Here is a 72089-nt window from a genome sequence, read left to right on the forward strand (position 1 = left end):
TGGAGGAGAGAAAAAAAAAGACGAAAATTAAAAGAAAAAGATATGAAAAATGTGAGCACAGGTGAAATAATAGGTATTTTAGGACTTAAGTTATCAGGAGTTTTTTGTTTTTTGGTACACTGGTGGGCAGCTAAATTCTTTTTGTTCTCAAATAGAAATGTGAACAGAATCATGTTAAAGTATTCATAGCAATGTGCTTCAGATTGCTGTGTAAATGAATACTGAAGACTTCTGTGTTCCACCGTATGTTTTTGAGAATTTGTGTCCTTTATAAACTGGTTCGGTCTTGCTAGTTACAACAAAGGTGAGACCGAAATTGAATTTGGTTGCAGCATGTACAAAAAGATGCTTTGTCCTTTTCCCAGCAGCTCAGAGCAGTTAAACAGTCCATTTTATGAAGATTAATGAAGATCCTCCGCTCTAGTCGTTAAACCTTCCGTCATCTCTTATTAACATTGTGTCTGTGTTTAAATGGGACAGAGAGGTCATGCTTGTCCATACAAGGTTCAGCTGTTGGACGATCTGTCCTCCTGAGCTTTTTGTGGCCATTAGCAGACTTAGCACTGCCCCGTGTAACAAGACCTCCAGCTAACAGCCTAGCCAAGCCAAATGGTGTCACAGCGCTCTAAAATTATCCCTTCCTGCACCTCTCGGGATGTGCCTTGAATGAACAGCATGTGGGGTGGAATTTCTAGTGGGGCAACTGTCTTTCTGACTAGCGTCACTGTAGATGAGGGGTAAAAGCTGGTGTGTCACAAAGCCTTTTCTGGTAATTGAGGTCTGGGAGGGTTACCGTAGCTGAAGGATATACCCGTGCTCGTTTAAATGGACATAAAAGCATGTCAGTGTGGATTCCTTTCCAGTTTTGGATCGAATCGATGTTGCTGCTCTTGGTCTTTATTGGGCTTCGATGTCTCCTGTCTTGGTCCTTTGTCAGTGAATTTGATGTTATTGCTTCAAGGCACATTGCAATTGTCAGTTGCTTTTTGTACGTTAGACAGTATTAAATTGTAAATGTCTATTCTTGTCCCGTCTTCTCCTGACCCCCGTCATGCCCACGTGTAGTTCCTCTTTCGGCATTCGTCCATTCAGAGAAGGGTAGTACTCTGCTAGCTGCTCTTATGTAATGGCCGACAGCTGCCCCCTGCCCCTCAGGTTTCCTCTTGGCCTCGCTCACACGCTACAGCTCCTGCTGCTTCAGCTTGTACAAGCACATGCGCCAGATAACCATGAGAGCCACGTTCCTTCTCTTATCTGTGCTCACAGACTTCTAGGGTAAAGAGAGAAGGGTCACATGGCCTCCCATTCAGTGGGTTACACCCCAACGCGCATTGAGCTGGAATGGATTTTTACTCGTACATTTTTTGTATTTTGGCCCCACACTTTTTTTTTTTCAGTATTTTTGGGACATGCAGACTGTGGACCAGCAATGTTTGAACCAGCAACACAGCACACATGTGCCTTTTTTCGTGATGACCCATTTGGAATTTGAAGACCTTGTAGCTCATCCTCTCTGGTTTCAGAATAATTTGGTGCCGTTAAATTTGACATTTAAGTCTCATGTCACACCTTGCTTTTCTAATTGTAGTTGTCTAGTCATTCCAGTTGTTCTGAGTCATTGTCACGTCTTTTCAACATCACCCACCTAACCAAAGCAAGTACTGTGCACTACACCGCATTCTCAAAACCTGAAAAAGGCCAAATTGTTTAAGAACCCAAGTCAATGAATGCACTTTACAGGCCTTGTACTCCAAAGCTAGTCATCATCACAAGCTATAAGGTGCCCCCTTTTTTTTTATATGGGGGCATCTCAGGGACATGATAAAGGGCTACCGTGTGTCTTGAGGGTAAACTCTTGTTCAGCCAACTTCCCGAAAAGTGAAACTGTTTGAAAAGTATTGTATTACTAAGGAATTTAAAATATATAAAATGTTCACTCATCAGGAGCAAGTACTCTTGTTGCAGAACTGGTTTTCTTTTTCTTTTCTTTTTTGTGTGTAAAATTATAGTTTGTATGATCTGTAGTGGTTGGCCAACAGAATCTCATCTTAATCTGTCCCTTTTTTTTTTTGATTGTGTGTGTGTGAAAATGAAAAGAAACATGCTTTTTATCTTGTCCAGATGCGCTTCACATAGATGAGGCTTGGCTCGTTTTCTTTTTTTAGTCTGTGTAAAGTATGTTTCTTGAAAGGGGAGTGTTAAAATGGGAAAACATGCTTTTGTGTTTTTGAATTCATGTTCTGTCAGATGCGCTTCACATAGATGAGGCTTGGCTCGTTTCCTTTTTGAAGTCTGTGTAAAGTATGTTTCTTGAAAGGGGAGTGTTAAAATGGGAAAACATGCTTTTGTGTTTTTGAATTCATGTTCTGTTCTTTTTATTTTCTTTGTCCCCTCTGTCAGCTGTAATTCCATATTCCCCAGTGTTACCCTTTATTCAACAGACAAAGGTGTTGGAGCTTTTGTAACGCAGCTCTGAATGCATCTGTAACTGTGTGTGCAGGGGAGGTCCATTAGATTTGGACATGCTTGTCTAAAGCGCAAGTCTTAATGAAGATTGAGCCCTTTTGCAATGTTGCAAGAAGAGTTGTGGATTTCAGCAGATTTGGTTTGTTTTCTGTGATTATTTGTTTTGTTTGTCCGTGAGGATGCTAATGATTGTGAGTTTAAAAAAAAAAGTGAAAAATGGAAGTCGCACTTATTTTGAAATAGTTATGTCGACTCTCTGATGTCGGCGTGGTGATTTATGATGTAGATTCATTGTGCCGTTTTGTTTCTCAGCACTTTTACCTCACTATAGTTTTCCTTTGGATGAAATTGAGAACAAGGAAAATGTGTATCAAGGGGAAAAATAAAGTATTGAAAGCCCATTCTTTTTCCATGTTCTTTTCTTTGAAATTAAAAATCCAGTAGATATTTTCAATTGCTATTTGAGATGGAGGAACACTTTATTCCAGTGTTTCTCGTAATGGTGGAGACTGATAGTTTAAGTGTTTGAATGATCCGGGTTCACTGAGGTGTTTATTCCCAAGGGTTCTCTGGCCCCTGTGGTGTTCGTCTCTGCTGCATTGCTCCACTGCCCTTAAAAGCACAAGTATGAATCAGCAGTCTCTGCCGCAGGCTCGAGCTGCTCTCTGTGGCTGATATAGATAGTCCTGATCTATATCCATCACATGGGCTAAAAATTCAAATCTTTTAATTAGCCTTTACTTGTACGTGTATGTGATTTTTTTTTTTTTTGTATTATTATTTTTTTTATATGTATATGTATATATGTGTGTATATGTGCTAAATGACAATTAAAAATGTTAAAAGCCTCTTTATGTACCATTTATCCTGACATTGTATTACGGTTAACAAGAAGCTGGTCATATAATGTAGCACGAGATCTGAGCTTTAAAACCTCTATCTAGCTGTGAAGGGACATTCCCTGAATGGTTTCTGCTTACAGATGGTGTTAAGGATCAGCATACTATTAAATGCATCAAACTTCCTTGTTAGTGTTCATTATTATATTTAATTAGGACTTGACATTTAAATTAAAATGATCTATTTAATAAATGTGCCTTTTAATATGTATTCTTTAATTTTTATAAGGTGGTTAGTTTAAAAAGTCTGAAAATTAAAAATGTATGTGTATATACTTAGTATTTTTATTGTTGTTGTTATTATTAGTACTTGGGTTATTTATTTTAAGCTTGGTTGTGATGCCTGGTAGAAAAAAACTGGCAAGTGGAATTCGGTTCATTACATTTCCATGGTTGCACTTAATTGTGCGCATTAACAAAATGTTGTGGGAGGAATTGTTTTTAAAGTTCACTTGGTAACATCTGGAACTCTCCCATATTCCATGCACTCAAATGAAGGGTAAAGACATGCATGTGTGTGTGTGGCTGATAATCGAAGGCCCAGGACAGTTAGTAGTGTGTTCACTTCACACAAGTCCCGGTGCTCAGTCACTGGAGGCCACTGCGAGAACAATAATGAGTGAAAATGGCTGGCAAACAATTACTGATTTCTGGAACAGTGCTGATAGAAACATGTAGAGGGAAACAATGAAAGCACAGCACAGCACAATCTTTATCTAGAGAATCCCCTCTCTCCATTCTCTTCAGTACTATCATTTATAAGAAACATATGGCTGAGAGAAAGTTCCCTGTTTGAAATGAGGGCCATTTGACTGCGCAGAGAACAGCATTTTTGTTTTGTATAAAACATGCCAGGTTTCTGTGCACACAGAGGTTATGCTGAGGAGAGCATGTGTTTCTTCACAATATTTATGCCTCTTGTCAGATCAACTTTTAATTAGTCTTAAATTTTATTTCAGTGAACCCTTACAATACTATAACAAATGAACACCGAGACTTTATTCCCACAAAACTATCAATCAAGCTGCTGTGTTCGGAGTTGTTTTCATGTTTCTGTGATTTTGAGGCAAATAGGAGATAGCAATTCTGTAATTAGTATGTGGAACGAAGAAAATGTCAGTTTCCCAGGTTATAAGTCTTATGTAGTTAATATATAATGTATGTAATGGTCACCGCTACTGGATCAGGAGCAGTTAAAAGAAAAGATAAACACATTTGTTTGACGTCCTTTATGTGATGATATGTTGAGCAGTACACACAGAGAATATTCCCATGGCGTTCTTTGTAAAGCTGTAGAGGTTCCACGGGGGTTCAGCGTGATGCTCATGTTGTGCTACATAAGCAGAAGGTGCAAGTGGCAAACTTATCAGTCCTCTGAGAAATCAAGCAGCTTAAGCAAACTGTCTGTCCTGGCCAGGAAATGGGCAGGCTGCTCAAACACTAACAGCCTGCATCAACATCTTTCAAGAGGTGCCATTTATAGGAGCTCAAGGTCCTGAGAAACAGGTGAGAGATGAAGGAAAGGATGCCAGATGTTCTTGTGGCTGAAACAGAGAGAATGAGAGATGTAGGGTGGGGTAAGGGGGAGTAAACTCTACCGAAGCTGGGTATTTTTTGACCTAGTCTGTAGCATTTCTCAGAAACAATCTTATTACACCTCCCAAAGTTCCTTTGCACCTCCCCCTGGTTTGACGGTACTCAGAAACACGCTTTTATGCTGAGTCACAAACTCCATATGATTGTCTTCAGGAAGATGGTCTCTAAAATGTGAATGCACATGCTTAAGTAACTGACAGCAGTGTGGCATGATAGTAAAAATCTATAATAAAAAAATACTTAATTATATTGTTATTGTTGTATATTACAGGAGAGACCAGGGTCTTGTCACAAAGAGTAATTTTGTTAATTGTTTACTTTTGTTAATTGTCAATTTGTTTATTTGTTTAAAGCAATCCTTTTTGTTACATTTTGTTTTTGCTGCTTGATGATGCTTAATAATCATTAATGTTTTTGATTAATCTTTTTTCCCCCATTTTTTGTGTATATACAAACATACATACATATGCAAGGTAAATTGTCACAACAAACTAGACATTGAACAGCCATATTGTGTGTGTGTGTATATATATATATATATTGTGTATATAGCAAAAAAGCATTTCATTGGCTGTTCAAGGTCTAGTTCATTGTGACAACTTCCCTTGTTGCGTGGTCAGTATGCTTTATCTTTTTTCTTGGCAATAACAGTGGAAAATTTCAGTTTCTATCAAGACTTTAAGATATGCGTGTAAACTGATGTTCAAAAATAAACTTAAAAATAAATATTGTCTGGAGTAAAAGTGTGACAGCTAACCCTAGTGTCTCCTACATGCAGTGTTTATGCCATTTTATTACTTTGAATATTTGCAATATTAATAATTTTTGCAATAAAATTTTTTTTTTTCATGAAATTGACATAAAATAAATGAAAAGATAAAAATAGAAAACTGACACAAAGCTGAGTGGTTGCAAGCAGAAACTGGACTAATAAGATACTCAACAGATTTCTGCATGCAGCCACTTCCTGCATATCTCAGTCTTTTGAACCCCTGACAACATGCAATGAGATACGGTCCGGATCTAGTTTCTAAACTTAAAACCTAATTTAATTTTTCAAATTTGATTTATATCTATGAACTCGTCCCCGATTCTGCAGGCACGGAAAGAAAACTCAGCGGTTTGGAAATTAGTTTTTATTTCATTTGCCTCGCTTTTGTGGAGTTACAACGTTAGATTCCGTATAAATGTCAGTCAGTAAAAATGACTTACTGTTTGCTTATGTCATCCCTGAAGATTCCTCATCTTGCTCTCGCATTTCAAATAAACATCTTCGCGCCAAAACATTTCGTGCGTGAACGATATCGTTTCCCAGAAACATTTACAGTCAGAATTTTACAACAAATGGATCCGTGTAGATCAGGGGTGTCCAAACTTTTCCTAAAGAGGGCCGGATTCGACGATGTGGAAACACTGGGGGGCCGGATGCTTCTACCTATATAATAAACAATGTAATATTCTGTTATGAATCAACAACCCAGAAATGTAGTAAGTGTGTTGCTGCCCCCCACTGAGCAGTGATATTCACAGCACAGTGACCCGCTCCTGCCCTCCAACTTCGCCAGTAACAGACAAGAGCAGTACAATAAACAGATGGTTTGCGCTAATCAATGCCATATTTTCAGTTCCAGCGCTGATAAAAGAGAGCGAGCGTTTATATTCATTCACCCAATTAATCATCCTGCTGCCTATAGGGCCAATCAGTCTGTTTCATTTCATACTGCTTAAACCGGATCGCTTCAGTAGGCTATATTTCTCTCTGGATCACAATGCTTTAGTTAGTGCAAAAATAAAGTCATATGTCCGGTAACATTGTGATAAAGAACCATGATATGATAATTTACATTTAAAGGAATAGTTCACCTAAACGTGAAAATTCTTCTATTCTTCTAAATTCTAAGGCAAATGTGAAAATCTTCATACTCACTATTACTACAAGGTGAACTATTCCTTTAATATTTTGTGTGCATGACTCATGTCCAAACTAACTAAATGATTGGAAAACACTTGGAACCCAGAGTGAATGCAGTTAAATTGCATGACTATATGAATTTATAGGGTAATTCATGGATTTGATTAAATGGTGACTGATGTCAGGAAGGTTATTTAAGGACAGCTCACATAAGCCTACAGACCAGCCAGTGATGATTAGGCACATTGTCATGTCTCCATTTCCCAGATCCCCCTGCTGATTCCTGATGGTGTTGTCATACTCTCTCTGATTCACAGTGTAATGCCAAAGCAACCTTGTCCAGGGGCCTCATTTATAAAATACTGCGTAGAAAGAATCCTAAATTTGATTTTACGATAATTTCTCAAAGTGCGTACGTGTGATTCATAGAACGAACGTACGCACAGAAAACGCGCGCACGCCTCTCTTTTAGATGTGAAATCTATAAATTGCAATGATCTTGAAATTGTGCGCAGCTGAACAGTTTCAGATCTCCGCCCTGTAAACAATGTCTAATTAATGTCCTTGACTTATAAAAGAGCACCTGACAATGTCCAAATCTTTTACAAGCGGTAAGAATGGCTTATATTTCCAAAAACCTGCAGCACTCGGGCAAACAAAAGTGCGTACGTCTGCTCAAACCCTGACGTGGCGCTAAGCTCTTTTCCACGTCAAAGACCGTTTTTATAAATATGAACGTTGCCGTGGATTTTTGCGTACGCACACTCTATGATCAAATCTGTGCGTCCGCACGTTTTATAAATGAGGCCACAGGTGTTTCAGTTCAGTGCAGCTCTGCTGACCCCTCAGACATGGTGAGCTCTGCTGAAGACTTATTCATTTTCTTCACCACATGCGCCGCCTCAGAGACACTGGACTGACTGCTGCCTTACCAGCGCTGCTTAAAAGATTAAAAACAAACAGCATGACAGAAATATATCATGTGCTGTTGAACCAGTCCGACTGAGAATATATGGATGGACATGAAATAGGCTGTCCACTCAATTCAACAGAGTTTTAAGATTGAGAAAGGAATTGCTGCAGCTATATGGAAAGGTGTAAGAGATATTTTACACAGACTCGAGGCTGTAAGTGACTTAAAGTGTGAGAATACGTTTGGATTTAGAACCGATCATGTAGTGCAGTAAGACAAGTTTTTTTTTCTTCAAAACAAAAATATAATGAATATAGTGATGACGTCATTACGCCGGATCTGGGTCAGCGCCGCCACAAGCTTGCGGCATGATACTGTCGTGAACGAGCGTCCACAAGTGACACAGTAGAGACGAAAATGTGGAATAAAGTCATTATTTTTGTTTTCTTTGCGCAAAAAAGTATTCTCGTAGCTTCGTAACGTTACAATTGAACCACTGATGTCACATGGACTACTTTGTCGATCATCATGGTACTTTTCTGGACCTTGAACGTGGTAGTTACCTTGCTGCCTATGGGAGGGTCAGAGAGCCCTCAGATTTCATCAAAAATATCTTAAATTGTGTTCCGAAGATGAACGAAGGTCTTACGGGTTTCGAACAACAAGAGGGTGAGTAATTAATGGCAGAATTTTTTATTTTTGGGTGAACTAACCCTTTAAAGAAAAAACACTTGAGACATTAGAAAATAAAAGGCTGCTTTTATTCGAAACCCATTTCAAAAGGCTTTCAAACTGAAAACACACTCGATTATACGTAATTAAACAAAATCATTCAATAAAGACGCCCAAACAAAGATTAATGATAACATCAAATGTTCATATTCTGTTTATTCAAATATTCCTTTCATAATTCATACGTCATACTTCATTTAAAATGGTACGAAATTTAACACAAGAATCACTGCACAGCTACACTAAGGGCTGACAAAAAAACAAACAAAAGAAAACCCAGAATTAATAATACCAGACAGCATCTGCAGTAACTACAATTATCTATTTACAGTGCTTCACTCTGAGATCAGCTCTCTGTCTGTGACATTCCTTCGGCCATGCTTGTAAATCTGCTTCAAATGAAATACAATCTGGCGCACTGCAAGATTTTAGTGTACCTCAGGTGAAGCTTCCAGAACAGTGATGTACCATATTTAAAGGAACAGAAGAAAATACTATTATTAAAAGGCTAATAGAAATCTCAACAGGCCAACCTGATTTTAGAGCTGCACAAACCAATCTTTGTGAAAGCACATCCCTTCACACACGAGGAAAAGCTGCTTCCTGTCAAACCTCAAGAAACTGTAGTGATGGTTGTTTGACACCTCAGTTAAAGCTGTAAAAGTGCTTGTGGTGGAAAAAAAAGAGAATCAAGATAAAAGCAAAACGCTGCTCCTTTTAGTGACTTTGCAGACACAGAATGACATGAAACAACAAAACAGTTTAGGCAGGAAAATATGAGGCTTTCAGATGATTGGATGGCCAAGGACATAAGAAATTAAAACCCGAATGGTTTCGGCTATTTCCAGCCATTATTCACGCAGACACTGGTACATGTGTTTCACATTCAGTCTCTTCATCTACACCACACACGCATACCTTGTTCAAAAACAGCTTGGGTCAGGCAGGCGGTTCCTTCGGTGACATCTGGGTTTGGTACAGGTCTGTGGCACGTTCAGCAGGTTTCAGCAGGATGTGTTTATACAGCATTATTGATTGACAGTCTCTCACTGTCACGGCAAAGATGTACTTTTGACTGCGTTCATCTTGTTCACATCAGAGTCGGGGTCATCGGGTTGAGTATCGGCCCGGTGAAAAGAGGCAGGTCCTTTCCTCGGTTCTGGGTTTATCTAACACCATCACAGGCCTGAGGACTGAGCCGTGTAATAGGGGCTGTTAACCTGGAAGAGCAGAGATGATATTCATAAGTACAGTCGAATAAAGATAAACAGTAGTAAAGGTTACATTTGTTCACAGACTGGCTGAGAGGCACTAACTCGCTGTAAAACGCAGAAGGCAAATTGACAAGAGACCCCTGTCACCACAATATAAGCCCAAGACACACCTACATCCTAGAGAGCCTGTCGGCACAAATATAAAGATAGATTTAGATCTAGCTGCATTGTACATCAATCCAAGAGGTTGTATTTACCATAGAATACAAATATTCAGTAGGTAAATATTTATTCCAGTATTTAATAAAGGTTGTGGTTTCTAGGATATACCGCAGAAGTATGTGAGGATTCCAATAGCCACATGAGCACTTATGGAAATAGATTTGCTGGGAATTAATGAGTGTCTGCTCGGACGCTACTGTATGACTCCCAGCATGGCAGATGATTCACCTTCTGAAGCTGTGAGGTCAATCTAACAGAGGTGTTACAGGCCTTCGGGTCAAATGAATGCAAAAAGAGATTATGCTGTAAACTGTTTCAAAGAGCACAGGAAATTCATTAAAGTGCCCCTATTATGGGTTATGAAAGGTTCATATTTTGGTTTTGGGAGTCCCCAACAACAGGTTGACATGCATGCAATGTCAAAAAATGTCTTAAAATATGCATTTATTTTTACCTTACTTGCTCAACGACTCCCAAACTTCGTTTAACGATTCAGTTTTCCAAACCCCTCGTTTGCGTGACGCTATTCTGCTGTGATTGGTCTGATTGGTCTCATTTTCATTTCATCATGCCTACAAACAAAAGAAAAGTGCAAAGTAGAGTTGGTTTTAGCTGAGTGAAGAGAGGGTTGGGGCTTTGTGTTTCCTTTCGCAGCTTCACTCAGTGTAGGGTTTCTCAGTTTTGTACTTTTGTAATTGTGTCATTTTTCATATTATACTTTTGTATATATTTCTGTATTTATTTTGAGTCAAGAAAAATCTCAGCTCATTTTAATTTGACAGAAAAAAACATATTCTAAGACAAAAAGCCTTGCATGAAATGTCCTATTTTTTATTTTCATCATGCCGGAATTTATTATAAGTGTTTTAGATACTAATTGAAATCCTTTCATTAAACATTAGTAGTTGAAACAGGAGTCTTGTGGTGGATTTAAGACATATTTTGGAATGCAAGGACTGCATTGCACATTTTCAATACATCTCGTTGAAAGTTATTTCTGTATGTGGTCAAATGAGGAATGAGACAGCTCTATGTATGTAGCACTACAACAAAGTTGGCTGGGAACAAGTCTGTTTGTGTTCCCGCTCCTGCTTTCTTCAGAAATCATATGAAGGCCTACTGAACATATTTTAGCCTCTAAGCCTATCAACACACGAGGGACTATTTTATTGCTGTTGCCTAATTATAATCTATATGCAAACCTGATATCCATACAAAAATAACAGTAATACAGTTATTTACAATATTTTATAATGCAATTACAAGATCTTTGTATTTTGACTACATAATCCAAATTACATACTGTAGCCCATTACTACCCAACAACGCCTGTAGTATAAGAGGTGATAGTCCAAAATTAAAAAAAAAAAAAAAAAAACCTTTTAGGGGCCTTATAATGCTTTATGGAAAGTTGACTGGGTTATTTGAGGTGACTGCGGCTGGACTTTCCATGGCACTGCATCTGTTCATATGGGCAAAGAGAGAAAGCTGAGTGCAATTGGCATTAAAAGCTTACACATTCTGCCATTTCCCCTCCTGCCCGTTAACTTCCTGGGTAATAAAAGAATGACAGGAAATACTTAAGCAAGGGAGTCCAGGAGTGAATCCAAGGCTAAGGCAAGTAGACCAAAAACACACACTATTCTAGCAAAAAATAAGGTCCGACACGTTAAGAGAAAATGGGTTCATCCATTCAAGTGACAAACACATTCATTCATAAAAGGACTATGAATGTTCCCCAAAGACAAGAATCTCTACAAAGTCTCCAATGTCACAGTTTCCAGAACTAATAAAAATACAAGAGTCCAAATGAGTCGTTAAGTAAAACTTTAAAGCTTTTGGTTTCAACAGAAGCAACATGTGGAATATTCCCTGTTGGTGTACATATCTAAGGGATCCTGAGTTTGATTAACGATACAAATGTTTTTCTGTAAAAACCCACCCTGAAGACGACCATCTGATCTAAAGTTTGATTTTCGACATTTAAGGCTGGAATACACTACACTATTTTTGCCCACACTTTCTGCCGATTTACTGTGTGGAGAAGTTGACGCTAGTTGCTGAAAATCAGAGTCGGTCTGCAGATTTGAGTTGATAGATGTCATAGAACATCGTGTAGAGTATGATGGTCACAGACTCTGATTATTTTAGCTTCAGACTATGATCCTCCAGTCGGGGGCATAACAAATATGCTTGATATTTTGAGCCTATTTTATAACACAATGTTTGTCACACATATTCTAGCAACAATGCGCACATATCCGTGTGAGTTTGTTGTGATCGGAACAACTTTAAAGTCTGGTAGTGTATGATCCTCAGTCGTTTAGTGTATAATGGCTAGTTTTCCTCTGCGACTATTACAAATTCGGTGAGTATGATGCCAAGTGTTTTGAAATCTGTTCAAATTTTAAAAGTCATGTAGTGTATTCCAGCCTTTACTCACACAGGAAGAGCGCAGGGATATAAACAAAAATCAGACATACCTATTAAAGCTTGCTTTTTTGTTTGCGTTAACATACTAAAGTACAAGTACGAAATGTTTTTCATGCAAATGAAATAAACACACACAGCCTGCAGGAAAAAAAAAATGTTTCTAATTAAGTCTGTGTGCCTGCACTCTTGCTCAGTGAACACAAATACAGGGCGCCATGCACCTGGTGCGAGAAAGACCATCCATTTAACGCATCAGTGGCATGATCGATTCTTCATAGCTGCCTCACCTTTATGCCTTCCTTCCCACTTTCATTTACTTTAATCCAGTGCCCTTTAAACCCAGGAACAAAACAGAAGGACAAAAACAACATCTAAAAAATAGAAGGGAAAAAACATATGACCATACAGTGAGGAACATAATTTAGTTTTTTAGACGGCACCTCTACTCTTAGGGTCACATAGTTTAGTGTGTAATGATCTGTGTGCCGAATCTGAAATAAAATAAAATAATTAAAGGTGTGGAGTTGAAGATTACAGAAGTGAGTAGGCGGCTCTTTGCGGTCTTAAGAGGCATTAAAGGGGTCATGAACTGAGAAATCAAAATTCCCTTGTCAAAATTCCCGGTCATTTGTTCACTTAATTTTTACCACAGATTCTTTTACAAACAAAGCACAGTTCGAAGTGGGATTTTCAGAAAGAGTCAAACTAAAAGACTATACTGTGCCGACTATATTGGTTCCGACAGTAACGTCGCAACACACAAGTGTGAGTAACTGCTTTTATTACGTGTGCACTATTGATTTGTCTGTTATTACAGATCATTTGATATGTACTGAGTATTTATCACAGCAGCATCCATCTATGAGGAATGTATGCTGTCAAACATACACAAGTGTTAGCCAATCATAGCAGTGGGCGTTTACATTCGAGTCTACAATCTGCCACGCCTATTCAAACAGAGTGTTCTGATGGCGGGGGTTTAAAACAAGACAGAAAATAGCCTATCACTTCTAAAATATGTTTTTTGATGTAAAAATCTTGATAACATTATAATACAATCCTAATGCAGAATCCACCATTTTGTCCAACAAACAAATCAGACAGGAGAGTAGATGAACTTCGGTGGACTTAAACTTGAAAAATTGTGTGTATTGGTGTCTTTCTGCGGTTGAAATAAAATATGTTCTGATGTTCATTCATGTTCATTTCAAGTAAATATGAAAAGATGATCAGTTCACGTCTGCCGCTTGAACTGAGGCACTACAGTGATCTGTCATGACACAAAGAGCCACAAAATGGTATTTCTTTTTTGAATTTCTTAAAAAAAAAAAAAAATTCCAAATTTGAAAGTTGAGACTTTGTTTCATACCAGAAGTAACCTGCTCTGTCTCGTCTATCAGCGTGTTGTTAGTTTCTTCTTTCCCCGCGATGTATTTTTTACTGCGTGAAAACAATGTGTGCAGTGTGAGAGTGGCATAGCTTGTCAGACATAGCATCAGTAGCTAAGGAGGGTGGGTTTTTGCGAAGGGTCAATTAGTCACCCTCATGATGTCCTTACTACATTTGTGGGCCTTGAACTCCTTAGTTGCGATGCTGTGTATGCTTGGTCAGAAAGCTCATGGATTTCATCAAAAATATCTTAATTTGTGTTCCGAAGATGAATGATCTTATGGGTTTGGAACGAGAGTGGGTAATTAATAAGAGAATTTTCATTTTTAAGTGAACTATCGCTTTAAGATTAGCATTTACACTACATATGTGATGTGATCATGCACATTTCTGAATGTAGTTTGAGTAATCAGACCACAAAACATTTTAGACCCACTTGCAATCAGATCATCCAAGATCAATGTGGACACCAAATCACAACAAGAACAATGCCCACATGGTGGTAGCTCAATTCCATGCCTAGTAGGACTTGAACCTAACCTTATTGGTTACCAGCCTGTATCTTTAACCGAGGGGTAACACCAACCACCTAGAATGAAGCTGTAGATGAATGCCATGTGTATGTGCATGCTGTGAGAACAGTGCAAAACTAAGAGCTCAGGAATGACAGGATGAAAATAAACTAAATAATGAGTGCAGCCCAGATGGGTCCAATCAATGCATGGATATGGTCTGCTATTAGCTGTGACAAATCCATTTATTAGGATCTGAGCAGTTTGCTTGGATTCAACAGTGGTAACAAAGGTAACACATAATTTTAAATTGAAAACAATGTTCTCCACGTCGAAGGAAAAACATGTTAAATGACACGATTATAATAGTAATATGAGATTCTGCAATGCCAGACGACTACAACTATCATTTTCTCATTTTCTCTTCTCATATTTCAGAGCAACTCACTGTTTTTTGTTTTGTTTCTATGTTTCTTTAAATATATCACCCTATCCCACATAAGTAGCTGAAGAGTAATCTTAAAAAATAAAATGTGATGTGTTCCTTCGAGATGGAGCAAGCGGCAGCACAGCACGCAGACGGCTTAGTTTCTCACGGCTGAGGCCTCTTTCAGTCTGAAGGGAAAGACTTTCCTCCACCCATACTTTGGGTAAACAGTTAAAAATAAGTCTCTAAGAATCTCTTTTCCACAAGCCAAATGCAATCCATTTCAAAACAAAAAAGGACCTCATTAAGGCCTAAAAAAGTGAATATTTTTATATACCGGCTTCACCAAAAATAAATCTGTGCTAAAGGCTGCATTTAAAGAACAGGTCATACAGGGAAACTAGTTTAAAGAATTTGCATATAATTGCTTCTAAAATTGGTCACTAGCTGTACATTTCAATTACCTTAAGCACAGAGAAAATCTTTTGCATGTTTGATCTTAACTTTCCTAAACTAAACGTTAAGGTCATTACAGACAATGTCAGATTATTGTATTTGTATTATTATTTTTCCTATTTCTGATGTAGTAGTACTGTATACTAAAACTGTTTTGTCTATAATCTGCAAAGAAGCAATCAAGAATTTAACTGTAGTTGTAAATAATAATAATTAAAAGCCGACTTGGCTTGAAATGCAAAAGCAGACAGTACAAACAGAAATAAAGAAGGCTTCATGCGTTTTCTCAAACGGAAATGACAGTGACACTGTCTTTAGCCATCTGAAAACCAGAATATGCAACATGGTCCCTGGATGAGGTGCCACTGTTGACGCGCGATTGTGTTACAGAGGGGTATCTGGTTCTCTGTAAAAGTGTGTGTACACACACAGTGTAACATCCTTTATCCTCAGTGGACAATTGTATTGTGGTAAAGCACTGAATACTCACCCGTGTGTCATACTCCAGGACAAAAGGAGGGATGTCAATCTGCTCAGGTAGGATGCAGGTGAAGAGCTGCTGTAGGTTCTCTATGTGATGGACCTTCTCTTTAAGGCCTGATACACTGAACGTCGTGAAGAACCAAGTAGAGACCTGACAGGAATCACAAACAAAACCATTTGATTGACTGAGATGCTATTTTCCATGAAAAGGGTACAATAGTTGTTGAAACACAATATAATTATTATTATTTTTTAACAAATGGTAACAAATAAAAGCTGTGCTTAACCAGCAGAAAAGGTTAATTGTCAAACTTATATGAGCGGTATATACATGGGTTTGGGACACGTCTGAAAATGTTGGGAGAGAGCTTTATATAAAAAATATCATTAACAATTCTTTGATGAATTCTGTATTCATTGATTCGTTGAAGAATAGAAAGTTTAGAGAAGAAAAACAATTGTTCAAAATATAAATCTTTTGTGACATTATAAATATAATTTATAATCATTTGTTCACCTCACATTATAAATGAACTCAAATGTAACTCTATAGGAAAACAGCATAGACTTCTACACCATTTTAAGGTCAATTTAATAAATAACAGATAGCTACAAAATTGGTGAAGCTGTAACTGAATTAAATGTTTGGTTGCTAAAGGCAAACTCGTAGCTCCTAAAGCTGTTGCTGGAGTCATTTTCAGCATTTACTCCAATGACTCAGCCCTAATGCTTGAACACGTTTCACACCTGGGATTGTTACAATGCTCGAGCATTCTCTGGCTGAAAAGGACGCATTTTAAAACGAACAATTATCTGACACTTAATTGCCGGGGTTCCTCTACATTTGGAGTGCACAAAGCATAATTGTTGAATAATTTCGCAAATTAAAGCAAAGCCTGGCAGAGGCAACACACTCTCATAAGCACTTCAATTACCTGAATAGGTTCTGTGGAACAGTATGGAACACTTAGTGCAGACACATCATGAATCTCAATGCGGTCTCAGAGACGCTTTTCAACATATTCAGTTACACAGACTCACACACAGTCTTTTTTTAGTCAAAGTGGAACATGTGGAGCTGACCGCTGTGAATCAGACCATAGGCCCGTACAAACTCGGAAAGAAAAGCTCAAAACGAGATGAGCATCTAGTGTTGCCTTTAATGGACTTACATCTGAGTTGATGAACTGAGTACATTTACCTTGGAGCGGAACGTCGGGTGAACAAAGTAGATAGCCCTCAGGTTTTTCTTAAACCTGAAAACACAGAAGGAAAACCTTGCGAGAAATGGTTTTTGAAACATTATCAACACATCCAACCAATTACTTATTACACAAATAGTGAACTTGGCTTTGAAAGGATTATTGCCTTAACAAAAACAATAAACCCATTAGAAAAGGGAGCTAAAGCGCATTTTTTAAGAACGAGCAAAAGTCAGTGAATCGAGTCCAATGGGGCAGCCACGTCCAAGCCACACGCTGTTGTCCAAAACACACAGATGGATAGAGATCTGGACAGCCAGAAGTGGAGGGGTGTTCGAAAAGTGCAAGGGACGTGTATGTCAACCTTTCCCCTTTCCCACGATGGACTTGGACCGTCCTGTCCAAACCCATGAGCAGGGGTCATAGGGAGTGATAGCGTCACTGGCTAACTCTGCTATAAACATGGCTGTGATTGCTAACAGAACCTCATCACTCTCGCTGAGGATTATGTCTGTAAAACGCTTTCTTATAGACCTATGCCTTTTGAGAATAAATAATACAATGATGATATGCTGTGCTCTGCAGATACCTCATAATAAATGACACGAGTCTAACTGGCCTGGCTCTCAAAGTTATGAGTCATGCTGATCTCCACGATGTGCGGAAAGTGTGAGGGACTGGAGCTGGAGAGCATTTCTGCTTTTTATTTCAAGACTGTGGTTTCCTCTGCCTGCATGCTGAGAGTGTCCCCTGAATAAATGACAAATGCCTGACCTCACGATCACCTCCCCCGGTTTTGACTTTCGAACAAGGACTCAAACTCTTCTGCTAAGCCAGGAAAATAGCATTATGAGGACTGCTTGATTAAAAGAACAATATGTTTCTTAACACGCAATTACAATGCCATTACATGGAGCTATATCTATGCAAGCGTTTGTAAGCCTCTGGTGGTGATTGTTTGCTGTTTTTCTTAATTGGTTTGGTGAGAGGAGAACATCGAGACTTCAGATGTACAAGGTGTCAAAGCCACTGCAATCGCTCTCAATGTTCTAACCTTGATAACCCCCTTCAAAATTTCCCAAAGTGCTCTGAAAAAAGCAATATTATTTCACTTTCCTTAGAAGAATCAATCACCTCAGACACATTTGAGCACCAATTTAGAGTGATACTCTAGAGAAACACCAGGTAAAACAGGAAACATGACTCTTTGAACGGTGCTTTCCGAACTGGTCATAACCTACAAAAGGGTCAAGCTTATGTGTATAAATCTTCTTGACATTCGAAGAACAGGAAGCCCAAGAAGACACAGACATTCCCCTTATGATTTTACAACATATGTGCTGTGTTTGGGTTTGAGGAGACAGTGCTGTTTGGCACAAGAAGGTCATAAAAACGAATAGTCACCAAGCCAGCATTTATATGAAACTGTGATTAGCTTTTCCATGAGAGTCTGAGTTATGGTTTTAAAGAATACCTCCGCCAAGAACTGGGTCAAGTCATCTCAAAAACATTGTAAGGTCGTAGAGAGCAGGGAATGTGGGTGGTTTGTAGTATCTCTGTAATGGAACAGAAATAGCTCTTACTTGGCATCCACAATATCATAAAGCTTCTTGAGAAAGTCGGTGTCCAGGTGGTTGTGTTCACCGGTGAGTGTGTGGAAATACACCATCACATACTCCTTCACCGTGATATGGTCCATCACGTGGATGAAATACAGCAAAGCCTAACACACAAACACACACATTTACTTAGTTATCTAAATAGGCACATTTCATAGTCTTTGATTGTTTTCATATTCAGCTAAAATGCTATAACTTAACACTAAAACCACATTCTTAAATTAACTCTAACATTGTGTGTGTGTTTTTTAACAAATGGGGACACGCTCAAGAGGACATTTTGTCAGTTTTAATTTAAGTTTTTTATTTCTCTGCACAAACTTGTCTCCCAAGTATGGTTAAGTAGGGCAGGTACACACTATTACTTTAAGTAATAGTTCACTCAAAAATGAAAATTCAGTCATCATTTACTCACCTACATGACATTTCAAATTCTCTCTTGTGCTCCACAGAGGAAAGAAACCCACACAGGTTTGACATGAGTGTGAGTAAACAATGACAGGATTTTTAGTTTCGAGTGAACTAATCCATTAAATAAACATTCTAAACAGTGCAGTCTATTTTTTCATATTTGCATTTATAGTGTAGTAAATATTTAACAATTCAATCTTTTAAAAAGAAAAAGACGTCAAATCAAAAGTTTCTGATTCAAATGCAAATCTCAAATAGAACTTTTAATGTAAATATAAATCTAAAAGGTCTACATCTAAATGGAAATCTTGAGAACAACATTCTTTTAAAACACATTCTTTTAAAAATGAAGTTAACCTAAATTTAACCATTAAGTTAACCTTAAAGGGGTCATATGATGCGATTTCAAGTTTTCCTTTCTCTTTGGAGTGTTACAAGCTGATTGTGCATAGATAAGAGTTAGGCAGCATTTAGTGCTAAATCTGACAAAATGTATGTAACATTTGGTGCAAAATAAGATGGAACTGTAATAAAATGGACTGTCATTAACAGAACATGACAAATGGAAGTATGAACATTTTCTCATTTACCTTCTCCATATCAATAAGTGTAACTGGAATATTCCTGCCAACAACAACCATGACCGTCCTACCACACAAATCGACACCTGAAAATGAGAAAAAAAAGCTTTGTGATAGGACTATATTATGAAAGAATGTTTCCTCACACCCACTGCTGACAGCATTCTCACATGCAGCATATCTCAAGAAACACATTAGACATTTCAGCCTCACCCTGTTTAATGCAGAAATGAATTATGTATACATATTAAAATACATGTTTTGCACTATATTATAAGAAACATCTGCATGTGCATAGCCAGATGTCTTCATATAGTCCATCATCACGTGGCATAGCGAATTTACACGTTGAGGTGCACAGCTGGAGAAAGTCTGCCCCCCTTTGGTCAAGTGAGTTATTGTGATTCAGATACTCCGTTTTTTGAAAAGTACTGTTCTGTGGCTTTCTGAAATATGATTAAAAGTAGAAATTCAAGATGAAATTTAGCAGGACTAATAGCTTCTGGCAAACCTAATGTGTACAGTCTGTGGTAAAATGTCATTGAGGTTTTGAACAACTCAGTAGGTCAGCCTGGACAGTATCTGAGCTAAGAAACAAAAAAAGATGATGATAAATAACAACACCGAAACCGTTACTTTGGTGGTTATTTTTTGTCCTGAAATTGTGAAACGAGAGAAATGGATTACAGAACCCCCTGATGTTGAGCTCAATGAGGCGGAACAAAGGTTTCCTGCCCAGAGAGCAAACACACAGATGGAGAGAACACAAAGTCCACATGTGCATAAAGATATACAGAGAGACAGCAACACAAAGAGAACGAGTGAACATGTGCTGGAGAACATGTGTGAGATAAAAGAGGCAAACATCAGACCATATCATACTACTACAATAAAGTCGACATACATGAACTAGGGCTGCAAAACGATTTAATATTTTAATAAAATTAATTGATATGCCAATTAATTAAATTACTCATGAGTGTTTCATTTTAAGACTGTTAAAAGTACTTGATTGGAAAAGAACTTGATTAAATAAGTTTAATAATTAATTGTTCTAAAGTATTATGTTAAATTTACAGCCTTAAAATTAAAACATTTGAAATACAATTAATTTACATAAAACAATTAAAATACATAAATACCCATAAAGACAAAGACTGACCGGTCTGATATAGTGCTTTTAACGCTGCTATGTCTGAAAGGTCCTCTGCTCGAGCTCTGCAAAGCCAGCGGTTATAGCTGTGAAGAAAGACAACAAGAACTAAGACTTCACCTCTAAGCAATTTGCAGTGATGTAAAGAATTTGATACATACATACATGCAAACAAACTCAGAGTACACAATTCTACAGTATATCAAACAAATCTGCACTCAATAATGATGACTATGAATTAGATCATGGCCAAAAGATGCCATTGGTTATGCTAAGTTTCCAGTGTCTCAAACATTTGCCATGATAACCAAGGTTTCACCAAAGGACTGTAACAGGACTGTAAAATCGTGGTGACTCATTAAAAAAAAATGAAAACATAACAGGAAGGTTTTGAAACTTCTTACTAGGGGTGGGCAGTATAACCAATCTTATATTTGAGCAATTTAGAAATTCATGCAAAGTTTTAGATAATTCAGTCAGTGTATTAAATACAAATTAAATGGTACCTTATCTCTTCATATATGTTACATATTACATATCATATATTATACACACACTTATATATGTATGTATATATATATATATATCCAGCCCCAGGTCGGACTCTAGTGAGTCATCCCCGGAGTCATCTGCAGATAATTAGATTAATATCACTATTATGTACTATTATTGTGTATTAGTGCATTACACAGAATTCTAGATATTACAGGGAAAGCAAAACCAATGCGCCATAAAAATTTGCTGAAGCACAAATGCTTTTGCTGTGATAAACAGTAAAATATACTCTTGCACACTCGGAATGACCATTACTAGGTTCCGTGAACACTACAACGTGGTACATTCCACAAGACCTGAACTCCCACCCTCAATCAGAGCTGGGAAAGCCAGTGGTGTGTGTGATGTACAGCCAGGCAAAGCGTAAAAATAATCCTTGTCTGTTATTCTTGTTTACATGTGTATGCCAAATATCTATTACGGGCCAACCTTAGCCATATTTGACCAGACATGAAAAGAAAGTCCAGTCTGAACAACAAACAAAACTTCTCATTTCCTCAGCTGAACCACATGGTCACTGGTCAGACTATGAAATATTTAGCCAGAAATAAAAGAAACACCTTTGACAGACAGATAAAAAGACATTAACAGGTAAATAAGGGGATTACAGCCAAACACTCAAATGCTAGCAAACCTAGGGTGAGACATCAACAAGACTCAATTAGACACAGATGTCTCCTGAAGGTTATCTTTGGCCAAAATCATTACAGCATGTTGAAGCAAAGAATGAGATTATGTTTTTGTAATGCAACATATGGTCCTTTTATGATCTTCCTCACTGAACAGAGAGCACCAATGCTTGCTCTTTCTAGTAATGCATTTGGCCTAGAGCTGAAATTTATTTGGATTTCAGGAGCACTTCACCACAATGTGACATAAAAACTTTGTGACACACAAAGATCTAAAAAAAAAGGAAACTGTAAACAATTAAATGCAAATATACCCATTGCACAGCAAATGAAGGAAAGAAAATGTAAAGCCTAGAGAAATTAAATGGGTTTTAAGGGAACGGGACAGAGAGAGAAAAACTGGAGAAAGCAGATTAGGGAAGTGTGTGGTTTGAGGCATGCTTTGAGACTTCTACATGGCTTCATAGACTAATCCATAAGAGCTGGGCTGTATTAGTAAAGGCCTAGTCACCTGCTGTCTTTAATATTACTCTAAGAATGACAGGCAGACTTGCTTCACATGATGAAATGGCATTAATAAGAGGACAAGAGTTTGAAGAGATCAGCCAGATCAGTGATAGGGTGCAGCAGAGCCAGTCCATGAACATTAAAAAGTGTCCTTTAATGTCTTTCAGAAAGACTGTATAGGAACAAACACTTCTGATCCTAATAAAAACCCTCAGCAAGGTTTTGGCCCTTCCAAAGATAGCAATAATAAGTAATAAAACATCTGCACAATAAATCCTAATAAAACAGATGTGACAAAGTTTAGTATCACACTAACTTTCTGTACTGCACATAATCTGCTTTAGTAAGGGCCCAACACCGAACCCTGTGGTATTCCATAACTAAGCATGTTAAGTTAAGGGGCTTACGCGTTGAGTTAGGGTCCTGATCACACCATTGTGTTTATTTTGCTATATTAACCAGCTGACTGAACATTACCCCTCTTTTTATATGTATAATAAGGCTACTTAACTGAAAAATACCTTTAATAAATGATTATGTGTAAAATGTAAGTGTAAGTGTAAAGAAAATGCGGAGTGATGCGAGAGACAATAAACTAACATAGTTAAGTAGGTTGTCAAGGAAAAAATTTAACAGTCATTTGTCTTTTAAGAGTCTATATACAAAAAATTGGATTGTAGAAGATAAGTCAAACACATGATTCAGTTTTGTAAATCAAGTTTAAAACACTTTGGACCTTTAAAAGTTTCAAACCCAACCAGACTGAAACGGCAACACTGGCTCAACCAATTGTGTGAGTTTAGTGCTGGACTGACCAATGGCAGTTTGAACTGAATTTTTCATCAATTTCTTTTGTTGACACCAGTGGCCCAGAAAGTACACACTTCACCTTAGGGCTGCACAATTATGACAAAAATCATAATTGTCGAATATTCCCTTGAAATTGTAATTGCTATTATTAATTACGATTATCACAATTTACATTGAATGATGTTTATACCATTGTTTGATGCAACTGCATGCCATATTTGTATATGAAAATAAACAAGCTGAAGACACTAACTGAAAAACGAAAGAAAAAAACGCATCTTAAGCACGCAGAATAACATAAGTGGACTTTGAATGATTAATTGGCGCTTTGAACGATTACGTAATTGTGGCATTCATAATTGTAATCGCGATTAGAAATTCGATTAATTGTTCAGCCCTACTTCACCTTTAACTTCATATTAACAAGGAAGTCTGGAAGCTGTTGTGCCATACCATATACCGAGGTAAATTTGGTTAAGCGATCATGTTTGTTCAGATTAGAGCTTGTTGTCATTCTCAAAGGCTCAAGCAAACATCTAGAACAGGGATGGGCAACTTTGATAGTGATGAGGGCCAGCATTTTTTCTCTGACTTGCTTTTCAAATGTTTTAAAATTGATCATCCGAGTCTAATATGATCCAGCGGGCCGTACTAAAAGACACTGCGGGCCGCCAGTTGCCCATCCCTGATCTAGAAGCAAGACTGATAAAGCAGATTATTGAATGACCTTAACTTGGGAAGAGCTTATTTGGTAGTTCAGTTGGTGACAGACCTTGGGCTGCCTTTCCATGTCCTGGAATAAAGTGTTCAAAGACAGGCAGGAAAGTGCAGTGTTTATTTACATGGGACCTGGCTTATGTGCTGTGTTTGAATTGGATCAACAGCTCTAGTGAGACTTGATCACCTTAGCTGGCTCACAGTCCACATGATCTGGGTATGAAATAATGGCAGCCAACAAATATACAAATTCAATCTCCCACTAACAAGTAAATATACACATGTGCTCCGAGTGCTATGGCAAGCACACAAGCCAAACATACACTCATTCTCATATAGGCATTTTAACAGTTGTGTCTATACACACACACTTGACTGTAGCTGTGTTCACAATGGGTCTGTCTGAACGCAGAAGATTCTGCAGTAGTCAAAGCTCCTGTTGTGTGACAGAGGAGGTGCCAGCTAATCTGAATTCATGAAACACCCACAACAGATCAAGATGAAAGGCCAGGGAGGAAGAGATGGCTCTCGATCAGCTGCATGCTGCTCATAATCATAATTTTATCACATTAATGGAAGACAACTATGCTTTTCATTCTGTAAACCAAATACATTACTGCAGATGCTTCTCTGTAAAAAAAAATCTGTTTTCCATTACACAGTGCAAATACATGTCTTCCAGATAATTGTTTTCCAAACATTTTGGTAAACATTTACTCCTACTACTTGTTTGGTAATCTTAAAGGGGTCATATGATGCGATTTCAATTTTTCCTTTCTCTTTGGAGTGTTACAAGCTCTTGGTGCATAAAGAAGATCTGTAAAGTTGCAAAGACTAAAGTCTTAAATCCAAAGAGATATTCTTTATAATTCTTTATAAAAGTTAAGAGTCAGTCACGCCTACCTAAAACGGCTCGTTCTAACACACCGCGGGGCATAGAGGAGAAACAATAATGTACAGTATGTGGAAAATAATGTGTTTTTTGAACCTTAAACCGCATAAACATATTTCATTACACCAAATACACCAAATAATGTTCTTTTTAGCAGCATCATATGACCCCTTTAAGAAATCTACACTACTGTTCAAAAGTTTGAGGTAAGAAAGATTTTTTAATAAATTGAAACAGATTAATACTTTTTCAGCAAGGATGCATTAATTTGATCAGAAGTGACAGAAAGACATTTATAATTTTACAAAACATTTCTATTTCAAACAAATGCTGTTCTTTTAAATTTTCCATTCATAGAATTCTGGGAATTTTTTTTTATCATGGCTTCCATTAAAAAAAATATTACAAACCCAGAATTTTTGAATAGTATGTCTACCTAAAAGATCTGAAAGTATGATATATTGAACAATTTTTTTAGCTCACCCTCTAGATTTCCTGGCTTTTCGGCAATGCGAATCTGTCTCTCCGGGACCACGGGCTCCCCCTCAGCATTGCCAATGTCGGCAGGGAGGAGAGGCAGACCAATCCTCTCCTCTTTTTTTGAACATGGGTAATACAAAGGCATTAACTTCCTGTACACTGGCTGGAAAACAGAATAAAATACAACAACGTTTAGGGTCAATCAGTCATAGATACACATTCAGGTACATGCTAAAAAAATACAAATCTTATTTTGTATTTGTGAATTTTTTTAAATAATGCAATTTAAAGAAATATTAGCAAGGAATACATGAATCTCGAACGTATAATGCTGTAGCTCACACTCAGCAAACACATACACAACAAAGTTGGCTTTTAAATCAAAACGAGAATTTCATAAGAAAATGAAAGAGCACACAAGAGAGTTAAAGGATGGAGGCTGTTGCATAACAGCGAAAATGAAATGCCACACACCTCCTCAACATCCGAAACAGCAAACACCACCATCTCAATGTTTTCACCATGGTTCTCCAGAAATCTACGAACAGTCCCTAGAAATATAAATGTGGGGGAAACACATTCTAATGAGATCCCTCTGAATTTCATCAGAAAGGAGTTACCTCAAATGTGATGTTTAATTTCAAAACATTAATTACTTAATGCTATATGCGTGGCGTCCTCCAGTGGATATGCCCTTTTGACTGTGCTGACCACACAAAACCCCACAGATGCCATGGCATGTTCCCTGAAGTGAGAAACACAATGAATAAACATTAAATACGTTGCATGTGCTTCAATTATATATAGTTTACATTAGTCAGTTGGGTTTTCCATATAGGAGTTTTCCATATATGAACAGACAGAAGTGTCTTTGATGACATGTTATCTGCATAGTCAAGCATTACTGTCATCAACACCTCCTGTTGACACACACACACACACACACACACAGTTGTTCCCAAACAATAGATGAATGGCATTTATATTTAGCCTAGGGTGAGTTCAAATTCACAAAAGCTAATGTATTCATTCACCAATGGAATCTAAATCTCATATCATTTCCTTCCTTCCCATAAGCACATGGGGTTTATTCTATACATCATCAGACATCACTTTTAATAATTTTCAAGCAATGAACATAAAGGTTGGGGTTATTTTACTAAACACATCACTGCCATGGGAACTGCTATCCTGCTTATCATAAAATATTTGATTTAGACTGTATTTGAACATTTTAATGTCTGATATGATCTTCGAGAGTGACTAACAGATAAAATAACTAAGCATATTTACTTAGTATAATCATGTCAGAACGTTCAGACAGTCTGTATGAGCTGACATTTAATATTTGTGCAACGATCTCACTAAATTTGTTGGAATGATCCGGCTTACTTGGCAAGCTGCATGACATTTCTGTAACAGCTGTAAAGAGAACTCTCCGCAGCTGTCCGGTACTTGGCTTTATATTTGGGTCCAACTGTGTGAATGATAAAGCGTGCAGCCAAGTTGAAACCCTCTGTCATTTTTGCCTCACCGGTCCGACATCCTGGAAAAATATATGCACACCCATATCACTCCAGCGAAAGTGATACAAAATGAGATACAAAATGAGATAAATGGGATAAGATCTGTTCCAAAGCTGTGTAACAAACACAAACAACATTTAAAAATACTAATAGTTTAAGATCACAATTAGATAACAGTTCTCCATCTGCTATCCTGGTAGTGCCCCCTACCTTTCAGTTTGAGTAATTCATCCCTTAGTTCAGGTCCAGAGTATCTGTGGATACTGTCTGATACAGGATTCTTGTCCGTTAGTGTCTCATTACTTGTATTGACGATTGCAGTGCAGTTTAAAAGTGCCACATCTCCATTACTGTAAAATGAGGGAATAATATAGACCAGCGTATCAGATACAGAACATCATATAAGCTATGAAAAAGCTGTGAGAACAAATATAGCATATAAATATCTGTGTTGTTATTGTAAAATAAAACAGTTAAAAATTATTGGTAATTGAAATAAAACTGAAATAAAATCAAATATAAGTATTAAATGAAAAACATGAACTTTGATTAGAAAATAGAAAAGTTGCCTTGGTTTAAGAACTAAAGTTACTTACTAAAACTAAAAAACAAAAACAAAAAAAAGTCAAATGCACAACAAAATTGCTAAAAACGAAATTAACCTTGAAATATAAAGAAAAACTAAAAATATCAATAAATAATATTAATAAACATAACATAAATTATATATATATATAGCTTTGCAGTTATATACATGGAAGTCAGATGAATGACAGAATAAAGTCACTATGAACAAATCCTGCAAGCATAACACTATGTGCACTGATGAATTCTACTCCTGCCTGAATTTCCAGAAGGACTGGTTTTATGAATTGGGCTTCATAGAGAAGTTCCATGCAATGAACTTCTACTTTCTTAAAAAAGAGAAACTATGAATTCAAAGAGAAAACCATCTTGATCCTTCCCTAACAAAGCTATATTGGCCTGAAAGCCAAAAGGACATCCCAGACAGTCACATGTGATTGAGCTATAAAGGGGATTTGTGTGCATGAGGGAACGACTAACAGACGTGAGGAGCTGGTGCAAATAACTGATGCAACAAACACACAGTGCAGAGTTACATAAAAATATTTAGGTCCAAATTACTAAATGATTAAACTATTAAACTAAAACAAAATCTTAAACTTTTGAACTAAGCAAATCAGTAGTTACATTTATAGACAATCCTGATGCTTAGGCTTTTAGGACCAAAAACAGATTTATATGTAGTCTATTTATTAAGCTATCATGTAGTAAGAGTGTAGAAATTCATGGAGAAGAACACAATGTCAGTGAAAATAACACTCACAATAGTACAATCTTGCTGTTGATGTCTTGTCTGAAGGGGAAAGGGGACTCTAAGGAATTGAGCTGATTGGTCAGCTGGTCATCTTCCTCCATTAAGAGGTTTTCTCCATCCACCTCGTCCTGGACACCCTGAGGCTGGTCCCACGTGGGGAGGTTCTGGACCTCCACAAACTGGGAACGAGCTCCCAAGGGATCCATGCTGTAGCTTCACTAGGCAATTTTGAACTGAAAAGACACAGACACAGACAATAAGTGGTGTGTAAACCACTTATTGTGGTTTACACACAATAAGACCTCAGTTTGACCTGGGCTATATTAGCACATAAATGCATACACACAGATATGTTTGCATTAGTTTACACATGTAAAGTGGTTACAATGACAGACTTCGATGCTGAGGCCCTCTAGTGGGCCCCGAACCAATTTAGTAAGCGTGTAGTAAGAATTTTTTAACCTAGATGTACATGCAAGTGTTTCACACTTAATAACTCATGTTTACAAAAAACATATGACATTATTATTAGATTTCAATACAGTGTGGCGCTTTCTTCAAAATGAATTCACATAAAACATAAAGCCACAATGAAATAGAAGAAATGAGTTCCCAAACTTTCAAAATGTGACAATAATTGTAAAAGTATTCAGCAAGACTTTCTGTGCCAGCTGCAGTATGAGAAGTGTAGTGTTCATGAGCGTAACTGACTTTCAAGCACAACAGAGAGGCTCTATCAGTGCAGACAGACAGGAGGACTTCAGGAACAGATAAGATATTCAGCAGAAATGAGATGCATGTGTAAAGGTCGACTCCCCAAATTAAATTTCAACAACAACAACAACAACAAAGCTACGAGTTCCTTCAAATACATATTCAAATACATAAAAGTTTCAACTCGAAAGCAATAGGCACATACAAACAATGCAACACAATACAGTTTTAAAGAGTATAAAAAGGAAAGCAACACGTCATACTCATTCTAACCACACAGGTTTATATTGACTTGAAAATGCTAATTATAACCACCACCATCAATCACAATAACCAGCAACCTACCAGATGTCCTATGATGCAGCTATTGAGTCCTTCCTACTGCACAAACAAAACCACATTAGCGCCAACTAATCCGTTAAAGATCACTGTCATTTTCCAGTGCTTCCGCTTTTAAATTAGCCATTGTTAAAATGTGATTTTAGCTGCTTGTGGTCAACACATCGTATTTGCAACATTCAGCGAGTTTCCTGATCAGCTGATTCACGAGGACAAAAATCATCACTTCCGGGAATGCAGTAGGGGCAGTAGCAATGTTGTCGATCCGTGTAGAAAACGCACAGACCTATACAAAATTGAAAGACATATTTTAATCGACGTTCTGGTGTCATCGCTAAATTAAAATAAGCATAATAAAGTACAATGAATAAATAAATTAAAGTTTTAATTATAAGCACACTGATACGCCTCATGGACAGCAACATGACTTCACACTCACAGACCGAAGTAATCGATAGGATACACATAATTCATAAGAAATAAAACGCATAAATAAAACGCATAAAGCAGTGTGAACAATGAGGAAGCATTCCGAACAATATTTTAGAGTGATACAGATGTCTATAAAAAGATAAATTCTAGAAACGTTTCGTGAAGTCACATCGTAGTTCTGCTCGGTAATCTACCACATTTGTCTTTACTTGATGTCACACATGCGACTGAAAGCAAAGCATGTAGAAGTTCTCCACATCCACAGAGGCATTATTTTCATAAAGGACTGCACATACAATATACGTCTAATCGACAAAGTATGTAACTACATTTTCTATACGCAGTGGCTTATTTTGAACTTGGTTATCTGCATATCTCTTGCACTTTAGATGAGATTAAACGGACTGCATGTGGTTCACGTTGCTGTGTCGCATGGACCTCAAAGCGTGGTGTTGGAGTAACAGTTGCTCACTTTCATTTTATGAACTGACCGTTTAATTCATATACGTTACACTTAGCAATCATACATTTTTAAAGGTACTTTTGAGAGTCATTTGTAGCAGCCGAATAACTAAAACACCAAAAAAAAACAAAAAAAACACATCAATAAACAACGTCACAACCACAGATCTGATGTTAACATGTTGACACAGGATAAAACTATATGAAAATAATATTAAACATGTAGTAACTTAGCATTTATTTTTGCCACTACAGTCTTTATATGTAATATAATTATATTTTCCAACAATCTCAGTATTACTGTTTTATACATTAGCTGTTCACCAATAATTAAGATTTTTTATGTATTCATTGTCAGGGATCAATCATAAAAAATTAATCTCATAATTAAAAAGATGCTTTAGCTACTAGCCAATTTCCATCTGTAAATGCATTTGCTTTGACATAAATCTTATTTTATGCCATGTAGAATTTACTTTGATATGCAGCTTTATACGGTATGATTGGTCTTTGCTAAATATGTGCTCACATGATAAATTGTGCACAGTTTTCTAGATTAAAGGAGCAACACATCTAACCCTACTCCCTTACTGTTGTGTGTGTTTGTGTGTCTACAGCCTCTGGCTTGTCATGGGTTTAACTAAGCAGTACCTGCGCTATGTGGCGAGTGCTGTGTTTGGAGTGATCGGCAGTCAGAAAGCCAATATCGCGTTTGTGACCCTCAGGGGAGGTGAAAAGGGTCGATATGTCGCCGTGGGAGCCTGTGAGCATGTGTTCATATGGGATGTCCGCAAAGCTGAGAAGGTACTTGCTTTAAATGGTTTAGAAGATTGCTTAGTACATTACATTCACTCATCAGTTTATATAAACTCATATACGTTGAACTCACCCCTTTCATTTCTCAGGTTCTTATACTTGAAGGTAAAAAGCATGAGGTAACATACCTGTGTCCTTCTCCTGATGGCGTTCACATAGCGGTGGGTTATGAGGATGGAGGTGTGCGCATCTTTAATCTGCACAACGGTGAAAGCAACATCTCCTTCAGTGGACACAAATCAGCTGTCTCAGTTATTAGATATGATGCACTCGGTGCTCGTCTCGTCACCGGCTCGAGAGTAAGACTACATACAGTTCGTTTTACAACTGTTTTTTTTTTCCAAACAAATTTTCAATTCTACAAACTAAAATAATTTTCGTTGTTGTATTTTAGGACACAGATGTGATTGTGTGGGATATCATCAATGAGTGTGGTCTGTACAGACTCAAAGGACACAAAGATGCAATCACACAAATTTTGTTCTTGGAGAGCAAAAACCTGCTGATTACAAGGTAAATCGTTCTTTATATTTTATTGGAACGAATTTATCACTTGAAAATACTCATATTATATTGTATTATTGTATATTGTAGTACACATCATTTACCAGAATATAAGTAGCTTTTTCATCATCTGAAATATGCTGTGACATTAAAAATAAAATTAACGTCAAAAACAAAAAATATTTGGATTTTGGCCATAAGTGAGAGGTACATGAGGCCAAGTTTCCCACGTGCCAGTGGTTTCAGTTTCACCTGAAATAAATGTGTTTAGGCTCTATGTATATATTTATAGTAAACATTGTTTATTATGAATGCCGCAATAATTTTTATATTTTTCATTACTGCTGTTCTGCACTTAATACTGTTCAATTTCAAGGATTTGAGTGAGGGGAACCAAAATAGTTTGTAATTTTTGTAAACATTTCATTTTATTTACCTATTTTACGTATGTTTCCTCAGTTCCAAGGACAGTTTTGTAAAGTGGTGGGACTTGGACACACAGCATTGTTTCAAGACCATGGTGGGGCATCGCACTGAGGTAAACAGGTTCATTTTACACTGTTGAGACTTGATCTTTCTGAAATATACAACACAACAATTTAAATGCATGCTCTTGCTGCTTTGGTATGTCCACATAAATCAATGTACTGTAAATGATTAGGGAGTTTACTGTAAATGACCTGAGGTTAGGTGGCATTTGGCATCGTAAAGGCATCGTTCTTACTTTACTTTTGGACAATGAGCCTCCAGCACTATCCAAATATCTATTAGTGTTGTAATACAGTGCAACATTCTCTCCAATCTATGTAGGTATGGGGGATGGTCCTGTTGAACCAGGAGAGTAGGTTGCTTACAGGGTCTGCTGACAGTGAGCTCAGAGCCTGGGACATTCAATACATTGAGGAGGTAAGGCATATCATTTATGTTGTGCCAAATAGTTACTTTGTTGGCTGAATTACATTCCAGTACAGTCTTGAATGTGATACTTGAACTCTTATATAGAGAATTAAAGCTGATTTCATATATTCAGAATGACATTAAAGTTTCTTCACAGGGTAAGGAAGTGGGGGAGCCACAGGAAAAGAAAGTCAGAACTCTTCTTGAGAACGAGGAGGAAGATGAGGAAGGACTTGACGAAGAGCCAGAAGAAGTAATATTTCTTCCAGTATTCTCTCCAGTGCACCCTGTTCATTTAATTAATGTATTCAGTGGATCCTAGTGACTTGAGACGACACAATACACTTCACATAGGGTTTCCTTTAAATGTTCATCACAGATCTGATTTCTGTCCACAGCGAATTCTCAGTTGTAAGAAAGCTGGTTCTGTTCTGAGGGAAGCCAGAGACAGGGTTGTATCCTTGGTCACAGAACCCAAAGCTAAAGTGCTAGCATGCCATGTAAGTATGTTTCTGTTGTGTATACTAGTGTAACATCCTTCTGAAAAAGGGTTTCACTCTTATTAGCTTGGTCGGTAATGTTGAGAAGTACCTAATTAAAAGTAGCTATGCAATAGGGCAAAAATTGAGCCTACAACATATGATAATTTTTAAAAATCTTTTAACAGGGTCTGGATGCTACGCTTGAAGTCTTTACTGTCCTATCTGAGAAGGAGGTCCAGAAAAAAATGGACCGAAAACTAAAGAAAGCCAAGAAAAAAGCAAAGTGTGTGAGACCTCTGTGTTGAAATGTGAAGTTGTTACTCTTAGCTTTTCTGCTATTCTGATGAACTGTTATGTTTTGCAGGTCTCAAGAAGAAGAAGAGGATGGACCTGAACCTGTAGTGGAGAGAAAGTTGAGTGATGAGATTCAAAAGCTGGCAAACATAAAGGCGTCATCCAAGATCAGGTTAGAGAGTACTTCTGCATGCAGTTATAGTCCCCTTGTGTGCGTTACTGGTATTAAGTATTGATGGTAATGCTTTTTTCATCTACAGATCGATGGACTGCCTTCTGGTTCCTAATGGAGAGATCAAGCTTGCTCTTCTGCTGCAGAATAACACAGTGGAGACATACACCTTGAAGACTACAGAGAAGAATCCTACTGGCACTAAAACCTCTCGCCTCACACTGGGCGGTCATCGTACAGATGTCAGAACGCTGGCCTTCAGCTCAGATAACATAGCCATCCTCTCCGCCTCTGGAGAGACCGTCAAAGTGTGGAACAGGTGAGTGTGATGATGACAAATGTTTCAATTTATTTGCGTGGGTTCATAGATTTTGAGTCCTTAACAAGAAGTATCTTCTTTGGTCAGGTCCACCTTGCAGGTCATTCGTACCATGGGATGTGAATATGCTCTCTGCTCGTTATTTGTTCCTGGAGACAGACAGATTATCTTAGGAACAAAGGTATGTAACTCTTCACTTCTCAGTCATCAATCAATTAATTCTTCAACTTCATGTCTTAACTTTATTACAAACCTGCATGACAAAATTACAAAAAAGCCATGTTTAGAAGCCATATGCAAGATTAGTGTGAGGAGCAGTTTTTCATATATTGTTTTGTGCATACTACGCACTGACATTGTAGTATTTATTCATATTTTGAATTAGATTTTTTTTTTTTCAGTTTTCATTTTAATTTCAGTTTGTTTTTTTGTCATTTTTATTATTTTTTCATTTCTGTTTTAGTACTGATATTTAAACTAAACTAGGTGTGTAAAGAGACACTGTGCCACATTGGCCGTAATTGACATTAAAAGTGCCATTAGTTCTGGTCTGTCTTGTAACCGAACATGAGCCACCAACTTTGAAAATGCATGAATGAGATTTAAATGAGACATTTCCTGAATGCTAATTAAGATCCTGAAAGACTATCTGTTGCAAAAATTTGAGTCCATATATCTATTACTATGAAAAATTTATTTTTCATTATTCTTTTGTCAGAGTGGGAAGATTCAGATTTTCGACCTGGCCTCAGGAAGCCTTCTAGAGACAACTGACGCTCATGATGGAGCTCTTTGGTCCATGTGTCTTTCTCCAGACCAGGTATAATATCGATCTCTCTTTTGAATGACAAAGAGCTTCTCATCCCTACAAAACACCAGTCTGTGACTACAGTGAATTCCTGACTCTATTCCAGAGACAGACAGTAAGCTGTCAGCAAGAGTTTTAGCTTTATGTGAACATATTTGACTTTGATTTGTGTGTGTTAATGCAGAGAGGGATTGTAACTGGTGGTGCTGACAAGACTGTGAAATTCTGGGACTTTGAGCTCATAAAGGATCAGGACTCTGGGAAGAGCAAGTGAGTTATTATCTGTGATCACAAACCACAGCTCTCTCATCCAGATTTCTCCATCTCTCTTTCTCTTCTTGGCTTTAATGTATTATTGCTTTGTGTAATCCACAGGAGACTGACGGTGAAGCACACACGCACCCTGCAGTTAGATGAGGACGTGCTGTGTGTGCGCTACAGTCCTGACCAGAGACTGCTGGCTGTCTCTCTTCTTGACTGTACGGTCAAGATCTTTTACACAGACACGCTAAAGGTAAACCACAAGCACAGCATATAGCATTACAATGCTTTCCTCACACCACAACACATAGCATCTTGCATGTTAAATCCATACATAAATCCAATGCTTTGTAAAAAAAAAAAAATGTTAACAGTGTCCAGCAAAAAGACCACTGTTAAACTCGAATTACATTTACTGAGAGATATTTTACCACCGATAAACATCCTGACACTATATGCAGACAGGCCCGGTTTATATCAACATCCATCTTGGGTGATCTGACCACGTTAGCTGAGACCGACAGCTAACGTTATTCTTTATCGAAGAATAACATACGTCTCAAATGCATCTCCAGAGCTATGAACTCATACATCATGTGTTAGTGTGTCATGTTGATCAAGTGCGAAAAATAAAGAAAAAATGTTGCTCAGCACAAATTATTTTTCAAACAGAATGCTTTATGTTTAATTGCAATTTTATTCGAAGACTTGCATTAACTGATCTTCAGTTTATGTATTCGTGCTTTGCATGATATATGTGAACCTGGACCACAAAAATATAATTTTTTTTTAAAAAGTCTTAATTTTAGCAATAGCCAAAAAAACGTTGTATGGGTAAAAATTACCAAATTTTTTTTATGCCAAAAATCATTAGGATATTAAGTAAAGATCATGTTCCATGAAGATATTTTGTAAATTTCCTACCGTAAACATATCAACACTTAATTTTTGATTAGTAATATGCATTGCTAAGAACTTCATTTGGACAGTATTCAGCTTTGAGATGTATAAATCTGTATAAATCTCAATTTTAAAAAAAATGGACCCTTATGACTGGTTTTGTGGTCCAGGGTCACATATGTTACTGAAATGAAAAAGTCTTGAAAGTTTTATAGGCCTGATGGATGGATGAGTGTTCAATAATTCAGTCTTTTTCTTATTTATAATTATCATATAATTGTTAATTTTAAATATGTTACATTTTTTTATTTTTTATAATTGTGAAATAATTGTTTAAAGTGGTCATTATTTTTAAACCTTTTTTTGTATTCTTTTTTTTTTTCAAAGAAAATTACTTACCCAATTCCCTTATCCATCCACAGTATTCTCATACTTGTGGAAAAAGATATTTAAAATGTGCCCTATTGAACTTTGTATTTCATTTATATTTCATAAATAATATACAAACTATAAATGGGGCCACAGAAATTATAAATTACCAATCACCACTCCTAATGCCCAACTCTACCCAAAAAACAGCAGTTTTTTACAGGACAGATATGAGAGCTGTGCAGAATAATACGAGATTTGCCCTCTGTCTCAACTTCCTCTAGTTCTTCCTGTCGCTGTATGGACACAAGCTGCCCGTTCTGTGCCTGGACATTTCGCATGTGAGTCCCCTGGCTGACACAACACATCCTGCAAGTTATTCTGACGAATGGCGTAATTGTTTTGCAATGTTGTTTGTGGGTTTCTGTGCGTGTTCTGCAGGACAGCGCTTTAATAGGCACAGGCTCAGCAGACAGAAATGTGAAGATTTGGGGTTTGGACTTCGGAGACTGTCATCGCTCTATGTTTGCACATGACGACAGGTGATAAAAACACTGCTGCTCGTATAATGACGCATTGCTGGCACAGTCTGTTCTCTGTCACATTACCTGTACGCTTTTTAGTTACATTGTTATTGAAAGTTTTGATACCGGTTGATGACAAGTATAGTGATTTCATTGTTCCTACCTACGGTGTTGACATCCCTCCAGCGCCTGTGAGCTGTAGTCGCTGGATGACATCAGCCCAGATGGTCATTATTTGTCATCCACTGTTCTTTCCCTGTTGTCTTTCCTCTCTAGTGTCATGTTTCTTCAGTTTGTCCCTAAAACCCATCTGTTCTTCACTGCGGGAAAGGACCGAAAGATCAAGCAGTGGGACGCTGACAAGTTTGAGCACATCCAGACATTGGAGGTGACCTTCTCTAATAGTTGGACAGCATTCAATAGGCATTTTTCCATAACCGGAATGAGTTTTCCAAAGGTCGCTAAGGTGGAAGTAGCTGTTATATTGAAAGGATTAGAGTTATATTAAGGGCCCAGTCAATATGCAGCAGAGGCTGATTGCATTACGTAAGCCGCAGTCTGCTTTTGCTTAAGCCCTAATCAATGTAATCACAGACAAAGATGTATTGGAACTGTTGCATTATTGCAGAGTGCAGACCCTCTTATACCCTTCACTGTGTTTTTCAACTTTGACCCTCGGATGTTCCTCAGGGTCATCATCGTGAGGTCTGGTGCCTGGCCATCAGCCCCAATGGAGACCACATCGTCTCCTCGTCTCATGATAAGTCCCTCAGGCTGTGGGAGAGAACGAGGGAGCCCATCATCCTGGAGGAGGAGAAGGAGATGGTGAGTGCTTGGTTTTTCAGCAGAATGTCACACAGCGGAAAAATGGGTTGATGGTATTAAATACATATCTATAGATCCATGTTTACATCTCTGATAGACTTCTGTCATTTGGGTAATGCTTTAGTATAGAGACCAATTCTCACTATCAACTAGTTGCTTATTAGCATGCCTATTATTAACATATTGGCTATTTATTAGTACTTATAAAGCACATATTCTGCATGACCATATTCTACGTACCTAATCCTACCCAATACCTAAACTTAACAACTTCCTTACTAACTATTAATAAGCAGCAAATTAGGAGTTTGAGGCAAAAGTCAGTTATTGGTTTGTTAATAGTGAGAATATGACCTTAAAATAAAGTTTGACCAATATCTGATCATGTCATTAAATTATGCAAGTTCATTTGCAGCTATTTTACATTGGCTTCAAACTAATGCGCAATATTTTACACAAAAATTGTGGTCTTATCTTATTATTACGAAAGTTGCATTTATTTGATCAAAAATACAGTAAAATTGTGAAATATTCTTATACTTTTAAAATAACTTTTCTATTTTAGTGTTTTTTAAAATATAGTTTGCCTGGCAAAGCTGAATTTGAAAAACTAATTAGCTGGAGTCCCTTTCTTTTTTAAATGATTGGTCACAAGATTATTAAAAAATAGGTTACTACATGGTTATATAATATATAACACATTTTGGGATTGAAAAGAAGAAACTTAATTGGTATTTTCATTTATTCTACCAATAAACCAAGTATATCAGCATTTAAAAGTACATCTATAAAAACAAACATCTGCTGTACACATTTGCTGACTTGTCTCAATATTTTTCCCAGGAAAGGGAAGCAGAATTTGAGGAGTCATTGGCTAAAGGTGATGAACCTGTGGTACGTGGTTCTCTTAAACCCTAGAGATCAGTTATGTCTCTTTATGTCTCTGTGTGTTCTCAGTGTTTCCTCATGTCTCGCAGGTCCCTGGAGAGACTAAAGGAGAGGCAGAGCCTGCTGGGAAGAAGACCATTGAGACAGTGAAAGCTGTGAGTCTGCAGAACTGTAGAGATGAAGAGCTCCTCTCCTTTATATTCAGTAATGGAGAAATTACACTTGTGTTCTGTTTCTATAGGCCGAGCAAATAATGGAGGCTGTTGAGCTCTATAGAGAAGAAAGTGAAAAGCTGGAGGAGCACAGTGCCGCTTGCAAGGCAGCAGGGAAGGAGGTATGATGTTTTTTAGACACTCAAAGCCCATTAAGAGAGAAACACAACATTTGATTGAAGTTCTCTTTTAGTCTGCACATAATTAGGACTGGAGCTTGAAAAGTTCACAAAATATGGATTTTTAATTGTAATGATGCTGGTGCTTTACTTAGACGCTTCTTTGTTTTTCTTTTTTGCAGTTACCACCCCCTAAGATGAACCCCATCCTTGTAGCTTTTGGAAATATCTCTGTGAGTGTGTGTTTTAATATTAGCACTGGGTTTGTTTGGTTGTCGTATTTGGTTAATAATTTAGGGGTGCACAATGTTTTAGCACCATATCGGTTAATGGCCAAATTAGAGAATTTTTAAAGATATATCAGATGATATTATATATTTAATTATATTCAATATAGGGACCAATTTACACTATTAACTAGTTGCTTATTAGCATGCCTATTATTAACATATATTGGCTGTTTACTAGTACTTAAAAAGCACATATTCTGCATGACCAAATTCTACATCCCTAATCCTACCCCATACCTAAACTTAAAGGGTTAGTTCACCCAAAAATGAAAATTCTGTCATTAATTACTCACCCTCATGTCGTTCCACACCCCTAAGACCTTCGTTCATCTTCAGAACACAAATTAAGATAATTTTGCTCAAATCTGATGGCTCAGAGAGGCCTCCATTGACAGCAACGCTACCCAAACTTTCAAGATCCATAAAGGTACTAAAGACATCGTTAAAACAGAGCGCGACGCATGCATGTGATGCTGATGCAGGAGCCGTCCAATAAAGAGCCGGCGTTCTGACCTAGAACCTGGAAGCGCTGGACGTAAACAACGTTTGAGAATGGCACAGAAGAGAAGAGGTTGTTGAATAAAGTCGTTATTTTTGTTTTGTTTTTGCGTACAAAAAGTATTCTCGTTGCTTCATAAAATTATTGTAGAACCACTGTAGTCACGTCGACTGTTTTAACGACGTCTTTAGTACCTTTATGGATCTTGAGAGTTTGGGTGGCTTTGCTGTCAATGGAGGCCTCTCTGAGCCATCGGATTTGATCAAAAATATCTTAATTTGTGTTCTGAAGATGAACAAAGGTCTTAAGGGTGTGGAACGACATGAGGGTGAGTAATTCATGACAGAATTTTCATTTTTGGGTGAACTAACCCTTTAACAACTACCTTTCTATTAATATGCATCAAGTTAGGAGTTTATTGAGGCAATAGTTTTGTTAATGGTTTGTTAATAGCGAGAATTGGACCTTAAAATAAAGTGTGACCTGTTTAATTGTACATGCTTATTTCCTTTATTTTTATTAGTGCTGTCAAATGATTAATCGCGATTAATCGCATCCAAAATAAAAGTTTTTGTTTACATAATATATGTGTGTGTACTGTGTATATTTATTATGTATATATAAATATACACACATGCATGTGTATATTTCAGAAAAATATGTTATGATTATATATTTATTTATAATATAAATATAGACATGTAAATACATGTAAATATTTTCAAAATATATAATGTATGTATGTGTATTTATATATACATAATAAATATACACAGAACACACACATATATTATGCAAACAAAAACTTTTATTTTGGATGCGATTAATCGTTTGACAGCACTAATTTTTATATTTAGATTAACCTTTGCTGTCATCTAATGCTGACTTAAAGTTAATTTTTAAAAGCACTAATAATGTAATAACGTGTTACAATGTTATGATGCCTAAATTCTTGCAGCGTTAAAAAAAAATTTTTTGTTGTTTTCTTTTTTTTCATGGAAGAGAATTTTAATATTATCTATTTATTGATTATCAACCTTAACAAAATTTTAACAATTTTACTATCGGCTGTTTTTTTAATTAATAATACACCACACTAAAGAGCTGAATTACTATTTTTAGTTAAAAAGTGTAATTCATCACTCATATTTACTAATACTTGCCATTGTATCTGCAGCCTTCTCGATATGTTCTGGAAGTAATAAAGAAGGTTCGGTCCAGGTAAGAGCTCTTCCTCAACCCAGTCAAAAGCATTCGAACTCATACATTTTCCCATCTGTTATGTACCGTTATGTTTTATGGGTCAGTCTGATTCTCAGCTCTGTTTTTCTCTTCAGTGAGCTGGAAGTGTCTCTACTGGTGCTGCCGTTTCCGTATGTCTCGGATCTGCTGAAGCTCTTCAATGGTTACGTGCAGCAGGGCCTGGAGGTGGAGCTAGTGTGCCGCTGCCTCTTCTTCCTGCTCAGGTACTCATCTGTAGCTACTGCTTTAACATATTACAGTTTCATGTTGATTTATGTTCATTTTACCATTTTGTTATTAAATTACGCTTTTATTTGCATTGAGGGGATTATTTGATTTGCTCCAGACTAACAGTCCTATCATTTATCATTTTCCTAGAGTTCATTTTGGTCAGATCACCAGTAATCAAATGCTACTGTCAGTCATTGACGAGTTAAGGACCAACACAATCGCTAAAGTGCGAGAGATCAGGGTGAGTTCTAGAAACAGGATGGATTTAACCACCGTGATCACACCTCTCATATGATCAGATTGTGTAAGCCTGTGTGTTCTCATCTACCCGTGTTTTCAGGATGTCCTGGGTTTCAACAGCGCCGGTCTGCAGTTCCTGCAGCGTGAGATTGAGAGCAAAGAGGACGTAATGTTCTTTGCTGATGCCACAGACCGCTTTGAAGAGAAAAAGAGAAAGAGAAAGAAACGTGAAAGAGCCGTCCTTACAATCACATGAAACTGACGTGCTTGTCAACTGTTATAACAAACTCCATTGCTTTGTGCTTTTACAATCCTGAAGAAGCATCATGCTGATGTTTTTATAAGTTGATGTGTCATTTGTACCTGTCTAAAGTCCATAAAGGTAAATTTCTCCACAAATCAACTTACTGAAGCTACTTTGTTCTTTATAATATTAAAGTGTGTGTGTGTGTGTGTGTGTGTTTGAATAGAGATTCCAAGCTGCAAAAAAAACCCTATTTGTCATTATTTTTTTAAAATCAAGACTAAAAAAAAAAACACTTTCTATGAAACCATGTTAAGTAAATCTAGACTGTTTTAAGGAATTTTACCCCCCAAAAAAGATTTTTTCAATGTCATTTTTTTTAATGTAAGGACAAAATTTAGGCTTCCTGGCAGGTTAATGCAAGTGCTGCTACTGGCAAAAGTGAAGCAGCAGCACCACCAAGGAAAAGCAGTGCTGTTTTATAATGAAATATTTCATGCACATAATATGATGTCCTGGCATTGAACCACAAATAAATCACGACAATCTTATGTGAATGCAATGGTTGGATATAGAGAAGTTAAGATTGAATTAGGGTAATCTGGGACATTTTTGGCACTTATTTGATTGTGAAAGAGAGAAATGTATGCATCAGATTCAGATCTTTGGTTCCCCACATTACCCAATGTCCCAGATTAACCTCAATCATCCAACATTAATGCCCATATGTTTTCTGTTATGCTTAATTCTGTGGAAAAGATGAAGTGAGTCATCAAAACAGATTCTCAATCTCACTGAAGTGAAATAATTAAATTAGTTCAATCTTTCTGTATGGCTGAAGCTGTGGTGACCTGGTGGGAGATCCACACTGATTTTACTGAGCTCATAACCTGGATTAAATTTACAGTTACAAGCCCATATGTAGGTGGGATTCATAATACACCACCTGGAAACTGATGCTGCTCATTTCAGCGACATATTTCACTCCTAGTTAGTGCTCCTCACTCCCCCTCGATTCTCACCCACCTCTCACACCTCACGTTCCTGCTGTGTGTTAACATCCTAATCATCAGTGTCTTGGAAATAATGAAACAAATCCCTCAAGACGCCCCTTTTCAGACCTGTTCAATCTAACAGTAATGAAAAAAGCAAATGAAGTGTATATTTATAAAGCCGTAAAAAGGCTTGCAGCATTTTATGAGACCGGTCTGGGTCTCAAAGCTATAAATGTCACACCTACCACCAATATTAAAAATTCCTCAGAAAAAGGTTGAAGTTAAACGCCTGAGAACACGTTCTGTGTTAATCCCCCTCGAACAGGATGAACTAATCAAACACAACCCTGTTTTTATGGAAAAGCACATGAATTTAAACATAGCTACCACTGATAATGACTGTAGATTCAGTTTGGTGGAGACATCAGGCCTTCTCTCAGATGTATGAACCTATAACCTTTTAACCTCCTGCTTTAGTTGTAAACAGAAGAAAATAATAGTGGTCTTGGTCTAAACCAATTTCAAAAACTATACAGTTGAGTCCAGAAATAATTTTGTTTTATATTGTGGCTGATATTTTTCATAGCAATAACAGAGCACTCATAACATGCACAGCATACAGAGTGTGCATGAAATGTTCCTGACATCTCCACGGTTCCCCAACGCTTGAGTCATCGGGCAGATTTACTGATCTACTGCCCGCTTTTCACCTCATAACATATTTCCCCCCTTTATTACTTTGACTGGCCATCAGTGATTGTGTCACTTCTTAATAAAAATAATGACTGTAAAATGAGTGGGTGACTTTGTTTTGAGTTATTTTGATGTACAGGAATGTGTCTCTTGATTTATCGCTATATCTCTTTTTATTTAAACATTACTTATTACACAACACATATAAACAATAACAAAGTACAAAAACATTGGCACAAACCTTGGCATTTGACATTGGACAATAACGCAGGGCAACATACTGTATAGAGCATATCCACAGTAGGATTGAAAACTGCATTTAGTGAAGAGGGGAAAAAAGTAGGAAAATATTTAATTAATTAATTCTGTTTAATTAAATATCCCAAATAGAATTAAAAAAAAATTAATGAATAAATAAGACCAATCTCAAACAACAACAACAACAACAAAAAACATCTATTTATTTATTTTTCCTTCACTGCCAGGCTTTTGCTGTTGGGGGGTGGGGGTGAGGGTGGAGAGTTCAATTAAGATATGTATACAATGTGTAAATTGTATAAATTCAACAAATATATATTATTTAGTTACATAGTTTACTTTTTAAGTAACGTTTAAACATGCTTTGTTTAATTATATGTGAGCACTGGGCTTAATGCATTAGTAAATGCATTAGTCATGTGGAATGACCACTGGGTGGCACCATTGCTTTTCCAAAACGTTTTCTGAGCTTTTAGTGACCGTCCAATTTAATGTTTTCTCACAAATCTCAAGATCAGCGATTTTTTATTTTATTTAAATTTTACATTTGATGTTTGCGCTCAATTCTGTTCGCAAATTTGTAAGTAGCCTACCTGAAAACATTTCTGAATGTAAAAAGATATAGATAACCACAAATCTTGATATCAGCCACCATCCATTTTGCTACAGCGATTTGTATGCTACAGATACTTTCTCTCTCATTTTTTTAACCTGTATTTCTACCTTGCTCGCATTTTCATTCCCTCACCTTCTTTATTTTTTGGTTTGTTCTATCAGTTCCAGCTGGCAACCACATTTCACTGTTGAAAGTCAATTCAAACAGTCACCAGTGAATTCACTCCCACCATGAAAATGATTTCAAGCAATAACAGATGACCTGTGGTCCAGTCTGTTTACTTTTAAATTGAGATAAAACAACCAAGGCCAAATCTCAGAATGTAATTTCTGTCAGACGGTCCCGTTCTCTTGTCTGAGCAACTACACATTGATTCACCAAAGGCGTGGAGAGCGAAGAGCCTTTGAAAGCGCCCCATTGCTATGTGAACCACATTACAACCATGAACCCACACACAGAGAGAGACATTTTTAAGAGCTCTCCCCAGAAATCCACACAGCTGATGTAATTAGTCATTTCAGAGTCATGCACTTCATAATATTCCCTATAAACAGACATTCAATCCTTCCCTCAGTGTTCACTGTTTATTCTAGTCTTTTACAATCCGTTCTGGACCACACGTCGGTTTATCCGTCCCCAACAATAATGCTCCTATACTGCGACGGAGGAATGCAGTTCATTTGTCCAATTAAACAAGGAAAATAAATAAAAATCGATTATGGACACAATGTCGAGATTTGTTCCCAAAACTACGGTGACCCAGTAGTGCACAACACAACGCAATTAAAAAAGCAAACATAAGACACATACAAAACACTTTTACAACAACACACAACTTTTAGATTTACGATGCAAATATAGCAGGGGTGATGAATGAAAAAGGTCCTTGACATGTTTTTCAAAGGTTTGATCTACATCATCTAAACATATCTGGACATAAATCTGTATTACAAGCAAAGTGACCTTCCGTGTGTCAACAAAAGTTTTCCATCCCATACATTAACAGGTTAACATATTGACAATGATTGCTGCTTTGCTAAAAAAAAAAAAAAAATTAGGTGTTCATGTGATTGTGTGCTTTCAAAAGAAAAATATACAAAAAGAAGCATAGGCTACTAGGAAATTATAGTAATAGCTTATTTAAGTCAAGTACACACTATAAATGTCAATCTTATTCAAATATTCAGGAGTAGCTGGGGTTATTCAAAGGAAGCTAAAGTGATCTGGATGGAAGTAAACGTTGTTTCAGATATAACTGCACAAACTGAAACGTGGTGAAAAAGAACCCCGACTTTCTTCCCACGTTCCTAACTAATTCCTATTATAAAATGGTTGAACGCAACCAGTCGGTCACACCCATGTGTTATTCACCCGTTGTGCCTGCTTTGGCTTTTAAGACATGTCTACAGAAAATTTATAGTTTTCTTCTACATTTTTGAAGTATAGCAAAAAGGAGATAGGGGCTAGTTGCCACACAGGAAGTTGTCACAAAGGCTATAAAATTTTGGTTTAGAGTCCAATTGCACAAATGTGTTGTTTTTTTAGCAGTGAGTTTTATATGTTGGTTTCTATTTCAAAACCCTTTAATACAATTAGCTTTAAAATTATTATTACTACAACTGGCCAAAACAGCAATCAATAATCTTTTTGTATTCAGCCTTCTAGTTTTTGTCTTTATTGTTTTGTGTATCAGAATCGTTGTACTGTTTAAATTGAGCTAAAATGCCTATAATACAACACATCTCAACAAGGGGCCTCAGGATACTTCCAAGGGGGAATCAAAGTTCTTTAAAATAAGACAAAGTATGCACTGAAATAAGCCCAGAAAACTGTTTTCGGATTTTTTAAATTTATTTTTTTGCCATTATTCAGTCGTTTAAAAAGTCTATCAATAAGCATTGTAATAAAAAGGTGAACTCTATGGAAAGGTCAGGTAAATTATTAAAATCATAACACTCACATTTATAATGAATATACATTTTTCTAGTTATACAAAGCTTTATAATATTTGATCAGGTAGAAATTATGAGAAAAAATATTTTTAAACATTCTTATCCCAAATCCTCATCCAGTAAATCACAAACAGTGCTATAATAGCTTACTTAATTGTAGTTTCCAGTAAAAAAAAAAAAACAACAACAGTTCAATGGCTTTTTTTGTAGCAAAGACTTTTTGTTTGTGTCAATACAGATATTACCCCTCAGAAATAAACCTACCATGAGAAATATTCACTGCAGTACAAAGTGTGACAACAAGCCCCGGTCTTCCCTGCATATTATTGTGTTCAGCTGTCTGGCAACAGGTGTGGGCAAGAAAATCCAACTTCCGTGATTTCGAGCAGAGGATCAGTGGCGATGATGGGATCTCCTATCCTAGGGATCTCTTTGTTTTGTCCACTGATCTGTTTGGATTTTGGATGCTGTTTCTCTCAGTTGGAAACAGATGTAATTATCTCCAATTAATGCATGTTTGTAAAGGTCACCAGGGTCTGGTATGTAAACATCCCTGCATGATGGACATCTAAGACAACCTGACAGTGTGTGCAAGGACAAGAGCAATCACAGCTAAGAATCTGTGTTTAGATCGGTGTATTTGTAAGGTTCAAATCAGTTGGACTGTGAAAGCCTTCAAAGACGGTCTGTAAAGTTCCTTTGGCATCGAGACTATGTCCTGTGAAGAATTGAAAGTAAACCAAGTCAAAAATGAGCCGTAAAAAGCGAATTATACACCAAAAAAGTCAGTGAAAGGTTGTATTCATTAGAGACTATATGGTTTTTCTTTTTACTGGGAACATGTGGACTCGGAGCCCCACATGTCAGAAGTGCCTTCGGGGATGCAGTATTCATGCCTGACATGGGTATGGTCAATCCCTTTAAGGTTTACTTCTTTTGCTTTTTTTAAAGGAGGAGGACAAAATAAAAATGTCTTGAAGGCATGCAAGCTGTCATAACCATCCTTCCCCCCACGCTAGCACCGCAAAGACCACCCAGACCGCAGAGCGACCTGTCAATCATCAAACATATGCGTTCATTTTTATAGACTAAGCAGTAATACTTTCTCAAATTAGCACTAAAGATTCCACATTTCTGATGTGAAGGTTACCAAGAGATATAAACACATCAGCTCGCCTAAAATGTTTAATTTTTCTCAAAATTCATTCACCGCCGCACAAAAAAACAAGTCAAGGACCGCTGCCACCATCCTATACGAGAGCGTTCAAGGTTCCACACCGCTTCTCTTCCATCTGTCAGCACGACGGGATTGAGACGTAGATCTCGCTCTAATCTTTTGGCCAGTGATCACACCTCCGCCAGTCCCACATCACAGGACCCCCTCCACCACCGTCTCCCATCTGAGAGCCAAGCGGCCAGCCAGAGAGCCCCGGGGTTTGGTGTAATCCTGCACTAATAACATCTCAGCAGCTTCAGCACACACTAAGAGGCCCAGATCCGTCCCAACACCCACGTACAACAAAGGCAGACGCACTGACTGCTTCATATTAGCGTTTAATTAAGTTAAAGAGCGGCCCCTGCGCTCTCGTTCCCTCTCCGCATGCGGAGCAACAGCCCATTCCGATGGGCTTCCATCACCGCCGGGCCTCTTGCAGCCTCTGGCCAAGGTTGATCTCCCACTCATTTGATTAATTCAATAAAACCATTAAGACTGACCCCCATCTGAAGTTCTGCACAAAAAAGCATACACGCACACACACACATACAGACGAAAGATCTCTGCTTAGCACCTTCATACGCTACAGATAACCTTTTTAGCATGGGCTAAACAGAGCCAGGTCTGATCTCCAGAGATCTTCTCCAAAAGAGCGAAGCGTAATCCCGTATTAGTTGAGAAAAAAAAATATTTTCGGCGGAAGTGAGCAAAGTCTGAAAAAGCTTGTTTTAGGTGTCTTGAGTTTCATTTTATCTGGCCAATATGCCACAGGGCTATAAATCGCTCAAAGCAATAAAATATCTAGTACGCTTCAATTACATCATCATGGTGATTTTTTTTGTCCCGTGCCATTATTACAATGCCCCACAAAACAGAAAACGGTTTAAATCTATCATTGCACATTTTACAGTATGAAGTCTGTATTTATTGTGGCACCTCGTGTTTAATTTCAAACGCATTTCGAATCTCATTATTACACCACCATACAGTGTAATATTTATACAATGAGATCCTTCTTTCCACACTGAAGGGGAAGGGGGATTTAACGGCCCCTTTCTTATGTAGCTTCATGCTCATAGGGATGTAAGACCACACTTCACTGAAGTCCTAGAGGGGAAGTGTGGCTTTGTTTCCCTCGAGTCCATTACACAGTGCCGGAATGGAATTTATACAGCCGTTAGTTCCGGTCCTCAATGCTGATTGGCCAAGCAGCGTTCTGTTGAAAAGCACCACAACTGTGCTCAACATAGATGATTATAAGAAATGGTTCTTGAGCAGAAAATCATCATATTAGAATCATCATGTGGCACTGAAAACTGGAGTAATGGCTGCTGAAAATTCAACTTTGCCAAGACAGGAATAAATTGCATTTTAAAATATATTCAAATAGAAAACAGTCCATTTAAATTGTAATATTTTACAATATTACTGGTTTTACTATTTTTTAAACAAATAAATGCAGCCCTGGTTTTCATTTGATTTTCCTATACTTGACATAACAAATTATGAATATATATATATATATATATATATTTATTACCATAAAAATAAGTATATTGAAAATTGAAAAAAGTATTAATCTATTGCCTGGTGTGAGTTATGACCTAGACATTTTGGAGATAATATTTTCTCTCTGAGCACTCTGACCCTCATTTTAAGTGTGGACCGCTTCATTACTGTGACAGAGCCTTCCTCCCTCCCTATTTCGCTCAGTCTGCTGTACTCCGATAGGCCCAGGTCTTCTTCCCATATTTCAACATCTCAGTAAATCTAAGCAGCTTTGGTCTAGGGTGAGCACGCATTAAAGGTCTTCTGTAACCCTGGTCCTTGCCTGACATTTGGGCTTCAGTAAGGCACACTCCCCAGACTGTTACTATAGTGTTCCAAGGGGTGTGTGTTACACTGCAGGTGTTTATATGTCATTTGTTTAAGCCATGACTGAAACTATGTCTGCTGGTCCACCATATATGGACGTTGTTAACTTTGCATCATCATACACAGTAAAACTCTTCACCAAAAACGTATCATTCAGAGGTCTCGAGGATTAGCTGTTGTTATGATGATGTTGGCGCTGTACTCTGTGTGTTCTCTGGCAGTCTTGTGCAGTGTTTGTGGTAACTGTGATGTACTGGGGGACATGCTCGCCTCTCATTCTGACTATAGGTCTCACTGGACCCCTAAATTGCAAGACTACCTTTGTAACCTGATTCCCAACACACATGTTCAGCCTAAAGCCTGTAAAACACAAATATTAAGCACCTGATAATTTGATGGGAGGCAACAGAAAAGTGCAAAGTTGAACTGTACCTTTAGTCTATGCCCTAATTTATATACTGAACCAATTTCATAAGGCTGTGAAGCTACTGTAAGAGGTTTATGGGTAGATGTTTTACATGCGGGAATTTGGCCTCAATTGTATGTTCTTTGTCAGATTCTTTGACTGGGTAAAATAGTATTTTTACATTCAAAAATAAAGAATACACAATGAACCCGCTAATGCATATTCAAATGCCATTACAAAATATTTAACTAACGGACATGTTAGTGGCAGGAGAAGTGTTATTATTAAATAATTTTTGTTAATTGAAATAAATTTGAAATAAAATCTAAATATTGGATGAAAATCTAAAAAAAAAAAAAAAAACTGAATTTGTTGTTAGTTTAAGTTAAAATGACTAAAACGGAAATTAAAAAAAATATATTAAAGCTAAATTAAATAAACAATTTATCTAACATAACATAGGACATTTTATAATTTTATGAATGACAGTAACCTGCTGAGCTGGTCACTGTAAGAAAAAAACATGTCCTAGCAAAAAAAATTACCAGTAACAGATATTTCCTTTCATAATTGAAAATACAGGTAAAACATCTGTGAGAAATGAATATGGAAAATCATATTAAGACAGACTTTTCTTAGAGTATAAAGTTTTGCACACACGGCACACATACCACGTGGGCCTGGTAATGTGAAAACATTTGCAGATTTATACTAGCAATGCACCTTTTCCAGTCCAATGTTTACAGTCAGAGTGAGAGAATGTAAGCCAATAATGATTACTTTCAGTCTATAGGAGTATTCAGCCAGATTGTGATTGTCGCCATTACTTCAGCCAGTAGATGGGCTCTCAGCAGGATTGAGACTGTTGTCATGATCATGTTGGCGCTGTACTTCAGTTTTCTCTGGCAGTCTAGCGCAGTGTTTGTGGTAACTGTGCTGTACTGGGGGACATGCTCGCCTCTCATTCTGACTATAGGTCTCACTGGACCCCTAAATTGCAAGACTACCTTTGTAACCTGATTCCCAACACACATGTTCAGCCTAAAGCCTGTAAAACACAAATATTAAGCACCTGATAATTTGATGGGAGGCAACAGAAAAGTGCAAAGTTGAACTGTACCTTTAGTCTATGCCCTAATTTATATACTGAACCAATTTCATAAGGCTGTGAAGCTACTGTAAGAGGTTTATGGGTAGATGTTTTACATGCGGGAATTTGGCCTCAATTGTATGTTCTTTGTCAGATTCTTTGACTGGGTAAAATAGTATTTTTACATTCAAAAATAAAGAATACACAATGAACCCGCTAATGCATATTCAAATGCCATTACAAAATATTTAACTAACGGACATGTTAGTGGCAGGAGAAGTGTTATTATTAAATAATTTTTGTTAATTGAAATAAATTTGAAATAAAATCTAAATATTGGATGAAAATCTAAAAAAAAAAAAAAAACTGAATTTGTTGTTAGTTTAAGTTAAAATGACTAAAACGGAAATTAAAAAAAATATATTAAAGCTAAATTAAATAAACAATTTATCTAACATAACATAGGACATTTTATAATTTTATGAATGACAGTAACCTGCTGAGCTGGTCACTGTAAGAAAAAAACATGTCCTAGCAAAAAAAATTACCAGTAACAGATATTTCCTTTCATAATTGAAAATACAGGTAAAACATCTGTGAGAAATGAATATGGAAAATCATATTAAGACAGACTTTTCTTAGAGTATAAAGTTTTGCACACACGGCACACATACCACGTGGGCCTGGTAATGTGAAAACATTTGCAGATTTATACTAGCAATGCACCTTTTCCAGTCCAATGTTTACAGTCAGAGTGAGAGAATGTAAGCCAATAATGATTACTTTCAGTCTATAGGAGTATTCAGCCAGATTGTGATTGTCGCCATTACTTCAGCCAGTAGATGGGCTCTCAGCAGGATTGAGAGGTTTCTGTTCACTGGAGCTCTTACTGACCTTCTATGATGGCTACATGTCACCAATGAAGCCTGTGTATTAATGCATGTGTGGATATACAGGACATGTATGGACCGGAAAGGAAAGGAGTAGAGGAGTAGAGAAACAGGAGGAGAACAGGAGCAAGGCTGAGCTGAGTGAGGAGGTGAGGAGAGGGCCATAAATTCATCAGAAGTTTGAGCTAGGAGGGGTGTGGATGCAAAGGAAGAAAGACCTTTAGAAATTTGCTGACAAGATTAATATGCAGTTGATGGGAAGGTTTTCACGACAGGGTGCCAACAAATAAACACAATTCAGGGATGCCAGCTCTCCCGTGGTGTGGCTCCGCTGAATGAACTCCGCCATTCCCAGGATTCCATGGGGGTGATCCAGTGTCAGGTGGTCCCAGCCGCTCTCACTCTGCCTCCAGGGACAGAAAAGTTATTTCATTCTCTGACAAACCAGAATATTGAAGTATGATAAGGTTCACCAGGACAGCTGGAAACTAATCTTACATCCATGCCAACTAAAAAGAGAAACACCAAAGGAACTGAGTCCAGTCATACGATACTAGTGAGAAAAGATCTAGTCTAGATATCCAGATCATGCTATTATTGTATTTTCATCTCTTTCATTCTATTCTTAACTTAATATGTCCCACTAAAACTACTTTATACCAATGATTGAACTTAGCAAACTTCTAATTGGGTCAATGACATGACACTATTTTTTTTTTTGGTTGTTGTTGTCTATCTATTAACATATTTAAAAATATGTGACAAATGCAAGTCATATTATATATTACTGTATATACATGTTTGTACTTTCTGAAATAACATTTTAGCATTTTTGGGGGTGCATACAGTCAAAAAATCCTGTTATCATAATGAAAAAAAGCCTCAATAAAAGGACGAATTTCTTGAAAAAAAAACAAAAACTCAGTTTGACATAATGACGTAATTATTACTATTTCTTACAAAAATGTTTCTCAGCTTATTAATATATAAAAAACATTATCTGCCAAATCAAAGTCATGCATGTAGTCCAAACAACATAGAAAAAATATCATATTTACTTTTACTTATTTTTTTTTTTTACTTTTTCTACTTTTTACTTGATGCTTAAACCACATGACATTTTTAGTCATTGCATATAAACTTTTCTTGAAAATTATATAGAAGTTTTCAAATCCATATGAAACCACAAAGACTACATAAAAACCCTTTTAAAAATAATATAAATCATGGACACTCATATATGCCATTAACCCAATTAATTTTGCAAAATGTAAAACAGTGACAAACAAACAACTATATCTCGAATTTCTGATAAACTTATTTCCAAGTGCAAAACCCTTTCAGCCGGTATTAGCATGCAACGTACATATTCCAGTGTCATGTTTATTAGCTGTTAGGCAAAGTCTCGCTGATGACTTGTCCAGATCAGAGATGCTAAGACTAAGATGCCATGGCCAAGATCACACTTGAGCCAATTTTACTGCCAGAAGTCTCCAGCAGGCTGCTGTTCGGTCACGTTTTGGATCAGAGGTGAGTCATTTTTATGACCTGGTAGCCAGGACCAAGGCTTAACCAAGTCACTGAGCTTGATCTCTAAATACGTTTTAAAACCTGCATCCATTTCAGGACAATGATGACTTCACATAATCACTGAACCCACAGCTGATGACAATGGATTTGAAGCACTGGTTTTTCTCAAACCACAAGGGGGCCTTTAATCATACTCTATATCTTCTATTGGATAGAGGCCTGAATCAGTTAAAACATGTCATGCCATTTGAGGGATGGGAACAGCAGCAAGGCACCTTGGTTAAAACATGTTCTAATGATGACTTGAATTCTAGAAGCCCAGCTGTACATCTTGTTCCATGCTATTCAGATGGTTAGCCTCTCCGCCAGCTTGTTATTGAACCAGTGCGGTGTAGTCTTACCTCCAAGAGGAACGACATGGCGAAAATGTTAATGGTGCAATGCACGACAGTACGGTTTGTCCCGGAAACATGCCAGATACATGGTGACTACCCACATATGCTCAACTTCACTCATCTGCACATGCAAAGTCGCTCAAACACTCACTTAGCATGCAAGGCCCCCAATGCCTGTGCAAAGCACCTGATTTATGTGGCAGCTTGTATCGGGACAGAACCACAGGGCTCTAAAAGCTGGAGATGCTTTCTGAGGGAAGACGTGAGATGAAGGAGACTTGAGCGCTGAGGTGCCAACAGATGAGTGACGGACAGACATGCTAGGGTTTAGAAAGATCCAACAAGTGGAGAGCTCATCACTTTCTCCTACTGCCTCAGCTCATGTCCCCAAGAGCACATCCAATCCCTCCATCTATATTTAACCCAAGGTCTTGAGGACTGTGAGAGCCTGGCTTGTCAGACCTGTCACCGTGCTTCACCAATACTTCTCATGAGCTGCTGGCTTCACATATTCTCACTCTTTCTAGACTTTACGATAACTATATCCCAGTAAGAAATTTGTCAAAAGGCAGACCTACAAATTTTCAAGTACCATTTTTATTATGGTTATTTATGGAAGCTGAAATCTGTCAGAGAGTAAAAGAATAAAAAGGTAATTATGAGATAAAGAGATATATAGCAACACTGTGAGATAAAGCGAAATATAAAGATTGAGAGACATTATTTTTAAACATGGATGTAAACTATTCCCTGTGAATGTTCAAGACTTCAGATTCATAATCTGTAATAGCCTAAATACTTAATATAACAAAAAGATAACAGGAAAAAAACTTGCTTACAGTTTTGATTACAATAATAAATGAAAATAATATAATAACAAATAGTGTAAGATGGGGTGAGATCCACCACCCTAACGGCTATGCTCTTCTTCATTTTGTCGTTTCTTCTGAATATCAACATTTGCAAACTAAATTGTCAAATTTTTCAATAAAATAGCTGATTTAGTATCTTATTTTGACGACACTTTGCCCGTTCCTTTAATTAGCCTATTCTGGGCTACATTTTGTGGTATAACGACTAAATTAGGAAATGTCTATTTCATTAGCTGATGTATCTGCACGTTAAATATCTAAATATGTCACAATTTAAAAGTATATATTGTTCTTAGGAGGGCATTTTCACTCATCTTACCCATTTGTGATATCAAGCAGCACAACAGACTGTTTTGTACATCTAAAATAAGTGGATTGCCCAAAGCCTATTCAAAAAATTTGAATAGGCTTAAAAATAAAGTAGGCTTATGTAAGATGTGAAATTGCAATTTGAAGGATACGCAAACAGGACTCCAGCAAAATAAACCCCATTTGCCTGAGTTGTGAATGCGAATTCAGCCTGAATTGAACGTGACGAGGGGGAAAAAAATCCGAGTGCGTCTTTTTATCAAGTCGTTTTGTTCTCGCGAGCTACAAGCACAAACAAACTTCCGGCGCAAACTGTGGATTCAGAATTCTGTGGAATTCGGGGTTGCCTGTAACCTCTAGATACTTCGGGGAAAAAAGGTAGACCATGCATCTCAAACAAACTCTGGTCAATATGTCTTTCTATGTTGCAGTGAGCATAAGCCCCCATTATCACTCAAAATAAAAAATGAGATCTCCCTAAATCTCCATATGGGGCTTTAAACTGAAGGCCACAAAGCTTCTTTGTTGAGTAGCAAAATTAACACTCTCCTTCACTCCTCAGGGTCTCTCACTGACATCAGCACTCACACATATTCACACTTAGCAAACGGACCCATTGTTGCATTATCACATTGTGTGAAGTTTAAGGGGTCAAAGCAGAAAGCCATTCTCCTGAACCAGGACTTGTGTTAACATGGTGCACTATAGAATTCAAGCACTGGACAGTCATGCTCACAGCAAATCCAAATACACACTTATAAAAATATGTCCACAAGTGAATTCTAAAAGTAATGGGTATTTGGGTGGCAGGCAGAAAATAATGTTCAGAGTTGGTTCCAAGGTCACTGGCCCTGCTCCCCTTCCCTTGGCAGAAAGGATTGTAATAGCTGTGCTGACAGACGTGTCTGACCAGCTGGGATCGTCCGCACTAACATGTTAACTCTTTAAGACCAGAGGACTTCTATTGCATACACCAGTCAAAACCTCATGGGTACACTTTCAAGGGTACAATGTTTGTCATATCATTTTTATGCTACTCTTTTTTGGTGCTTTTTTTCTATATGTTCTTAACCATTTTCTGCAACAATATCCGCATTGCATATCTTCATCCATTGTTGTTATGTTACACTGCAAAATATCATCTTATTAATGAGCATTTTGTCCTGTTTGTCAGTGACAATATCTAAACGTCCTTAAAACAATCTACAGTGCACTACCATTCAAAAGTTTAGAGTCGTTAAGATGTTTTATTGCCCACCAAAGCTGCATTTATTAGAAAACAATAGAAAATGTTACTACAATTTAAAATAGCTGTTTAAAATAACTGTTTTCAACATTTATATTAAAATATTATAAATGTTGACAACAGTTTTAAAACAGGATTCATTTCTTTTTTTCATTTATTTAAAACGGAAATATTTTGTAACATCTGTTGAATGCATCCCTGAATAATTATAAATGATAAATATTTTTATAAATAAATAAATAATCTTACTGACCCCAAACTTTTGAATAGTAGTGTAAATGTACTGTGGGTACTCACTAAGAATGTTTTTGTGTATTGATCATTTATGAAATGTTGTATTAATTTCCAGAGTCAATTAAACGTAATTATTTGTCTTGTAAAAGCATTAGATGTTCTGCATTATACCTCCTGAAACTATTTTTTTATTTTCTTGTCAATATATAAATTACAAAAATCTATTTGTGTATGTATGAGAAATAATTCAGCAACAAACAAATATCATTAAAACTATATGCTAATAGGTTGTGGCTGGTGGGTGAAAAAATAAAGAAGCATTCAAATCCAAACAATTTCTTCCTTTGGGAAGTCTTAGTGCAAACTATCAGATCCTGTGACACAAAGCGAAGAGAATGTGAGTTTAAATATGAGAGAAACAAACTGAGCCATGTGAGAGACGGCCTTTTATCGAGGTCCTACTCTGGTCCCGGCTGAGGCGGCTGATCTGAGAACAGCTGGAGAAACACAGGTCACATGGGACTGGGCTTTCACTCCTAACAGCTGGGAAAACAAACCACCTCAGGACTCAGTCCATAACCATACATACACACCCCCATCATGCATGCACACACATTAAACCTCTGCTTTAAACCAACAACATCAAACATTGCCCTTTAACCATCATCACATTTTCCTAAGAAACTTTACTGCACATGCACAAAGCAGCAACAGATTAAACAGCAAACACTAAAAAAGTTTCTTGTGCTCATTCATACACACATTTTTCATACACACAGTTTTCAGTGGTTTCATGGTCTGAAAAGTACAACAGTGGCACATGCAGTACAAGAACTAGAGACACTTCCACAAGGCCTTTATTTATGTCTGTTTAATACACATCCGGAATCCTTTAGAGAGTTATGAATACAAAATGCTCTTTGCATGAGACTCTATAAACAGAGTCAGATCACTTCTGGAACAGATGTATAAAAGGAACATTGTGGATTTATAAAAACAGATCTAAGTCGTTCATGTCATAATTACACACTAAATCATTAAATATGTCGATGTGCCAATACAACATTGCTGAGTATTTGTCTAATTTTCTCTCTTGACCACAGGACAGTTTTATAAGTTAAGGAAAGAAATGTCTAGGATTAAATTGGTTATTAAATGAAATACTGTTTACATATGAACATGATTGTGTTTTGAGGAGGTGACTTCTGTTGCTTGCTTTGGAAAGGAATATAACTAAATTGTATCACTTTATTTTATTATGTTACAACAAAAGTTAACTGTTAACTGTTGTCAACCAACAAATAATTTATTTTATTTTGATCAAATAAATTAAGTGTGTGATTTTTGGCTTAAGAAAAACTCAAAAGTTGGCTTAAAAGTACAATGAAGCACTAGCCATAATAAATAATAACCATGAAGTTCATGACAGAGTGACCTGTGGGATTGTGTTTTCACACATTGTGCAGGTTTTCTTTTCTCTCCTCTGTCTTCTGCAGTTCATCTTTTGATCCTCTTTATCCATCTGTCTGCCTGTCCACACATCAGTGTGTGTGCGTTATTGCCCAGGCTGCTTTCTCTTTCGGTGGAAGAAGAGAAAACTGAGCACTTGCTGTCTCTTTCTCTTCATTCCCTTTTCTTCTAACTGTAAACTGCTGAATCTTTTCTACTGAACACTTACTCTGTCACTGCCATTTCTGTAGTTTGTATGCAGACAGAGGCCCATCAGAACCAATACAGAGATTATTTAAAGAAATAGTTCACCCAAAAATGAAAAGTTCTTTAAAAAATGTACTCCCCCTCATGCCAGATGGCCAAGATCAGATTCAGATTTGGAGTAATTTTTGCATTACATCACTTTCTCACCACTGGATCCTCAGCAGTGAATGCAACTATAATTCACATAACTCTAGTCCATTATTTAACATCTTATCAAGTGAAAGCTGTATGTTGGTAAGAACCAAACCCAACGTTAAATTTTTCATTATACTAAAAGATATTTTAACTTATTTCACAATATTATTGTTTTACTGTATTTTTATCAAATAAATGCACCCTTTGTAAGCATAGGAGACTTAAAAAAATATATAAAAAATGTACGCAAACTTTTGAACATTTAAATTTGTCTTGTAAATTTATTATTATTATATTGTTCTTCAAGGTACACTTGTTAATAAAATTTCCATGCCAAAATATTTTGACCTTCTTTCTTAAATAATCAAAGACAATGCGATTCCCCATTATGACGTCCTTAATGGATAATAAAACAAAATAATACAAATGTTTTATCACAAGTAGGGATGTAACGGTATGAAAATTTCTTATGATTATAGTGACCAAAATTATCACGATTATTAGTATTATCACGGTATTGTTAAAATGTGCTGGAAATGTTCAAAAAGTACTGGCACAGTAAGTTTTATATTTAAAATCAACAAACAACAAATAAAATGACTTTTTGTTTGCATGAACACTAAAACCATAACATTACCAATGATGTCCGGATTTTAAATGACAACATGACTGACAACAGTTTATCTAATAGCATGTTCAAAATGTTCAAATAAAGCTTTGAAAAAGCTTCATAAAAAGGTAAACCTCACATTTCAGCCTTTAAATAAAAAATGATAATTGATTAATAAATGATTATATGTATTTTATCTGCTCCATAAATAATTCTAACTTATCCGAATTGTTTAAATGTGTAAAGAATCCAACTAAGCTTGTTTTTCATCAACCGGTCAAAATTTACAGCAGGGATGCAAATTGGGTCCGTTTTTTGGCCAGACAAAAACTGCACACAGGCTGAATGTAAATGTAACTTTCTGTAAATCCACTCTCTGACACTAGGTGGCGCTTCTAGAACAGCAGAATTACAGCTGTTTCCCGTAACCTCCGTGGACAAAGCAGCACTGGAATTAAGAACACTACTTTATTAGGTATTACATGGAGCGAAGATGAAAACAAAATGCCATCAAATCTTTTCTAAAGACAGTCAGAACCTTCAGATGTAGATTCATATAATTAATTAATTCATATATTCATTTGTATAATTCCCTTAGCACTCTTTTTTTTTGTTACTGAAAACTGTGCTTTATGCTGGACAGTATATTTATCTATCCTCAGTTCGCGGTAATCGAATCCGGTTATAACGATAATTAAAATATGAAACGGTAATACTAACCGTGGGGAATTTTATCATGATTTATCATCAAACCGGTAATTGTTACATCCCTAATCACAAGGATGAGAGAGGTTGAGGGGTTGGATACTCATCCATCATCTTTCTGCAGCAGCAATCATTAACGTGTAACGACATTGTTCACAGCTTATCAGAAAGTTTGTCTTACACCCATGGATGTCTGCAGGAACAGGAGCCTGACAGGCCGACAAAGACAGATGAAATCTAAATGTCAGCAGGGCACTGCCGTCCAGGGTGGCAGTGCAGGGGACATGAGGCTAAATATAGTGAAGGTGGACTGCAAGTAGGAGGGGGTGATGGCAAGGGTGACAATGTTCAAAATCACAGTGCATAGTTGACACTAAAAGAGCCCCATGTCTCAGATTAGAGGAGATCACACTAAGCATCATCATTCTGCTCAAAAAGGGAAACTAAAGAATTGTCAGCAGCATGGTGTGTCAATTTGTAGCTCAGAATGATTGGATACGTAACCTTACCCATTCAATCCAAACACTAGTAGCCAACACTTGCTGTCTCCCCACCCACTTTTCATCAGCAGCTTGCATGCCAAAGTCTGTTCAGATCATGCATATTGATTGATTCATTCAGACTGTTAAATAGTATGTTCTATATAGTGTGAATTTAGTCTGGACGCACTACACCCGCCATGTTGTCTTTGTCATGTGAACTACCAGCATCAGTTCCATTTCTTCACCACTGTCATCTACAAATCCTTGGCATAATCCTGGGATAGTAAAGTGTCAATTAGAGGCTCACTTCAGATTCTCACCAGAAGTAGTAGGTATTTTCGCATAGCCTACTTTTTTATGAATACTGTTAATTCAGACATATTGCTCTTTTACATACTGTTTTTCCAAGTATGCGATTTTGGATGCAGCCACTGTCTTTATAGGCCAATTCACAGCAACAGACGCTTTGTCAGGTTTTGTAGGATCAGTGTGTTACTGCTGTTCGTGTTTGTCAGCGTTTGTTGGTGCAGTGTGAATTGGCCTTATGAGTGAGTCATGAAATCATTCAGTCAGCCGATTCATTCAAAACACTGAGTGAGTCATTGAATTGGTCACTAAACCAATTTGTTCAAAAACACGAATTCAGTAATAATTTAGTAACAAAACTCTACTAGTGTGTTGCTCTGTGATTTGCAACAGTTGATTTTACTTCAATTGAGTTTACATTTGAAACTTTTTACTTTGGCTGAGCAAAACTAGACCTTAGCAATAAATGGGAATTTTTTTTAAATGTAAGTTACTCAAAAGTAATATATTAAATGTATTGATTTAGTGTATGTATATGTATTGAATTATTGAATTTCATTCTGAATCACAGCTGAGCTGATATTCGGAACAACACTTTTGCTTGTGTGATCTTGCTTAATGTTGGATTACTTCCTCTTCATTTGTAAGAAATCTAAGAACATTCCAAAGCCTTCAGTGGCAAAAGCACACAGCTTTCATCAGCTTTAAATGATTTACATGCTTTCTGTCAGTCTCAGTCTCCAAATACATCCTGAAGTGAGCCCATGTTTCAGAGGTCATATGTCAAAAGAGTAAACCCATTACATGGTGAAACATTAAGGACTTTTCCTCTAATTAGGATCTATTTACAAATGACTAAAATTGCACATATGTACAGTAGATTGTAGTTTAATGGTAATATGTTATAGTCATTCACAACAACAACTCCTCAGAGGCACTTTCTCCTATCTAGGCCTAGGAAATTTCTCAAGTCAAAACACATTCAAACCATTAGATTTGTATGACAAATACGCACTTAACCTCTGTCTCGAGTAATATATGACATTCTTTAAATGCATAATGAATTAATAGTATGTTTTCAAAACATTCTGTCTGTCTGGTCATGCACGTGTGTGTAGAACGGACTTTAGTAGGCTTCTCCTGCTGGCCAGATGTGCTGGTGAGAGACGCCTTCACCCCTGGACATACGCGTGGGCACTAAAGGCTGTGGAGTGATATGAATCCTGACAGGAACCTGGCTGTCATGAACACAAAATTTTACCCTCCTCTGCAAATGTTTGAACACATGTAGGACATGCCACACACACAGCCTCCCATATAACTACCATATATGTTAAAGTATGCTATGGAGATCTACATGTGTTTGTCTAATGGATATTAGAGTTTTAAATGTATTATGCAGAATGATGAGTAGCTGATGCATAATATGTCCATGGTGCAAGAGAGATTTAGTTCTAATAAATGGTCACCAAATTTGATTCACCATTTTAAGCACATTTTTTGGCTTTTAAAGGTTGTGCAGTGTGTGAAGAACATTTTTAAATACATATATTTACATAATCCATGTGATTTCTCAATTTAAAAAAACATGCATGCATAATAATGGTTAAAGAAAAAGCAAAATGCTGGTTTAAAATACAGTATTATGTGACACTTGTCAATTAAATATAGATATTAATATGTGTATTTGTAGATTTGACCTTTGTATCCTAATATGACAGCTGACACTAGTGTCAGTTTGATGACATATTCATATAAAAAACTTCCAGAGAAGTTCATTGTAAAATGCATTATACAGTAAATGTTTAATACAGAATTACATAGTATTAATCTATTAGTATTAATGTAGTATTTTCAATGTCACAAATTTGCATTTAATTATGAGAAATCTTTCATTTCTTTTTTTCTATTTAAATGAAAAAAATGACGCCTTCTGTCTAGGACGCATGTCCTACATTAAATGAAAAAAAAAGACAACAGAAACCGAACATGTGAGGTTAACCATGTAAGCTGAAGAAGAGACACATTTGTAAAGCTTACACAGGTTTCCTGTGCAGTAACTGACGGTCACGTCCACTTCCTCTGGCTCTCTATAAACAGGGCCCCGATGAAGCGCTCTCAGGGACCTGCCCTCACAGAGCTCTTTAAATTGCCATTCTTGCTCAGGACCACAGCAACTCATGTAACCCAAAGCGTTGACTTTCCCCACTGCTGCTGAAACGCTGCCTATACAGAAGACAGAAAGAGAGACACTGATGGCTTTACCAGAGTCCAGTGTGTTTGGTATCACATCCATTGTAATACATGCAGTATCACATTTTAAAAAGAGAATACGCAGAGGAATCATTTATTTCACATTGTTGACCTACCTCAGTTGACTGCCAGTCAAATCAATCTAACTCAACAGGTGAAGGTGTGAAAAATCACACAAGGCCACAATTGCAGACATGTGGCCTCCTTTCAGGGTTTAATAATATTCAAACACCAAGAGGACACTACTCTGGGGCGAGTGGTGAGCGGCCCGTGTGCTTTCTGCAAAGGCCACTGGGATATTTACAGTGTTTGGACATGTGAAGGTCACAGGCGTAAAGCAGGATGATGGCTTTCACAAAAGGCAATTGACTTAAGAGCCCCCCACCGGATCCCCGAGTGTTCATTGGATGCCGACAGGCCAGGCCTTCATACCTGTGACTGGGGCTCAATACATCAGTGAGAAGCCTGCAGTAAATCGGAGACCTAAAATGGATCCGCTGACATCGCTGTACAATAATTAAACTATCGAGAGGGCTGTGGGGGTAAGGAGGACTGGGGTGCAGACAGTTCCTTGATGTAGGAAAAATGGGGCGGAAACTCATTCTGAGAGCAGGGGACTGAGAGCTGTAAAGGGACGTCTGGGGCCCAGAATTTGTGTCCAGTGAATATTTCAACTTGAAAAGTTTTTTCCTCCTTAATTTTCTGTCTGGCAGCCCTTTCCCTTTCATATAATTTAAGGGCTGTTCCTAAGGAACCCTGGGCATGAGTATGAATCGGCCCCCAGGTTCTGACTTTTATATTACTGTAGAAATACATAGAGTCGCCACAAGAAATGCTGTTCACTGCTGAATTAGTCTGCTATCATTTATTTTAAGTGCAGTTGCCAAATAAGAGTTCGAGTTATAGCTCTGTGTGGTAATTATGACCAAGTCAGCAGCCTAAAGTTCTTCATTTTACAGTGCTAAAACAAAGTTACCCTCAGACACACTGCTTAAAGGGATAGTTCACCCAAAAATTCACTTCAAGTTGTTCCAAACCTGTGTGAGTTTCTTTCTTCTGCTGAACACAAAAGAAGATATTTCAAAGAATGTTGGTAACCAAATAGTTGCCGGTAACTGGCAACTGTTTGCTTACCTGATTAAAAAAAAAAAACATTTAAGTTATGAATAGCAGTTTTAAAGATGCTTCCTCAACATTGTTTTAGCCCTAATACCTTTACCTGAACTGACATTTACATAATAACAATAATACAGTGATCTGATTGCACTAAAGTTAGGTAGATAGCCAAGACATTGCCAAGCTACGAAACATGTTACCTGTTTCTGATGCAGAAAAGCTAGTTCATGCATTCATGACCTCTAGACTGGACTATTGTAATGCACTGCTAGGTGGTTGTCCTGCATCTTCAATAAACAAGCTACAGGTGGTCCAAAATGCAGCGGCTAGAGTCCTTACCAGGTCAAGAAAATATGATCATATTACCCCAATTTTACAGTCTCTGCACTGGCTAACTATTAAGTTCCGTATCAGTTACGAAATATTATTACTTACCTACAAGACCCTTAATGGTTTAGCTCCTGCATACCTAACTAGTCTTCTACCACGTAAACTTGAATTGAATTGAATTGAATAGATAGTTAAACTACGATCAATGGACATGTAATAGATATAAAAAATAAAATTTAGGCTTATAATTGGCTTGTGAGGCAATGCATAATCAATGCATAACATTTATATAATCAAATGAACACTTTGTTGTATGACACAGCATAGTCAAGTCATCACAAAAAAACTAAAGAACCACAACCTACAGACATTATAATTTATACTTTCCTTAAATACCTTTTCTGTGGTGCAGGAATCTGTTCACAACGGAGTAAGAAATAATATAAAGTGCATTATGGGAGAGGTCCGATATCATGCAGACAGGCCTGTGAGCAATAGCTCTGATCATGTCTGGGTCCGTTGCTTTAACAGTGGCTAGTAATTTTTATATGCACCTGTAAAAATGTGATGAAATGCTGCAGCTGTAGGTCTTCTTGACATGTTAGCCTCTCCTTCCAGATCTGTCCATGGAAAAAACATAAGGATAGCAAGCCAACACAAACACACTCTCTCTCACACACACACACACACACACACACACACACACACACAGAGAGAGAGCATGATCACGTACACACAGGAATGCACACATGTGCCAATGCTTATGCTGTAGCCTATATCCTCTAAAAATATATACATACATTCACACAATCCGCTCTGACACACACACACACACACACACACACACACACAGAAGGACAGATGATTATTTTAGCATATCGGTTCCTAACTTTCCTGTGGGACTCCTGAAACAGATATCACAGGCAGCCGGAGTGTGTGAGACTAGGTTGTCAGAGTCAATCTCTCAGCACTGTAGTTTTACCCAAATTCTTCATTCACATTTTATAACTGCCACCTCAAATGTTGGAGGGGCTTTAAAAAGCTTGTTACATTACACTACAGTCAGTAATGCAGTATTTGGAGTATTTGACCTTTAAAACTCATTTTAAATTGAAAAAATAAATAATTTTTCCCATTTAAAATGTACTTCATTTATTTAAATATAGTTCTGTCATGACAACTCTCTGAGGGATTGGCATGGTAATGTAGAGTACATAATAATGTGTTTGGTCTTGGTGGAATAGATCTGCTACGATGCTGCTGCTGCTGCTACGGCCAGTACATCCACAACATGCTGCTGTGAGCCTTTAACAAATACTGCTGCTGCACATATAACATATATGAATAACCCCCATAGCATATATGTTCACCCCATAGCAGATCTATACAGGTGGAGCTGGGGAAGGTGGAGGGTTTCTGAAGCGCGCTGCAAATGCTACTGCAAGCACTAGCCAAGTATTTAAATGTTGAGCAGTAAGCTCTTTGGCTGCCGATACAGGAGAGAACCAATCAGCTGTGCCATGTGATAATGATGTCAATTTGTCAGATTTTGTAGAGTTAGACCTATTGGACTCTGCCATCTAGAGTTTTATGCCAGAACTTTGGATTTGAAATACATAGAAATAAAGTCTATTTAAAATTTATGTAAAAATATGTAACAAAAACAGAGCACAGATGTGAAGAGTTCTAAAGGGTGACCAGATGTCATTTTTATGCATACAAAAGATAAATAATGTGGTAGATTCGATTTATAATTATATTATAATATATTATAATTACATGTAATAATTATATTATAATATCTTGATTTGATTTGTTTATATATTTTATTTTATCACTGATGAGTTTTGGTTTTATTTAGTTAATTGCATTACAACCATTCAATCTTTATTTAGTCACACATTTTTTAAGAACATCATCAATAAGCACTGTAAGAACAGTTTTTTACAGCTCTTAAGTGTGCATTCATTATTTAATGTAATTTACAGTCAAACTACATAAAAACTATTCCACTTTTTATTTCATATAAGAATATAGAATATTCAACAATATATTTACCCCTGAACTAGAATGTGCCTGGTTTTCATTTAATCTGATCACCATAGAGTATACTTTAATATCATCAATATATCAATAATATATCTTTTAATATAAACTCACCCTGACATCCAACAACCAACAGAATTACTAACAAGCCATTGGTGGAGCACAATATGCCACTGCCAGTCCACACGTTCACACCACAGCACCAGGGGCCCATCTGGGCTTAACATGTGATTTCTTTAACAATGTTCCAGTGGCTATCACAACATCGCGCCCAGCCTGCTTAATATTGCGGTTCTTATGACAGTGTAGCACCCCATGCGTCAAATACTCCAGTTCTTCTGACAGTGTAGCACCCCGGCCATTTAACAGGTGCTTGTTTCTCCTGCTATGACAACATCCCACCAGCACTCCATGGGCCAGTTGTCACCAGGCTGTAGATACTGTGTGGACAGAGGAGCAAATGGCTGCAGAAGTGTTTGTACATGTGTGGTTGTGTTTTTGTGCATGGACGGCTTTGGTGAATTGGCCTCAAAATATTTGCTGTAAAACAGATATTTAACCGTATATTTTAGTTCATTAACAGCCATCATTTTGAGGCTGTGGCCATGCTGTTGGCCATATATTGTGTATGTGTCATTCTAGTTTGTGTTTGTGTGTGTGTGTCAGATGTCGATTTCACAGAAACAGGAGCCATGTCCAATCTTCTGGTATTCGGTTGGTCCCCCTTTCTCTGTCTGTCTACACACCATAGCTCCCGGTACTAACAATGGGGCCACTGTTACGGGACACTGCCTAAACACAGGCCAGACAGCAAACATACAGCTGTGTAAAGACACACAGTCCGGCATCAGAAAGCTAATCTCCTTCAGGAATGCTAACACAGTTGAGATGACACCAGCAAATGAACCGTCTGAACACCAAAACAATGAAATTAGGAATCTAACACTTTAATTTAGTATGATCATAAATAATAATAAAATATATAACTGAAAAATGCAAAATATTTTCATTGAGAAACATGTAATTGCGTTGACCTTGGCCTTGCCAAACCACGGTCACTGAGAGCTGGCAGCAGAAAGTACGAAACAGCTCACACACTAAACAGCTGGAGGTCTTTTGATTGAATATAACATAATGAAGCAGTCTTGAGACACTTTGGACTGTTTTGAGTTTGACACAGCATCTTAAAAACGTGGCACTCCTGGAGCGACAGACAATGCAACAGCCAAAGATGTCTATGGCTACAAAGACACAACGCTTAAAAACTACCGGAAACCTCATGCGAGAGCATTTTGGGCACTCTGACAATCATAACTGTAAAATATATGCCTGTCGACTGTAGACTAGTGAAAGGCTTATATTCAGTGATAATGAAATAAAATAATTGTAATGCCTGCCGTATTCCAGGGGTTTTCAAACCTTTTGATGCCAGGGACCCCCAAATGTAATAACCCCTTCATAGAAAGTCTGTATTTTATATATATAAATCAGTTTGTAAAAATATAAAACATGATGTAAAATGAATGCAAATGTAAATAATAATAATTATTATTATGTTTGTATTGCCATTCTAGAACAGGAATTTTTTACTACTTTACTATACACTATACTATTGTAGTAATATGTATTAATTTCATTTATAAGCATGTCATGTAATTGTTATTTTTATTAATCAACTGACAGCCATACTGTAGGTAAAATATATACATTAAAACCCTGCATTCACAAAATACATAGTTATATTTTTTGGTCACACTTTATTTTATTCTCGCTATTAACTACGACTTTTGCCTCAATAAACTCCTAATTTGCTGCTTATTAATAGTTAGTAAAGTAGTTGTTAAGTTTAGGTATTGGGTAGGATTAGGGATGTAGAATATGCTCATGCAGAATATGTGCTTTATAAGTACTAATAAACAGCCAATATGTTATTAACAGGCATGCTAATACGCAACTAGTTAATAGTTGGTTTCACATCAGCTTCAAGTACTCGTTAGCTCAGACGTTAAAACCTGCTGAGGCCAGAAGTGACACCTTAGTCCAGGGTTTAATTTCGAGCAATAGCGGGTGTTAGAGAAACACATGATGTAGCCAGTTGTTTTGGGGGCAGTTGGGCCGCGATCATAAAGGCAGGTTTTATTAGCTGTTGCTTGATTTGTTCCTGCAGACTGTGGAGTGAGCTGCTAAATCAATGCTTACAGCTGTTCTTCCCGCTCGGCCTCTCAGCTCGCACAGCAGGTGTACGGCCCACAACTGCTGTCACACACACCCGCTCACATAACAAATAATAACGGCCTCCACACACACGGACCATCCATCACCGTTATGGCCTGGCCCGAGAGACCGGTGCACACATACATACATTCAGCAAAGCACGGGGCTACACACCCTGCTGCACAAATTGTCTGAAAAGGTCACAGATGCGCATTCAGCCAGGCCCAGATATGTTTGTATTTGTACATGGACACTATATTCACAAACAAACAGGTACAAACCTGTACAAACCCAACACATGCACACACTGGGACTATCTATCATGGTTATGGCTTTGCTCCACTCCAATGGTTGATGCTGGCAGAGGAAAATGTTCCATGTACTTCAATGAGCAAGTCATTCCTCTCTCAGCTCTGCTCTCCTCACTGGACTCGGCTGTGGCCTGGGACGTCTGAAAAAGAAGACTAAAACCTAATGTTAAATACATTTATGAACGTGAAAAAAACCCAATGAGATTATAGCAGTGAAAAACAATTAGTCTTCCCTACTGCAAGGCTCCACATCTGGTGTGACTCAATCTGTGGTGCCGTCAGTGGGGGCTGGGGAACATGGAGAGAGGGAGTCAGCAGGTGATGGTGGCAGGAATACATCAGACATCTAGAACTGAAATGGATAAAGTTTGTGAAGACAAGAAAACAGAATGTTAAAGTGGTGGTTGATCAGCTTTTTTCGAAGGCTTGATTGTGTTTATGGGGTGCAGTGTAACATGTTCATGCTTCGTTTAAAAAAAACGCATTATTTTCACATATTTTACTTTTATAAACAGTCTTTTGACTTCCTGGTTCTATGAAGCCCCTCCCTCAGAAATACGGCTCAGGGGTGCATTTCCCAAAAGCATTGTTAGCCAACTATGGTCGCAAGTTCTGTTGTTACCAGCATGGTTCAACGATTCCGTGTTTCCCGAAACCATAGTTCAAATGAGCATTCGCAAACAGCATCGCAAACTTACGTGGTTGGAACTACAGCTCTCGACCTGTGGTTAGAACCATAATTTCTTGTTAGTAAGACATATGGGCTTAAAGGAGACATATTATGCCCCTTTTTACAATATGTAATATAAGTCTCTGGTGTCCCCAGAATGTGTCTGTGAAGTTTCAGCTCAAAATACTCTACAGATCAGTTATAATATCATTTTGAAAATGCCTATTTTGAGTGGAAGCAGAAACACAGATCTAAAATAAATGTTTATTTAGCTGTTTACCTTCACAGACATGTCTGTGAAGGTAAACAGCTAAATAAACATTTATTTTAGATCTGTGTGGCAGCAGCAATATACAGTAAATAAATCATTAAATCCACTGCTCTGCTGTCTCCTCTGAGGCTGGGACTCTAAATAGTGTTCTGTGGCCGTCTGTGCAGCCAATGACAGAACAGTTAGCATGTTTTGCTCGAACTTTCGCCATGGCATTAGAACTAATACACCGTTGTCGCTTGCGAAATCAAATCACGGCACCGTGGGTGTAAATTTACAGATTAAGGAGCCTGTAATATTATAATGAGATCCCTTTGCCACGTCACCAAGGGAGCAAAATCTGACGCGCTCCTTTTTTTTCTCAGACGCTTGCAGAAAAAGGCTTACCAAAACAAAGTTACTGGGTTAATCTTTTTCACGTTTCCTTGGTTGGTAGATGCACCAGGGACCTGATTATAGCACTTAAAACCTGGAAAAGTCAGATTTTCATGATATGTCACCTTTAAATAAACATGCTCTTGGGCACAATAGGCCAGCTAACATGCAGTACAATCTATATATTCCATTCTATCTAAATATAAATGCATTTTAATCAATGTCATTTTGCGCGTCCTCAATACGTGCCTTACGCGCATGTGCATAAATACCTAGGAACCCCAGAGTATGACATAAGAGGAAACCCGCGATGAATCAAACATCAAATAAAGCAAAATGACAGGGAACAAAAAATATTAAATTAGTCATCAGGTGCCATGCTCTATACAGCAGCATCTTAGAGATCTCTAATCAGTTAAATAGCAGAAGTTATTGCTCCACCACATGCATGTGACGTCATTAACAATGGCCCTATGTTGTTGAACTAATGTGGTTCAAATGACAGAGATGCGACCGCATTCGGGAAACAGTCGTGACTAGCTGTTCGTTTCCACGACAATGCATCATACTATGGTGGTTAATCAGCGAGTTACATGGTTGTATGGGAAACACACTCCAGATTGGTTAGCTGGCCCAGTGTGTTGTGATTCGCTAACTGCTTAGTGCACATTGTCCGGAAACATCACGCCCCCTTACCATTACAGGTAGTTGCATGCTCCCGGGGGCAGGGTTTATGTAAACCGGGGTTAGTGATGTCACAAACCCGGGAAGAAGCTCGCTGTCGTCCCTACCAGCCTTTTTTGTAGTCCTTAAACAGTGATTTCTCACTTTGCATTGAACTTTGAGCGTCATAACTTTGCAGACGTTGTTTATGCTCTAACAGCAACATTACACTCTAACTAAAGTTAAAATCAACCAACCCGTTAATGGAAACATGCCATTCAAAAGCTTCACAGTTACACTGACTACGTTTACATGGACATCAGTAATCTAATTATTTACCTTATTCTAAATAAGCCAATATTATGATTATGGTGTTTACATGAGTTGCTTTTAGAATATTCCTTTCATGTTCCCGTTTTACATGTTATAGTACATAGTTCGATTAATGGCACACGTCATTACGTCCCACGTGACGCCATCCGACGTCCCCTCCGGAATTTCACATGTAAACCAGCCTGCAGCTGAGGCTCCCTGTTAGAGGGTAAAAAGTGAACACCTGTGTTGGAGCTATCCCTGGTCCTGAACCCTCTTACTGGGTGGCCCAGCCCTTGTTGCTTCCTCTGATGGGGCTCTCCATGGTGCTGAAGGTGTTCAGTCTGCTTTGTGGGGGACCATACCTCTTTCTGGCCACCACAACGTGCATACAGACGACGGAGGTGTTGAAGCTCTTTTATTTGCCGTCAAATGGTTGAGCACTGCCGTGTGTGTGTATCCTGTCGCAAAATGCGGCGAAAAGTCCTACACGATGGTAATAATGTGATTAAGGTGTTTACATGTCTATTCTGCACTTCAGTAATGCGACTAAAATAGGACAAATATATGTCTTAATTCAATTTCTGTTTACTTCGATTATGAATTTAGCCGGATTAAGGTAATCAAAAATCTCTGTTTACATGGTAGATTCTTAATCAGAGTATTGTCTTAATCGTATTAAAATCGGAGTATTGTTGTCCATGTAAACGTACTCAATGATAACTTTGAGGTTTGACTCAAAGATATAAAACAAACTTATGTTCATGGCCCAAATCCTAATTTGGTGCTCTAAATAAAATAAACAAATAAATAAATATTACATTAAATTATTTGTTATTCATTTCATTTATCATTATTTATTTTAATGTGTAGAGTTTTATCATACTGATAGAACACTGCTAATATATATAAAACACTGAACTGTTCCTTAAATATAAATAAATTATACATTTAATTACATTAACGTTTTTACATGATTACTTTTATTATTTATTTTATATGTAATATACATTATTATTAAAAACACTGAATAGATCACATGTTTATTTTTAGATAGGAATGAACTATTCCTCGGTTACTCACTTTTTACATTATCTATTATTTACTACAACATTTATTGTTGAAATTAATATTTATATTGTCATACTATTTATTATCACACTCATATTACTTTGCCAACACATATAAAATACTTTCATATTTGAAGTACTTTCAATTTTCATATTTAGTTTTTCACGTTCAGGCACACACACACACACACACACACACACACACACTTTCTTAAATAGAAATAAATTATATATAATTTAAATGATATATGATGTATTACTCGCTATTTACATTATAAATATTTATAATTATTATCACATTCAATATCATTGACATTGTCACTGTATATTATTAATACTGTCCTTAAAATTATTTGTCTTTTTTCTTTCTTTGTAATTTTTTATTACACTCAATACTATGTTTCCAATATGCTATTACACTATGCACCATTATATGTCATACCTATAAAACACTGAAAAACTGAAACAATGGTAAAGAGAGACTGGCAAAGGATGAAGGGATTTCAGTTAATCATGTTCCCCAACTGCCAGACTGGAGACATAAATCTCCATTTCTCTTGTTGGAGTCCCCCTCTGTGAGATCCTTATTGTATGAAGTTCCCATGAGCTCAAGGTCATTCACAAATCAACTGAAGTTCCAAAGCACTAATGATCAATAAGGACCGACACACATGAATTACAGAGCTGCCATCTTTAAACTCCCGGCCTCTACACACTTCCCGTCCACTACTGTGTGTGCAAATATCTGATGCATGATGCATCTACAGGT

The 72089-nt window shown here is 37.2% G+C and overlaps 2 protein-coding genes and 2 long non-coding RNA genes across 4 annotated transcripts; 2 read left to right on the top strand and 2 right to left on the bottom strand.

The window, feature by feature from the left end:
- The first annotated feature begins 2065 nt into the window (after positions 1-2065).
- LOC107724491 (uncharacterized) lies at positions 2066-2665 on the top strand. Its single transcript, XR_001638027.1, has 2 exons — positions 2066-2150; positions 2263-2665. It is a non-coding gene; the product is annotated as an uncharacterized LOC107724491 (long non-coding RNA).
- LOC107724490 (uncharacterized) lies at positions 2079-2335 on the bottom strand. Its single transcript, XR_001638026.1, has 2 exons — positions 2259-2335; positions 2079-2147 (listed from the first exon to the last, which is right to left on the bottom strand). It is a non-coding gene; the product is annotated as an uncharacterized LOC107724490 (long non-coding RNA).
- A 5893-nt stretch (positions 2666-8558) lies between the features above and the next one.
- Positions 8559-31034, bottom strand: LOC107724478 (ganglioside-induced differentiation-associated protein 2). The gene is made up of 15 exons (XM_016533441.1): positions 30967-31034; positions 29135-29414; positions 28085-28308; positions 26947-27086; positions 26603-26756; positions 25867-25955; positions 25685-25761; positions 25214-25373; positions 21213-21249; positions 20630-20796; positions 19477-19553; positions 18440-18579; positions 16856-16910; positions 15662-15805; positions 8559-9738 (listed from the first exon to the last, which is right to left on the bottom strand). Exons 3-15 carry the CDS (start codon positions 28279-28281, stop codon positions 9697-9699), a joined length of 1479 nt encoding a protein of 492 aa, XP_016388927.1. The 5' UTR covers positions 28282-28308; positions 29135-29414; positions 30967-31034; the 3' UTR covers positions 8559-9696.
- Positions 29729-41885, top strand: LOC107724477 (WD repeat-containing protein 3-like). Its single transcript, XM_016533440.1, has 27 exons — positions 29729-29877; positions 30640-30826; positions 30928-31137; positions 31233-31351; positions 31802-31880; positions 32153-32248; positions 32397-32492; positions 32638-32739; positions 32907-33004; positions 33086-33187; positions 33276-33506; positions 33594-33687; positions 34225-34326; positions 34499-34584; positions 34690-34828; positions 36129-36185; positions 36286-36386; positions 36645-36756; positions 37059-37193; positions 38037-38087; positions 38171-38236; positions 38323-38415; positions 38595-38645; positions 40379-40422; positions 40539-40667; positions 40822-40915; positions 41015-41885. The coding sequence occupies exons 2-27, from the start codon at positions 30653-30655 to the stop codon at positions 41168-41170; spliced, it is 2817 nt and encodes a 938-aa protein (XP_016388926.1). The 5' UTR covers positions 29729-29877; positions 30640-30652; the 3' UTR covers positions 41171-41885.
- Positions 41886-72089: the final 30204 nt, after the last annotated feature.

The sequence above is a fragment of the Sinocyclocheilus rhinocerous genome, unplaced genomic scaffold (assembly GCF_001515625.1).
Source record: "Sinocyclocheilus rhinocerous isolate Xijiao unplaced genomic scaffold, SAMN03320098_v1.1 scaffold64, whole genome shotgun sequence".
NCBI classification, from domain to species: domain Eukaryota; kingdom Metazoa; phylum Chordata; class Actinopteri; order Cypriniformes; family Cyprinidae; genus Sinocyclocheilus; species Sinocyclocheilus rhinocerous.

Coding starts and splice junctions, on each gene's coding strand:
- LOC107724478 (XM_016533441.1), bottom strand. CDS start 28,281: ATGGATCCCTTGGGAGCTCGTTCCCAGTTTGTGGAGGTCCAGAACCTC. Junction 27,087..28,084: donor AACAGCAAGATTGTACTATT/GTGAGTGTTATT, acceptor CTCATTTTACAG/TAATGGAGATGTGGCACTTT. Junction 19,554..20,629: donor AAAAGCACTATATCAGACCG/GTCAGTCTTTGT, acceptor TCTCATTTTCAG/GTGTCGATTTGTGTGGTAGG.
- LOC107724477 (XM_016533440.1), top strand. CDS start 30,653: ATGGGTTTAACTAAGCAGTACCTGCGCTATGTGGCGAGTGCTGTGTTT. Junction 32,493..32,637: donor TTGACGAAGAGCCAGAAGAA/GTAATATTTCTT, acceptor TTCTGTCCACAG/CGAATTCTCAGTTGTAAGAA. Junction 38,646..40,378: donor TAGCTTTTGGAAATATCTCT/GTGAGTGTGTGT, acceptor TTGTATCTGCAG/CCTTCTCGATATGTTCTGGA.